Here is a 72,089-nt window from a genome sequence, read left to right on the forward strand (position 1 = left end):
AGAAAAATGGTTGCGCGACCGTGATATTTGATAAAGAAAATATTTTGGTGCCTCGGGTCTTTCTAAAGTTAAAACCCCGATGGACACTTGAGAATGGCATGATGATAACTATATTTGTGATAAAACTGTTTTCGGCAATGAGCCCACTGAATATGATTATAGTACTCAGCCCTGCATGTGTTTTCCCTATGTGCAGGTTGAGTGGTAGCGAGCGGGCGACGGTGTTGAGTAGGAAATAATAAGATGATCTGTTGGAACTCTAAGTGTCGTTGTGTCTCCATACATAGCCTCACTTCTTTCTTGGTCGCTTCCGCTATATTATGAAAACTTGTGATTTATTGGTTGGGTTTAAACTCTTTTATTTCGTGGGAATATTTTGGATATGGAACAGTTGAGAATATTTTGGAATCTTTGATAAGCATTTATTGCGATAGCCTTTTGTTGGATTTTTTTGCTAAGGCATTATTCTTCTTTTACTTAATTGTTCATTAAATGCTTTGGTTAAATCCCTTTTTAAATGGAATCCTAGCCTATGATCTTTGATGCATTTAAGCCCGCTTAGTTAACGATCGCCGCATTTACTATACCCTAGATGGATGGGTCGTTACAATAATATTAGAGGTCATTCCTTTGGACTTTTTTAGTTTTTTCCAAAACCAAAATTCAAAACTGATTCTGAAATTTAAAATTTACCATTTGTCAATTAAAACAACATGATTTTGATTTAAATAAGTTTTAAAAACTAAAAATATGAAAAATGAAATTCCACGTCATCATCTATCTCACCTACCTCTTTACTTTCTCTTCCATGTCATACTGGCTAGTGTCATTAGCCCACGACATCTCCGCTCGAACATGTGGATGCACTCGTCGTAGGTACTAGGTAGGGAGGAGTGGGTCATGTTGCATCAGACCTTGCGTTTAGGGGTGTTGAAACGGGTAGCGGGTATCGAGTACCCATTAACCCGACAGAATCGGGAAACGGGGCGGGGTCGGGTATAATTATTTTCGGTTTTGCACCCGATACCTGCTCGGGTAGTCCCGTTAAACCCGAGATACCCGATGTGTATATAAGTATTTTATAATTTTTTATTTTTAATTTATTATTAAGCATGTTTTAAAAGTTTTAACTTTGAATTAGAGTTAAGTAATTTATGGAGTACTATTCAACTCCTTGTCTCCTTTAACCCGTCGCTTGTACCGATTCTAATCCTTTCACCCACTTCCTCCTTCCATCCGGAAATAATATAAAAGGTTTAGAATTTAGAAATAGACAAAGATCGCATGGCTTATCTCAACAAATTTAAATTAATAAAAATAAAAGGTTTAGAATTTAGAAATAGACAAAGATCGTATGGCTTCATCTCAACAAATTTAAATTAATAAAAATAAAGTTCCATGTCAGCAAGTAGTGCATTAAAAAAAAATTCATCCGGAAATATCATACAACAAGTATATACAAATTTGGATATTGATTATGCCATTTTAATAACAGGTCGCTTACACGACGACAATCAAATCGATTATATATAAGAGTAGAAGTGTACAAATCATATAAACAAATTATAATAATAAAAAAAAGATTCAAAAAAAAAAAACATGTTCTGGTTCGGGTACCTACGGTGTCGGGTGTGGGATACCCGACTCACTAAAGGACAAATATCAGACTAACTTTTTCGGCTGAAATTAGATGCGGATACCCGTTTCGACACCCCTTGCGCTTGTACGTCATCTCGAAGTGTAGCCACATATCAAATGTAACTACAAACCTCCACCTTATGAAGTGAAACAATAGAACCAATAATAAAGAGCAATAAATACAAACTTCATCGTTTTGATTGCCACGTTAGTTTTGATTTTTGTTTTGAAAAAAACTAGAAAATTCAAAGTTTGTGTATTTATATAAAGAAATAAAATTTAGATGATATAGAAAATTGTTGAAAGATTTGTGTATTAACAGGCAATTAACTCTTTTTTATATATTATGTTTTTCAAGTAAATAGTGACCTGTAAAGTTAATTATATCTTGCCATAATTTTAAAAGAATTATTCCGTTGCCGGGACTTGAACCCGGGTCTCTCGGGTGAGAGCCGAGTATCCTAACCAACTAGACTACAACGGATTTGACAGCAGAGGTGATGTGATTTATATCTAATACGCACGTGATTGTAATTGGATTTGACTGGATTACCTTCCTAAATATTGAAAAAAAGCTACTCCTTTATAAAAATTTTACATACGGGTACTATTTACAATTTACATAGTGAGCCTACTTTCATATAATCTTATTATAATATGCAATTACGATAAAGTCAGTGAAATATAGAATTTATTATTAAAATAATTAAAAGGGATTTTTTTTTAAGAGACTAAAATGGTGGAATGGAAAGCCATCTCTATCTCCATTTCTTTGTTTGTTAAATTTTTTTTTTCCATCCAACATGAAAATATCCATTCCATCCATTTAGCTAAGGAATGATCATTCCATTCCATTACATTTTTCTTTCTTCTTATTTGAATTTTAACAAAATTATATAAATACTATTATTTTATGTTATATTTAAATTTAATATCATCACAATTTTATAATAAAATTTAAATTTAAAATTTTTTAATAATTGAAAATTCCAAACACACTTCACACACTATACACTACACACACTTCACACATTTCACACACTACATATACTACACACACTACACACATTTCACACCGTTCACACACTACACGCACTTCACACACTACACACACCTACACACACTACACACACTGCACACTACACACTACACACACTTAACACATTTCACACACTACACATACTACATATACTATACACATTTACACATTTCACACACTACACACACTACACACATTTCACACACTACACAAATTCAAAAATAGGATGCTTGAAATATGTGAAATGTGAGTAGTGTTAGTAGTGTGTGAATTGTGTGAAATGTGTATAGTGCTTTTTTTGGTAGAATCAACATATTAATTATTAATATTTCATTCCATTCTATTTCTATATTAATTTGTAGTTATCAAACATAGAGATGGAATCAATCAAGGAATAACAGTTTCATTCCTTTTGCATTCCTTGTGCTTACCAAGCACAAGAATGGAATGAAATTGTCATTCCATTCTCATCTTCATTCCATTTACTCCTCATTCCATTCCATCATATCAAGAAGCCCCTAAGATAACAAATTAAAACACATTAATAACGAACAAATGAAATATATATAGCGTTTTTAGAGCATCATTAACTCCGGCCTGGCTCCAGGCCCCAAGTCCCTCCACGTCACCATTCCTCTAATTTTCAGGGCCGGGCCATAACTCTCATAACCCTGTAAACCCTATCCAGACCCCAACTATTAAATTGCACTATTCACAACTAAAAGCTATTTTACTCGTAAAATAGAAAATGTTGAGCAATTATAACATGAAACATTCAATCTTTGTTTGGAAATAAAAAACTACAAACATAGAAATTTTTAAAAAAATACAATGAAAAAGTCAGCCCATTAAAATTGAACAAATAATAAATACATAAAATTGAAATAAAGCCCAGTTCATTAAATATATTAAACCTAAAATTTTCTCCTTTCTCTTCTTCCCTTGCTCTGTTCCCCACGCAGTTATCTTCTTCACCTCTCTTCCATTTTCGTCAACTATTTCTTTCCTCAACTCCAAAATACAACAAATATAAAGGTATGTATATGCAACAACTCAACCAAATTCGATTTAAAAATTTTTTAAAAAATTTGAATTGTGGCCCGGCCCGAGAGCGTGCATCGCCGGCCCGAATAGCACCCAGGTGTTGCCTCCGGCCTCTCCGGCGACCCCAGTTGCGGCCTGGCCTGGCAGCGGTAATCATGCTCTTAGTGGCACCTAAATTAAGAGACAAAAAAATTAAAATCATTATTAATTAAAATAACAAATAAATAAATTAAAAGACTCCAATTCCTCTCCGGCTCTCCGTCAATTGAAGATTTGCCTTACAACCATGTTTATCTATACATTTTACAAAGCTAACGCTCTTGCAATGCAATTATACTCTGTCCGTCCCATAAGATTATGCACTCTTTCATTTTAGTCCGTCCCACAAAAATATGCATTTTTTAATTTTAAAAGCTCCTTTCTCTTTAATGAAGTGAGATCCATTCTTCACTAACAATACTTTAATTACTTTTTCTCTCTATCTCCTTCTTACTTTACCAATTTTGTCTTAAAACTTGTGCCGGTCATAAAGTGTATATTTTTTGGGGACGAGGGAGTATTAACTATTCCATGATCCAACCATTTTTCTTTAAATAGAAATTTTAGGAATGACATAAATTTTAATATAAACTTGCTTAGTAAAAGAGATAAAAAAATAATTGAATTATTATTATTATTAAAGAATATATAAAAAAAAAAGAATAATTGAACTGTTATTATTACAGAATGAGACTAACTTACTCTTAAAATGGAAATATAGTAGTACTACTAATTCTATGGGTCATGCTGAAATGACAAGAACTACTACTTCTTTTGAATGACTGAATTATAGTAATATAGAATTGTATAAACATCAGACTATTAAGATATGCAATAATTTATTTTCAAACAAAACTCACGTTACTAATTAGTACTCTATCCGTTCCATAGTAATGGAGGCAAAACTTTTTAGCACGGAAATTAAGAAAAATTGTGTTAGATGAGTTAAGTAAAGAGAGAATAAAATGAAAAATGAAAAAGGTAGGGAGATGAGAGAGAAAAAAGTAAAGTAAAGTAGGTGTGAAAAATAAAGGGAAATGACTCTATTACTATGGAACAAACGAAAATGGAAAAATGTCTCTGTTACTATGAAATGGAGGGAGTAGATATTTAGAACAACAAAAATATTTTTTCAATAATCGGCCAAACATTATAAAAGTGAGATTTTAATTATGTATTCTAAAACTAAGGGGGTGTTCGGTTTGTAAGATTGTATCCCGAATTAAATTAGTAGTGTGTTTGGTGCATGAGAATTAGTCTCTCAACTCAATTTAGTCTCTCCACTCAATTCGAGATGGATAATCATGGGATAATTAGCCCTAGCTAATCCCCTATAATTCACGACTCAATCCTAGATTGTATCTTGATATTATTTTATCTTGGCAATCGAACACCACCTGACGTACGGAAAATTTGCGTTCATATTATGCCACTTGAATGTAGATAACACGCAACGGAACTTATTAGAGAAGACGCTCTCTTGCTTTTTTCATCAACATACATACTCTAAAGTCTAAACCCTAAAACATAATCGGTAGAGAGAGATGGAATCAGACGAATCCACTGCAATTCCAATTCAATGGAGCCATGAAGCCAATTGGATCATCGCTCACGGCTCTCTCCAATCTACTGTCACCGTCGAGTCCTCCGACCACCCGATCGCAGAGCCTGACTCGGAAAACACAGCCACTAAATTTCCACTTATTCTCAAGCCTCCTACCCCCGATTTCGGTCACTGTGAAATTAAGAGTATGTTTTCTCGTCCTGTTTGCTTGTTTATTTTTTTTTATGAATTTTCAAATATGCCATCGCTGCTAGTGCGTTGTTTTGATTTACATCGCATCGCCTTTTATTGTTGATTTATAGATTTTTTCGTGACTGTAGGTTTAAATCATTATCTGATTCGGTTGTTTTTGAAAATTTTTGAACTATCGGGGTGGAGTAAGCTAGATCATGAATTTATGCGTTCGATTGTCCCCTCCTGATTTATGTGTTCAGTGTACTATTAGAATTTATTTTTCTTTTTTTCAATTTGATGATTGGCGCGTTTTCATTGAGTTCGTATTTTCTCTAAGGAGAAGAAATTTTGTTTCGCTTCAACTGGTACTTTGTGTTTGATAATACTAGCAAACTGTATTAGAGGTTCTGCATCGAAGGTTTTGTTTTCTTCATTTGCTGCATTGCATTCTTACATCTTCATGTAATGCAATAAATCCAGAAAAAGAGTAGGAGAATTTAGCTTCTGTTTAGGAGGAGATAATGTTCGGGAAATGAATATATTTATGTTCATAGATCTTATATAATTTTTCATTTAATTCTGGTTCCATTTGATCCTCATAAACTTATAGCAATGGTTCTTATGATGAATTGGAACATCATTTTTTTGCAGTATGTTTTAAGCAAACGTATGAGGTTCGCCAAATATATGTTCGGAGCACTGCACGCGCATATGAGATCTATTATGCAACTTCTCCTAATAGTATAAATGAGTATCTCTCTACTGTTCGGTGTGGTGTTGCTGAACGCGATGACAAAGTTCTCCAAACCAGTTGTGTTGAAGCAGAGGAGCATGGGGACTCTCTATCAGGAGACGTAGCTGCAGAAACTGCTTCAAGTGGGGGAAGTACTGCCACAAGTGAGGATGATTGGGTTAACATAAAAGTCCCTGGGACTGGGAGTAGCCCTGCTTCAGATAAGACCAATACCATTGGAGTGAACAATGTACAGGTATACATGAAATCTTCAACTCTTTGCATCAAAGTGGTGCGTTTTGTACACTGAAAAATGGTTCAATTACTCTACCAAACTAATGTCCATTCCAACTTGCAATCTGTGAATTTTGCACACCTACATGTATTCCTAATATACTCCATATTCTTGTTATCTTGTGAACAATAATATTTTGAAAAGCATTTACTTGTAGTTATCTATTATTTATATTAAGCCTATAGTTTTAGCAGTCTATGCATTTAAGTTATATAATTAGTGGTGATTCTTACTACCCCCGTCCACAAAAAATAGACAAAGTTGTAGATGGCAAGGGTTTTAGTGCGCAATTAGTAAAGTAAGAGAGTGAAGGAAAAGGTAATGAGAGTAGTGCTAGTGGTTTGTTTGGTCACATTATTAGTAGTATTGGTAATGTTTAAAACTTTCCATTTTTAGAATTGGTCTAATTTTGGTGGACGGACCAAAATGGTTAAACAAGTCTTTTTTGGTGGACGGAGGTAGTATTTGATAATATGCAGGTATATATTGAGAATTTTCATTTATTCACTATTTGGGGATGTGAAATGTTTTAATAGAAAAACTGCATCTGCCTCTTATACTCTGCATTTGATCATTGCTAGATGAATGCTGTTTTTTCTGCTCTAAAGAAGATTTCTGAATGAATTGATCACTTTTCTACCCATGCTCCTTCTGCAATTACCTTCCCCTGAAGGATTTTCTTACTGGTTATTACTTGATGAATTACCACATTAGCCACTAGTATACGTTTGGAGGGGATCCATAGTGCATTCGGAATTTCTATAAGCCTTTCATGCATTCATTACTATACCGGTGACATGTAGTATTTTTCTATTTTGCATACAACAGAGCCCAAAAATTTCATGTCATGGTGAATCCACATGTTGACTGTACTTTGTTCATGAAGTGTCTATCTCTGTACAAGAAACTGATTATGGTGCTTCATTTTAACTTCTATGCAGGACTTCTATGAGGCTACAGCACAAATAAGTGATTCAGAGCCTTGTTTGTCGCTTACAATTCGATTATTATCACTTCATGACAAAGGACATGTATATGTGGATGAAGTATATGTGTTTGTGGACCCTGTGGAGTCAACTGATTCTGGAAATGGGGCTGCACTGGCAGGAGGCTCGGCACAAAATTCTCTTATGGCCATGTTCATGCCAACCCTTCTGCAGTTATCCAAATCAGGTGTAAGCCGAGCTCAAGAAAAATCTGATGAAGTGCTTAAGAATAGTAACATGGAATTGGTATCAACAACAACCGACAGAATTGATTCTCCTCAGCAAGTTCTGAAGCCAAAGGAAGTTTGTAAGGATAATACTGAGTCAGCTGAACATCAGCAACACACTTCTGCAAAGAAATATTGTATGGCGGCAAATGAAAATAGTTTTCAGCCAAGTCATCTTGAAACAGCTATGGAACAGCTCGTCTCTCGACTGAGCAGAGTGGAAGATATATGTTTGAGGTTTGAAGAGAAAATGTTGAAGCCAATAGAGAGAATAGAGGAAAGGCTTCAACAAGTTGAGAATCAACTTGAGAAACTTGCCAAGAGTTCTCATGAGTCTGGTTTGCCACATTGCACAAGAATCTCTGCCCCTGAATTTTCTTGCAGTGGATCGGACACAAGCTCTTTCTACAATAATGAACTTGAAAAGAAGGATTTTACAAGTGATGACCTGCCTGACACCCCTGAGGCAAATTTTAATCCTGGCCTTATCATAACTGCTCCTGAGTTTTCATATGGTGAAGAGGAGGAAGATAATGATGATTTGAAACCATTGGAGGATTCTCATCGTGTGGAACCGAAGAAAACCTTGTCGATCGATGATGCTCTGGCAGCAGCACTTAACGGATTTATGTCTAGTGCAGTTTCTGAACCTATACAAATACCTATAGGTCTCCTTGGTGATGAAAATGAGGAAATTCAGTATCAGGGGCATGCTAAATTTTGTCAGACAGAGACTAGAGAATTCCCTGCTGCAGAGAGTGGCAGTACAGAGTCATCACAGAATGTTCAAGTCTTTACAATCGAGGCTCCTGATTTTTCTTTGGAAGAAACTGGCGGTGAGGAGCAATTGAATTCTGTCCAGTCCTTGTCCGATGTAGCTTCTGTTACTGAAAAGGAGAATGTGGACTTTGGTAATGAGATGGTCCCTCTTAGCAATAATTCTGCTGACACATCTGATTTTGGTATAAAAGAAAGCACAGATGAGTTAGTTTCACCATCTAATGGTAACTCCCCTGCTGCTTCTAATGGATGCTTGAATACGAGCTCCAAAGTAAATGTGATAGAGACTTACTTTGAAGGGAATACTACCAGTGGTCGTGATCAAATCACTAGCAGTTCTGCACCTAGTCCACCCAAAGACTCAACAGATACCAGCATGCATCAGATTTCTGACGAGAGTAACCTAGGAAAATTAAGTAGTAAGCCCGATGATCAGGATGCTGCTTCACAAGAGATCATAGGACAGGAGGCCAAGATTGTCTCTGAATCTGAGCAGCAACACGTAGCAGTAGAAAGCAGTGAAGATGACGCAGAGCATGTATCTGTCCCTTCTCACGCTGCTTCTTTTTTAGACTTCGAGTTACCTATTTTAGAGGTGAAGTTCACTTCTGAGTTGCGCATGGGTGCCAAGTCTGCCCTTGAAGCTCTTCTAGATGATGAAGCATCAGAATCGAATACTGAAGCTCCTCTCACCGATATGAAGAAAGTTGATGGTATTTGCGTTGATGGGCATGAAACAATAGATGTTTTGTCCAAAAACTGCCTTTTGGTAGATCTTGAAGTTTCTGCTGAAGACACGGCGGTCTCTTCACCTTTGGAGGGTGCACCATCTCACAGTCTATCTCATACAAGCAGCTCGGAAATGGACGTAAGTCTCATCTAATACTTCTGAGAATTGAGTCGTCACTATGTATATATGATGATATGGATAAAAATCGCATGTGCTGCAACCTTTCTTTTTATGAGACTATTTCAAAATTTGTGTATCCAGTTCATTGACAGGTTCAAATAATCGCAATTACAGAAATAAAACTATGACGAATCGTATCCTAAGATAAGGGAAGTATAATGAACAAAACTATCTAGGCAAGAACACTGCAACTCTCCGTCTAGCCTTCTAAGGCTCGGGGTTGGTGAAGAAATGAAATACGAGATGAGATAGAGTGCTGTAGATGAATTTAGTTGTTGAGGGAGCAACTTGGGAGTGAATTGAGCTTGGTGGTTTGCAAAGCAAGATGGTTGCAAGAAGCTTCAACTTTGTCTCCTTTTTGTTGAGCAGTTAACATCACATTTTGTAGCACAACGTTTTTGCATGGAACTGATTCACTGCAGTTCAAATTTATTGCCACCTTTGAAGCACTTGTTCCTCTAATGTTCCTGAATACTACATTCTCTACTTGCACTGCTGATTTCTGCATATCATTTTCATAAATACCAGAATTTAAATACTTTAATAAACATTATGGTAAAATGGAAATGGTGGTGATAATGTAGTTAATTACCTCTTTTTCACATTTTTTATTTTTATCACAGTAGTACTGATTTATGATTATGGGGTTGTGCACATTCCTCATCAATATGTCTTCAAACACTATATTCCTTGCAATTCCACTGCCTCCCTGCAAATAAATAATATTAGTATAACATTAAATACACTCCATATTTTACAAGTTAACTCATTTAAATTAATAGTTCTCAAAGTCAATAACATGATATCTATATGTACTTGACAAACTGAGATGGTCATCATAAAATAGAAATTGTACATTTAAACTATTTTTCTGAAAATTATGCCATGCAATTTTTAGGGTTAGGGAATTTAATTTACCTGCCAAGTCTTTATTCGGGCACCATTTGTTGTTCCTGTAAATGTTGCTCCTTTCACAAATACATTTGAAACATAATTTTCTGTGTTGTCTTCACCTAAGCTTCCAATGCTGCAAAATCAATAGTTTTGGCCTTTTTAGCTATGAAAATAATTCTTGAGTTACAAATAATGGTTTGTGAAGTATAAACAAAACAAAGGCAAAAATATTATACCTGATGCCATGGCCTGGTCCACAAGCTATGTTTCTCACATCAACATTTCTTGATCCATTCACTATGGAAACACAGTCATCACCTAATTGAAACCAATAAAAACCATTTACATTATTTAAGAAATTATATTGTCACAACCATAATCTAACTGATGTGCAAATTAAATCACCTGTTCTGATCTGAGAATCTAAAATTTTAATGTTGGAAGTTCTTGTGACATGAATCCCATCTGTGTTGGGGCTGTGTTCTGGTGCTTCCACTACAAGTTTTGAAGCTTCGACGTCGTTGCAATCCTGGAAAATCACATGCATCTGCTGTGCATTGAGAAGCCTCACGTTGCTTAGTGTTAGATTTGAGCAGTTTCTGAAGGTTAAAGCCTGCGTCACAAACAAAACATCAATTGGATTTTCATTTTTCAACTCCAAATTTTGAGAAATTGAAAAAGATTTTCAAGAAACTTACTGTTGGTGCACTTTGGCTTTGACAAGGCTACAAAAGTGACAAACAACACAAATATATTGTCAATAAAATAACACAACAAAAGAAACCTTATAGGAGTAATATATAAAGGAAATACTATTGTGTATAATTATTTATTAATGCATACCTTAGTCTTCTTGATTTTGCAAGAATTCTTCCACCATACTTCACCACTACCATCAATTGTTCCACCACCAAAAACTTCCATGTTTCTTACATCTTCAAACTTAATCCAAAGTCTTTTAGGGGTATCATACATCTTAGCAAAAGACTTGATTGTTCCTTGGATCTACAAAAAAAAAATGTTAATTATTTATAAAAAAATGTTTAATTATCCTTATTTATTTCAAAGTAGTGCAAGTTTATAAACGTACCTCCATTGAAATACCAGAGTGACACGGACCTGTAAAATCTACGTGTTTAACATAGTAAACTTTTCCTTTCGGCACCAAAATTTTGATTGATTCCAAAGAATTACATGCTTTGTCCCAAGCTTTCTTGAATGCCTTCAAAAACAACATAAACCATATCAATATTATAATGTATAATTTAATTATAATGTAATGCACATATATATATACCTGAGAATTGTCTGATTTTCCATCAGCTTTAGCTCCAAAAACTTCAACATTCAAGACTTGTTTTCGAGCAGTTGGAGGTGCCGGTTTCTTAGTATGTTTCGTTTTGTGGTGATGGGAATGTTTTTTGGCAAGACATGAGGAGGAACAACAAATCAAAATTATTAAAAATGTTGTAACAACATAACTAGTTGTTGGCCTCATCTCCTCCTAAAAATGGAGACAATTTTGAAGTGTGTATGTATGTTATATGTATGTATGTTATATGTATGTGTAGCTTCTCAACAAAGTAGAGAACAATGCATCTATTTCATGATCATCATAGATATGGTATATATAATGTTCACGTTTGCATATTCTGGTTTTAGAGTTAGGTTTGACTACTCTTCAGTCTTCAGTAGGTATATTTCAACTATGGAATTAGAGGAATGTATTGTGTTTCCTTACCAATTTTCTATGTATTCTATTGTGTGTGAAAATGTAACAATTAGGAATGTTATAATTGGGCAAAGCCCACTTAAGTGAAAAGTTGGTGCAAGAAAAATGGCTAACAAATAATTTAGTTTACAATAGGTAGTATTTTAATTAAGTTGGAAGCTAAGTTCTGGCGTGACAATCTCGACTAGGGGTAAGTTCAGATTTGGTTAAATGGAATTTAAGTAAGTGGTACAATTAAAAGATGTCACAGTTGGACCTGTCCTTTTAGAATTACCATTTATTTGTAGAAATAGTGGTAATACTTAATTTAATCTATTTTACCAATAATGTTTACTTAATAGCATCTGATATTTTCGAGAGCAAAAAAATCTTCTAATTACAATATTCAATATATATACTCCATCTGCCTTCATAAAAATAGAGACTTTTTCGATTTTGGTCCGTCCCATATAAATAGTTCGCTTCTAACTTTGGTAGCTTATTTCTTTCTAATGACGTGAACTCCATTTTCCACTAAAAATAGTTTTTCTTTCTATCCCACTTCTACTTTACCAATTATGCATTAAAACTCGTGTCGTCTCTAATTTTATGCGATGAATGAAATTAATTATTAGAGATGTCAGTGTAGCCAGAAACATGTGGACAAACCCAAATAGCCATCTGAATTTAGAAGGACATGATTGAAAATTGATAGCCTGGTAAATTTTACAACCTGGTTAGTCCGCACCTAATTAGATCACAACTTGAGTAGGACTGACCCGGAACCCGGTGGGTTGGACCTAGTTGAAACCGTCGTCTATTCTTCTGGTCCTGTTAGACAACTAATTCAACCATTTATTGAGGATATTTATAATATTATTATACAGAAAATTGTTTTCTATTTTATATTTAATATACATAGATTTTATTGATATAAAAATAGACAAATGAATTCGAAAAATCAAATTTACTATAAGAAAATTTTGAATTCTTAAACATAATTTTAATTTCTCAAAATATATTTATATTTATATTTTATTTTATTTATATACTCCATTCTTCTCACAATATGAGTCACATTTGGTGTGAACACAGATTTAGAAATGTAAAGAATAGTGGGTTGAAAAAGTTAGTGGAATATAAGGTCAATATACAACTTTGTCAATTTTTGGGGGACGTAAGTAGTATTTTATCATGTTTTAGTTTAAACATATAGTATCTCAAAATGATCATAATAATGTTTTACTCCATATTTTATAAATATGATTAATTTTCATCATTATATATTAGATTCATAGTATATTAGTCTCAAGAGCTAACCCAAAATCAAGTCATTTAAGGTTGGTGTTGAAAATTTCTAATCCTATATATAATTATATTGATACGAAATTTACTTAATCCTATATATAATTATATTGATACGAAATTTACTTAAATGGCCCAATTAACATTCCTATATATAATTATATTGAGACTTGGCCGTCCATATTTTATTGTTGACAAAAGATCAAATTCCTCATTGACTTTAATAAATAAAATTTGAATAAAACCTAATTCGTGTGACCTCTACTTTTCCAATTTGTATAAACGATTAAAAAGAGGTTTGAAGTAATAGTCAACATTCTTCTCAAGTCAACGAAGTGGATACTTGAGTAAATGCACTTTCTATATTATATTTTGGATCTTTTCAACGTGACATATTTTTTTTTTCTCAGAACTGTTTATTAGATGAATACTAATTTTACTACCCATTGTTTTTTCAATTAAAAAAACGATGTTTATTAGATGAATACTAATTTTACTACCCATTGTTTTTTCAATTAAAAAAACGATGTTTATTAGATGAATACTAATTTTACTACCCATTGTTTTTTCAATTAAAATAACGATTTTTGTTTAAATATTTGTACAAGTTTTGTTTGGGGGCTAGGTTAAGGTTCGCTTATTAATTTTTCTTACAATTAATTATTTATTTATTACTTCATATGTCGTTAAACTGATGTGAACAAAGTGGGTTAGGGGTTGTTTGGCAGAGAGTTAGGAGATGTGGCATTAATCATTATGATTAAACTAGGATGGTAAAAGTGGTCGAGTTTCCGGTATTTGCGTATAACTGCCAAACGGTCCACAATTAACGACTATGTTTAGTCAATAATTTTTTAAGAATTACATGTAAATTGTAATATGACATAATTCTCCACACAATGTGGAAAAATAACTTCTACTCCATATGATTGAAATTTGAACTCAAGCTGAGGTCAAGAAATAAGAGTCATGACATCTTTAGTCAATAATTAATGCACTATTTAACTATATAGTATTTGGGCTTGGGCGAAAACGCATATTGATGCTTGAAGTTTGGCAAATCGAGATATTTTAGAAATAAAAGAGTCTGATAGTACTACAGTGAAATATGGCATGTGCCCACCATATTTCCTCCGCCTGCGAATAGGAGTTTCGTTTTGCCATATTAGTCCGTCCGCGAATAAGAGTTTCGGTTCATTTTTACTATAAATAGTAATAGAGTTTCACACATTCTACTAACTCATTTCACTCACAATATATTTAGAACTAAGTAATAATATATACAAATGGAACTCATGTTCCACTAACTTTTTCCAATCACTTTTCTTAATATTTCTTAAAGATCGTCAAGAAATGAGACTCCAAATGGCGAATGGAGGGGATCAAACAAATCACCCAGTCACATTTTTTTAATATTTAATTATTTATTCTATCTTTTACATTTTCAATATTCTTTTCATCCACATATGTTTTTTATGATTTATAAATAACCATCGAACTCACCATTATATTTCTATTAATATTACTTGTATTAAAATATTTTGTCATTGCTAAATTTATAAAAAACACATAAGAATAACAAACAAACAAATTAGAAAAACAAATAAAAAATATAAATTACAACAATTGAAATTATCAAGATGGGGAAATAATCTTAGAAATGATTGTAATTTTAGATTGACTTGAAATTATCAGAGTTGAAGAATATATTATTCTATTGTCCGCTGTAAAAAAAGAGATACTAAAATACTTGTGATTTCTACAGTATAATTTAGATTCACCAAAAAATCCTTAACAATATTTCCTTCGTTTCACAAAAGATTGTTAATATTTCCTTCATTTCATAAAAGATGTTTCACTTTTCCTTTTAGTTTGTCCCGTTAAAATTGTTACATTTCCATTTCTGAAAAAAGTTTGGTCTTAATTAAATAAAAATTATATTTTTCTCTCAACTTAACACACAAAACAAAACCACCTAAAATTTCATGGCATTCCACAAGGGTGATATATTTTGTTAAACAGAGGGAGTACTACTTTTGCAAGTATACAAATGTGCAATGTAGTACAAAAGGTTTCGATCCCACATATAGGGGTTTAATTGCTAAAACTACTAAAAATGGTAAAATTTATTTAATTTTGGGTTTTGAATGGAAGACGAAATGCAAGGAAATCACAATAAAGATAGTAGACCACTCCTAACTTGTTTCAGATCACTTATTCATATGAATCATTTTTAATTCCTTTCCATTATTTATCGGTCATGTTGTTTTTATGTTCACATGCAGCTGATTACTGCTCGTGGAATTTTACGCCTTGAATAAGCTGATCACGTTTCCTACTTTACCCACCAACCTCTCACTCCTACAAGACACATAGTAAGCTTGAGGTTGGCTTCTACGAATATTCAACATACAAGCTCCACGCTGGACTACCCCAAACTAGTTTTAGTTGTAGAGTTTATAATCATGTTAAGCTCCCCACTCCAAGTTAAAGAGATATTGAAGTTAAGGGCATAAATGATAAACATAAAAATCATTCAAAACAATTCAAAGATTCATATTTACAAGCTTCTTGAGTAGGGGATAAATTTCTAAAATTTTATTTAAAAATAAATTTTCAAGTAATATAGATTGTAGTGCGGGCTTTTATATTATATATGTACTCCGTAAGATATGAACAAATTTTGAAACTTTATAGTAGATTTTTTTTAAAAAAAATAAGATATTTTTTGTGCGGTAAACAATAGCAAATTTGGTCCCTATGCATAGAGGACGAAAAATTATAATTTTTGTTATTATTGTTATGGTTAATATTGTTGGAATTTATGCCCGTTCAAAAGACTTTTGACCAACTATAATTTCAATGAGACATTTAATTTCGTGAAATTAAATGATATAATGTCGATTTGTGTTTGGAGTAGATGACCGTGATATATTCATCTTCTAAAATCCGATTCCCGGTGAGTGAGAAATAATGGATTAAAGTTGTGCAAAATTGCAAATTAATTAAATGAGCTATGAGAGAAGCTATGTGATTAATTAAGAGAGTTAATTACCCCACATTGAAAGTAACAAGCTTATTAGTCAAATATTTAATAAGAAGGATTATTACATGTAATAATTCTAGTGGACTAAGATGGGCTGTAGAGCCCACACGCGCGCAGCCCCACTGCGAGCCTCGAGCCCGAGCCGGTGCTCGATCTCGTGTCATTTTCCTTGGACTTGGACTCCTGAGCCCGTGCCCTTGTCCTTGGATCTTGGCAATTGGTCTTTGGACTGTTCTTTGGGCTTGGTCGTGTGGCTCGGTGGTTGGGTTCGACCCCAAGCAGGTCTAGTTCTTCTTAGACCACCACCGTTTCTACGTCAGCGAGCCAAGCGGGATGATACCTCGTCAGTATGACTCGGTAAAGCCAACGTGGTTGACACGTGACAGTCCACGTCGTTAACGAACCTAGACGCGTCTAGATTCAACCTCTCAGCGCTCGTAACGGCTTGTATCGCCTCGTAACCGCCGACCGTTATAGTCTAGCAATGATGACAGCCATTATGGCTGTTGACCCCTGCAGCGGACCGAGCCTATAAATAGGCTAGCCATTCTATGCATTCTAGACAACATCAAATACTAGAAGCATTCTGCATCATAAGCTCTCTCCCTCTCCTGCATTGTTTTTCTGTCGAAAGCTCTGCCCTCTCCTATATCCAATTCGCCGGAGCTTTGCTGATAGCGGTGCTGCTTCACCAGAGATGTAGCCGTTTTATCTTTGGGGACGTAACGCCAATCCGAAGAGCACTACCAGGGCGTATCTCGTCTTGCAGAAAGAGGACTCCTCGACTCGGCTAACAACTTTTCACGATTTACTGTTTCGACTTCTATATTGTAATTTGTTTCAATTTGTTCTTCTGTATTCCTTTTTGGTTTGTATTACGCCCGGTTTATATCTTGTAATTCCTGAACTCAACAAATATAATATAATAAAGATTATTAAATTTTAAAAAAATACTCCCTCCGTCCACGAATAGGAGTCTCATTTCTATCCGGCACGAGTTTTAAGACATGTTAAGAAAAATGGGTGGAAGAAAGTTAGTGGAATAGAGGTCCCACTTGTATATATTAGTTTTAAATGATATGTGAGTAGAATGAGTTAATGGAATGTGAGGTCTCTTTACCATTTATGGTAATTATGAACCAAGACTCCTATTCTTGGACGGACCAAAATAGAAAAACAGGATTCCTATTCGTGGACGGAGGGAGTATTTATCTACTCCTTGGTTGACCACACGTGCATGAGAAAAGTAGTATCATCAATTTTTCATTTACATGGAGAAGAGAGAGACCATGGACTCGAATAAACTTGACCATAATAGTTTGAGCCCAGTATTTCTTAACTTTCCAAACTTTTTGTCAATAATTCTGACAAAAGTAAAGGCCAAATGTGGTCTTAGACATATGACGTTTTTACGATTTTGGCCTTAGACATTACGTTTTGAATTATTGTATCCCACACATTTAAACTTGGGCCAGAATCAGTCCATTTTGGATGGTTCTGTCTAAAAGTAACGTTCAACGACTATTTAATCGATTTCGACCAGATTAAACATATTTATTAGATTTTTTAATTATTTCATTAATAAAATTATTCTTAAAAAAATTAAAAAATCAAAACCTTCGTTCCAATTCAACTTCAAACAAATTTGAATGGATTTGTTTCTGAACCATGAAAATATCAACTTTCATTCTCAGTTTCTAAGGCTTCAGATTTTCTTACCAGGAGCTGACCAACTTCGGCGCCGCCGATGAGTTGGTAGCTTTGACCATGTCTTCTTCGTTCTTGCAGCATTATTAAGCATTGGGAGATTTAGTTTTAACACTGTTTGTCTTTTTCTTAGCTAATGTACATTCTGTGTAGCAGCTGCGGTGTGAGAGAGATTTTGATTTTTTAATTTATTTTTTGTTAAATAATACTCCCTCCGTTTCACTATAGTTGAGGCGGAACTTTTGGGCACGGAGTCTAAGAAATGATGTTGGGTGTGTTAAATAAATAGATAAAAAAGTAAGAGAGAGCAAAAGGTTGAGAGAATAAAGTATAAAGTGAATAAAGTAGAGATAATAAAGTAAAAGAGAGTAGAGTAAGAAAGAAAAAAAAGTTACCATATATAGAAATGATTCAACTATGAAGAAACTTTACGAAATGGAAAAATGACTCAACTATAGTGAAATAGAGGGAGTAATTTTTATTTTTGAAATAATTAAAAAATCTAATAAAAATGCTTAATTTCGGCAAAATTGGCTTAAACAGGCGTTGACCGTTACCTTTAGATGGAGCCGTTCAAAGTGGTCTGATTCCGGTCCCAGTTCAAATGTGTGGGATGCAATAATTCCAGAGTAAAGGCCAAAAGTCCAAAACTGACGGTTCCGTCAAATTGTAACGGTCAACATCGTTTTTTTTTTATCGCCTTCCTGGCGGAGGGTTAGGCGGACCTTCAACCTGTAACGGTCAACATCGTTTAACCCTATTTTGACCCAATTAAGCATTTTAATTAGACTTTTTTATTATTTTAAAAAATAAAATATAATGATAAAAATGCAATTAGATTAATATTTAAAAAAAGGAAAAAAGATTCTTCTTTGCAACTGAATTCTATTGACTTTCAATCGACTTTCAATCCCTGTTCATCCAAATCTGTAAATCCGTATCTCAATTCCTCGCCAAATCCACTAATTCCTCCAGTTCCTTTTGTGTTATAAGAAATCGCAATCACTCTCCACAAATGGGATACACACACAGACTCAGAGAGGGGTTGTAGCAAATAAAATGGAAACAAATATTAGTTGAGGGTATATAATAGTCATCCCCAATTATTGAGAATTTTATAAAAGGTCCGTTCGTAGTTCGTTACACGGAATTGGAACTAAAATTCTGTAATTAAATTCCAAATCCACTGTTCGTTTAACAAAGGAGTTTGAATTATTATTCAAAGTGTGTGTAAAACTGCAGTGTGTGTGTGCGCGCGTATGCGTGTGAATAGTAATGTTGACTATAAGGAAATTTTATGTTAGATGATATATTTATAACAAGTTAAATATGGAAAAGATAAAAGAGGAAAAACATTTATGTGCATAAAGTATATTTACATAGTTATGTCGACCAGTTGACAGTGGGCCAACCAGTTGCCGATGGCGACACACATCTTGTCCTCCGGTATTCGTTGACCTCACCCATTAGCTCCATCGTTAGGCGGGCGGTGCTCCTCCAGCCATTGCACGTACTCCATATCAAATAGTGCCGCACCTAGAAAAATCCACATAATCAATTCAGCACCCTCGAGATTCACATCCAACTTTTCTCATGCAGCTGCAATTCACCAACCACGCACATGGATGAGATAAATATTCTCATCCTTACTTTTTTTAATTTAAAAAAAATTGTACCCATGAGTTATGTTGGTATAAGGGAGGCCTTGCTCTCTTGTATTCACATTTCCACCCAATAAAATTCCTTAAAGAAAAAAATGTACATTTGGAAAATTTTTAGTCATGGCCTCCTCAATGTATGTTTTAGTGTGTGCGCGTGAAGTGTGCAGTGCATGTGCGCAAGTGCGTGCGCGTGAATAGTAATGTTGACCATAAGTAAGTTTTATGTAAGATGATATATTTATAATATATTCAATATGAAAAAGATACTCCCTCCGTTCCATAGTAATGGAGGCAAAACTTTTCGGCACGGAGATTAAGAAAAATTGTGTTAGGTGAATTAAGTAAAGAGAGAATAAAGTGGAAAATGAAAAAGGTAGAGAGATGAAGATAGAAAAAAGTAAGAGAGAGTAAAGTAGATGTGGAAAAATGTGTTGACTTTTACTAAAAAGGGAAATGACTCTATTACTATGGAACGAACGAAAATGAAAAAACGCCCCTATTACTATGGAACGGAGGGAGTAAAAGAGAAAAAACATTCATGTGTATAAAGTATTACATAGTTACCCCTTAATTAATAGTATATACATACAAGTGTTATTGATTGGTTTTAATGTTTAGAGGTAATGAATAGGAATGTGTTTTTGTGTACTGAGTGTTTTTCTTTTATATACTACATTAATCAATCCGTCTCATAAAATTAGCACAATTTAATATGACAACGGTTTTAATTAGCAATTAGTAAAGTAAGAAAAATAAAGATAAAATATAATGAGAGTAATATTAGTAGATTATGGAATCCACATTATTAATACTACTCACTCCGTCCCACAAAAGATGTCACACTTTCTTTTTTAGTTTATCCCACTAAAGATATCACATTTTCATTTTTAGAAAAAGTTCTCTCTCACAATAATATAAATATTATATTTTCTCTTTCCACCTAACAAACAAAATAAAATCTCCTAAAATCTCGTGCCGTCCTACAAGTGTGACATCTTTTGTGGGATGGAGGGAGTACTAGTATTAGTTGTTCAAAAGTTATTTTTTTGTTAGAACTAGTCTAATTTTAAGGCATGAACTAAAATGATGAAACTAGTTAATTTTTATAGGACAGATCGAGTAATATTTTGAAAGGGGTAATGGATATATTTTATTTTATTTGTTGGCATAGTTTTATTAAGAATTCTACTAAGATTCCTGACTAGAAATAAAAATGAGTATTATTTGACTTGTCCAACTTACTTTGTAATTTAAACTTCGATACCGCGTGTATATCATGCAAAATGCAATTAATAATAAATGCATTTTACCATATAAAATAGATAACATGTAAGCATTTTGCAGGTGTCTAGTAAGATTCGATATGTGATAAAGATAATAATTACCTGTGTGACAAAGCCTTGGAGAACAGAGACATTTTTAATGTCAATAGCCATTTGTGCCATGTAAGTGTTCACATCTGGTGGCATAGTGAGAGTGTCATCGTTGATTCAACGTCTCGAACCCATCAGTGATCGCCTCTTCCGCTTCGTCGGTCGACCGCTGCAGCCCACAAAGCCCCGCCTGTTGCTGCTCCGTCAAGCCCTCCCCAAGGGTCAACAATCCGGGATTTCTCCTCAAGGCTTCTTGCATCTTCTTGCTCATAGACCTCGTCATCGGCCGGTGTAGGTCTTTGATCGGGCTTGGCGCATATGATGCGTGACGGTTTGATTCTCATCATACACATTTTCTCATATTACTTTATTCTCTCTACTTTTCCTTTTCTCCTATTTTATTATATATTTATTTTTCTCTTTTTAATCTCCGTGCCGAAGAGAAATTACTCTACTACCGCGGAATGGAGAGCATTTTGTATAAATTCAGTATCATCTTAATTTTATAATATTTAGATTTTATAATAAAACTAAAATTTTAGAATTTTCGAATAATTGAAAAAAAGAATTTACACTACACAAATTGCTTCACACTGCACACACACTGCACATACTATACACTAAGGAAAAAAGAAAATCAATTAGATTTCAACCGATCACAATATGTTGCGGATATGCTTTCTAAAGCTTTTCCGACTTCAAAGTTGAAGTTGGTAAATGTGTTGCAAAAATGATAAAATTGTTTTAGGAGGAAAAAATATGTCTACTTATGCATCTTGCAACTTAAATTTCGGTAGCATCTTATTCCAAGTTTCACTCCAACAAAAATGTCTATCAGAATAACGGGAAAGAAATGTTTTTTCCATATATCAAGCAATTTCTCCATTGCCGCCTTTAGTCGTGGCGGGTGCGGTTGAGCCAGAGGGTGCTGAGGGAGCGGAGGCGGTTGAAGTACTCACCGATGACCAGAAAACACTGCGCGGCTTGGCGGGTCGTCAGATGCAGCCGCAGCTGGCGAAGGGTTTGCTGCCTCAAGATATCACCCTGTAATTAAAATTAAACCAACCATTTTTTTTTACTTTAATTAATTAAAGTTATACAAAAATAATAATAAGAATAATGATTGATGAGTGTTTATTACACAACTCTTCGTACATGAATGTTGACTATATGGAAATAAAGATTAATGAGTGTTTAAGTTTGGTGATATATTTACGAAAAATAAAATATGGAATGTGTGAATGTGAAGAGTGAGTGTGCGCGCGCGCGTGCGCGTGCATGTACCGCATGCGCCTGAATAGTAATGTTGTCCAACTTATGTTACAATTTAAAGTTTGCTAACGCGTGTATATCATGCAAATGAAAGAAGCAATTAATGATAAATGCATTTACCAAAAATAGATAACAGGTAAGCTTAGCAAGATCGATATGGGATAATAAGACATTTAACGTGGTCTAGTATATTAATTTTTTAAAATATAAATCTTAGCAATATTTTATCACTCATATTCAAACAAAATGGAGATATACAAGAACCTATAGTTGGGCGAACTTTTTCACTGTATTTTCAAGTCAAAGATTAGTGATATTTACATCTTCAAATCTTCAAATTGTATGCGTTATTTTTCTATAGTAGATGTTATAAATCCGAACACTAACATTTTCCCCATTTTTATACAGTGAAATAAAGCAACATATGCATCATCAATTCAATATAATAATTAACCTAATTAAGCCATGGAATTTTTCTGGTGACCAAGGGAACTAAATGTCTAATTAAACATTATTCAAGGAAAATGTAGTTTAATTAGAAAATCCACTCTGTATAAACATAAATGCAATTACACTAAATTTAATTATCAAAAAAATAATAAATTGAGTAAAATTAATTACCTGTGTGGCAACGCCTTGGAGAGCAGAGACTTGTTTAGTGGCAATAGACATTTGTGTCATGTATTTGTTCAGATCTGGTGGCATAGTGAGAGATCGATCCAACGTCTATGTGGATAAGATATACTATAAAAGAGAAAAAGCATTTACGTGTGTATATCATGCAAAGACGCAATTAATAATAGATGCATTTACCATAAATAGATAACATGTAAGCATTTCACAGTGAGATTTAATATGGGATAAAGATTTGGAATTGAAATATTATGGATAAGTCAATTCCAAAGTCGTTGTTCTTTAAACAAAGGATTTGAATTATAATTCAAAGTGTGGGTAAAGGTGCAGTGTGTGTTTTAGTGTGCGTGCGCGCGCGCGTGCATGTGCGTGTGCGTGTGCATGTGCGTGCGTGTGAATAATAATGTTGACTATAAGGAAATTTTATGTTAGATGATAGTATATTTATAACAAATAAAATATGGAAAAGATAAAAGAGAATTATATGCAAAGTATTTATATATTTACATAGTTTTTTTTTTAGTTCATACTTTTTTATTAATTAACAATTACTCATACATATTATTTATATGTTTAGATAGTTACCCCTTAATTAATACTGGTATATACTTGAAATGTTGTTATTGATTGGTTTTAATGTTTAGAGGCAATGAATAGCAATGTGTATTTGTGTACGAGTGATTTTCTTTTAGATACTCATCGCTATCCGTCTCATAAAATTAGCACAATTTAAAATGACAAGGGTTTTAATTCACAAATAGTAAAATATGAAAAATAAAGATAAATGTGATGAAAATAATATTAGTAAATTGTGGAATACACATTATAAATAAGCATTTTGTTGTTCAAATTTTTTTTATTAGAACTAGTCTAATTTAAGGCATGAACCAAAACGACAAAACTAGTTAATTTTTATAGGACGAACGGAGTAATATTTTGAAGGGAGTGGTGGATTTGTTTTATTTTATTTTATTTTAAGAATTCTACTAAGATTCCTGACTAGAGTTAAAAAAAGAGTATTATTTGACTTGTCCAACTTACGTTACAATTTAAAGTTTGATAATGCGTGTATATCATGCGAAGAGTCAATTTATAATAAATGCATTTTTACCATAAATAGATAACAAGTAAACATTTCCCAGGCGTCTAATAAGAATTACCTCGGTCTAGTATATATGTTAATTTAAAATATGACTGTTAGCATTATTTTATTACTCATATTCAAACGAAATGAAGATATACAAGAACCTTGTTGGGTGAACTTTTTAATTGTATTTCCAAGCCAAAGATTAGTGATAATTACATCTTGAAAATATGACCTCCTATGTATCTTCAAGTCAAACCCATGAGTGATCGCCTCTTCCGCTTCGTCGGTAGACCGTTGCAGCCCACAAAGCTCCGCCCGTTGCTGCTCCGTCAAGCCCTCCTTAAGGGTCAACAATTCAGGATTTCTCCTCAAGGCTTATCCGACGTTGTATGAACATGCACAAGGCTTCTTGCATCTTCTTGCTCATTGACCTCGTTCTCAGCCGGTGTAGGTCTTTGATCGGACTTGGCACATGATGCACTATACACTATACATCTCTTTTTTAATCTTTGTGCCGAAAAGAAATGAGTCTACTACCACAGATTGAAGGGAGTATTATATATAAATTCAATATCATCTAAATTTTATAATAAAACTAAAATTTTAGAATTTTTAATAATTAAAAAAAAAGGAATTCACACTACACACGCATTGCACACATTATACACATTGCACACACTGCACACTGCACATGCACACACACTGCACATACTATAACACAGTGACAGACGCAAGATTTTGACGTTGAGGGTTCCAATTACCAAAAATTGCAAAGGAGAAGAGTAATGAAATAGAATTAATTAAATGATATGGAAACTAGAGAAATGTATGTATTTAATATTATTAATAAGGAATCATTTTTGAAATAGTTGACTAAAGAAATACTCCATCAAACATGAAATTTTTTGTACATAATAGTTGTAGAAAATAAAAAACATTACAAAATAACAACAAAGAAAATTTAAAATTATTAATTATGAATAAATTTGAAATAATTTAATAAATGAATTAATCCGTTTTAATAAAGATTCAATAGAGATAAGGATGGAAAAAGGATCAGCAGTAGCAAAGATTCTTGTTTTGACTTTTTTTTTTGACCTTTATATATAAATAGAGAGAATTGTAAAATAAAAACCTGAATTAAGTGTAATACTGTAACGCCTCAGAATTTCGTTCCTTTCTTTCGAGATAAATCGGATTTATTAGCCTATCTAATTTCGTTTAGAAGTGGTGTAATCGTACTTTCCTCGTTGTATTCGACTTTGGAGTAATTTAAGTATCTTCGTTGGAGGAAATAAAATGTAAGGAAAATTTAAGTTTCAAGAATAAAAGTGGAGAAAATACTTTTATTAGAGAAATGTGGATACACCGTGAAGAAATAGAAATACATGGATGATGGAAATAGTACATGCCTGCAAGTGTGATAAAATCAACATGCACCTATTCTACACTATCTATCCTACTTCTTAATTCTCAAGTTTGGAAGCAAACTAAATTAGGGATAGAACCAAATGAGCTCAAGAGGAGCATCTTCTTTCTTTCCCTCTCTTTCTTAATCTCGATTTTTGCTCCCTCCACAAGCTCCAAGAATGCCTCCATGTACCTACGAAGTTTACACCAAATTGGGGGTTAGAAAGTTACACACAAGTAAAGAGGGAGGGAAGCACAAGCTAAATAAGAGATGGAGCAAGTAGGTGAATAGTGCAGCTAGAAGAGCTACAAGATAGAGCATGAGGTAAGCCAATTTTTGTCACCACTTCATCTAACATCAAAAGAGAGTCAAGACAAAGAAGGCATAGGAGAAATAGCTCCTACACAAGCCCAAAGTAGAAGATGAGTCAAACTCTCATCTCCCCGTCGATCAAGGCCGAGAAATCAGCCAAGAAGATCAGCCACAATCACCAAAACGGCAAGAATCTCACAATCATCAAGCTCGAAAGTGAGAGAGCTAGCAAGCCCAAAATAGGAGCCTTTGGCTCCAAGTCTCAAACCTAGCTTCCAATAGATTAGCACCATATAAGAGCCACCTTCCCCTTCACCTCCGCCACCCCACTCTCGACACCACCACCCACTCACGACACTAAGCGCGGGGCGACGGAGAGGAGAGGAAGCGGCGGCGAAGGCGAGAGACCGCCACCACCGAACCGAAATCACCAAGCGAGGTAAACAACCTCAACACCAATAATATTCGCATCATGTAGGACAACAATAGATAGCACAAGAACTTAGAATTTTCATAGGATCCTCACAGCAAGGATGAAAACAATAGCAATCATGTAACACTAAGTTGAAGCTCAAGAGCTTAGAGCTATGCAAATTAGAGATAGCCGAATGATACCCCCTTCATATGAATTCGGTGGCAAAATATCGTAAGCAAGAATATAGCAAGATATCGAAATTGAGCAATATATCACCATAAGCCACACAAGACTCCAATGGAGAATTTTATTTCCAAAAATAAGCTATTGCCATAACTCGAAAAAGGAGTAAGGGGTAGGGGGAGAGGACTTAGCTTAGGCGGAGGGGCGACCGGGTGACGGCGAGTGTCGACGGAGCCGAAGAACTTCCGCGGAGAAGCTGCGGATCACGGCGGCAGTAGGGGCGAGGCGGATGGCGGCATCCTTGCCGAGGCCGACGGCGAGCGACGTCGGCGGCGATGCGGTGAGGCCGCCGAGCGAGAGAGAGAAGCTGACGGAGAGAGAGGCGACGCCTTCTCCCTAATCGGGACTTCACCGAATGGAGAACCGGCGGAGTCAAGGCCGCCGAGGAGGAGCAGCCGCGAGCTTGGAGCGGCGGCGGTGGCGAATTGGGAGAGGAGCCGCCATAGACATTTCCCCTAAACTATAATTTTGAATCTTCAATTAGGAGTCTAGAGCTAAATTGGAGGATCGGAAGAAAAGAGGAATGGGGAAAGAGAAGGGGGCGAGCTCCGGCGAGGCGGAGCAACGCCATTCTCGCCGGAGGCGGCCACGAGCCGAGGAGAGAAACCGCCGCTAAGTAGCCGACAAATGGAAGGAGTATTTGGGCTGACTTTAATTAAAATTGGGCCACTTTAATTTATTAAGTGGGGCTCTAGTAGTTAAGAAAGTGAATGCAGTGGGCTTCGGGCCAAGAACTTAATTATGAAAGGTTGGAATTAATTTAAGAAGTTGAGATGGAACTCAATAATTTAATTCCCGAATAATCTACTAAGTTTCGGAGATGGAAAATATTTGAGTTGGAGCTCGAAGGTCGAGGAATTAATTTCCAAATAATTTATTTAGATTCCGGGAGAATAAAGTAGTAGAGTGGGAGACGCAAAAGCCGACCGGCGTCGCCCCGCGACGCCATGGGCGGCCTTAAGAAAAATCCGAAGAAAAGAAATTTTGAAGTGACTTTCCAAGAATTCCTATTCTTGTAAATAAGGGCCGAGTATTTGTTTAGAGAAGATAGAATTTCTCCAAGTTAATAAAGAGAATAAATAAACTCTGCAGAGTAGTAAAGCCGAGGTAGGATTAAGAAAAATCCTATAAGCCGAGACTGAGATATAGGTGCTATCCAATAGGATGCATGTATTCATTCTAAAGAGAAATAATTCAAGTATTAATTAGCGTGCTACGCTATTTATTTTCAAGGGATAAATTGCTCGAGGGCGAGTGAGGCCAAAGCGAGTAATTGAGTTGAGACATAAGCATATCAGGTGGGCTTTCTTTTAATATCCAGCACACTAGTGTGGATATAAAGCAAATACATTTGAAGTTATGAAAAATCATCTTTTCTCAAAATGGAGCTATGTTTCTTTTCAAAATTATTGTCATGCCATAAATGTTTTTTTGATAAATGAGATTGAATGTAATGGAATTGAATGTCATGGAATGGAATGAATTTATGAACGGAATGGATTCACGAATGGAATGGATTTATAGATGGAATGGATTCACGAACGGAAATGGATTCACGAATGGAATGGATTCACGAATGGAATGGATTTATAGATGGAATGGATTCACGAACGGAAATGGATTCACGAATGGAATGGATTCACGAATGGAATGGATTTATGAATGAATGGAATGGATTTATGAATGAATGATGAATGATGAAAGAACCTAGTCTGTAGTCGAACTTTTAGCTCACAAAAGAACTTAGTAAGCTCGGGCCTTTTAAGAAAACCCCCGTGTGTTACTGTGATGGCTTGACAACTATATAATGTATGTTTTGTTTTCGGCACGTGTCCACTGAGTACTCCTGTACTCAGCCCTGCATGTATTTATAAAGGTGCAGGTTGAACGTCAAGAGGATGGAGTGATGATCAGAGTCGATGTTATCAAGTTGATCTCTCAACGATTCGTGTCTTCATACACGAAGTCGTTTAGCAAGGACTTATTCCGCTGTGCTCTTAGAATTATAGAACCTCACCATCAACTCTGATTTATTTGAGGAGATGTCTATTCTGTTTTCAAGACCGTGTAATGAAATACTTGGCTTCTATTTTATCAATTGACTTGGCCTTGTGAAATTCTCAAGTTCTAGCCCTTTTCTTTTCCCCGCTTCTTTAATCCCTCTTATTAGTCGCGGTTTACCCGCTTTCGCTATCTTTAGCAAAATGCGGTCATGACAAATACCTTAATAAGACAACACAAAATGAACGTAATGCATCATTTTAATGACCAAATATAAATGTCTAGTCAAAATCTCTCACACTTTTGTAGAAACTAGTATTACGCTTGTGCGACCAAGATATTTTCAAAAAATTGATTAACATTATAAATTAATTAAATGAACTTAGAAACAATATCAATATAGTATAAAAATTATAAACAAAAAATGTACTACAATAGGAACAAAATATGAAACAATTAATCACAAACTATAAAAATCTATCATAATAAAGAATTGAAAAAAAGAGAACCTCAACCATATATTTTAGAAAACTTCTTCATACACTACATTACCCATGGAATTAAATGAACATTATTAAAATTCTTTATTGATAAAACAAATCCACTTATGTCTTCTAAAAAATACCAATCCAATTAACTATTACAACATTAATTTAATATCAGAGTAATTAAAGAAATATTAGGATCAGTCTAAATTAAAACATCTCAACATACTACATTTTATATAAAATAAAAAAAAATTGTGGAAATCCAAACTTTCAGCTAAAAATCTCTCAGCAGTTTCCTAGCATTATAAGCATTTGTTGTGCTGATTAATGTTGTGTGATTGTTAGTATTTTTTTATTGAGAAATATTTTGGAGACATAATAGCATTGCCATAATAGGGTGTAATTAATAATTTTGTATTTAATTTTATATTTGATTAAAATTATAGTTTATCAATATACCTTATTGCCCCTACATATATAATTATCTAATCAAGGAGTATTAGTTAAGATCTACTCCATAAGAGTGCTTCATTAACGGAAATATATATGGATTTAGCTGGGACCCACAGCTTTAAATTAATTGATCCATATCATTTTTTTTACATGTGCTTTAAAAACAAATGAATCAAAAAGATAAGAAAAAATGTCAACAATTTTCGTTAATAATGACAAAATAATTAACATATATTCAAAAATGTTAAAATTTCGAATGCTTAAAATTAATACAGTACTATATGTTTATTTAAAAATATACATTTATACTTTATATTTTTTGTTGTAAAATAGTAGAGTCCTTAGTTCAATTCAATATAACATGTAACACATTTATATTTGATATAAGATATATTAATTCTAAATGAGGTTACAGTTTTGATTTTAAGAATTCATAATTTTGAGTTTTTTTTATGTACTCTTCCCAAATTTTAATTTCTTTAAATGTCTAATTTTTGGGAACGTTATAATTGGATCTCGATCAAAATATAATCTCATTTTGTATCTTAATTCTTAACTTGTTATTCAATATCTTAAAGATATATAATTAATATTTTTCTTTTATTTATAAATAAACTTCTTGGCTCATTTCGCAATCATGCAATAATTTTAAAAAATTGATACGATATGATTTATTCATACTAATTGAATTTAAGTTTTTGAGTTCAAAATTTTAATAATTTTATAATTAATTCTTTACTTTTTAAAATAGTATTAAATTATATAAATTCTTAATTTTGGAACTTTACAAACCTCTATCAAAAAAATTATCACATTTTAAACTCATTTATTTAATATTTCAAAGCTTCATATTTAATATTTACTCTTTTTTATAAATTATAGTACTAGAGTCTTAGCTTAATTCTTCATGCAATAAATTAAAATTTGAGAAATAATAGTATATTAATAATAATTGAGTTCACATTTTTAATTATAAGAATTTCATAATTTTTATTTTTTATTTTTTAAATTTGATTTTTTAATTATTACAATTTTAAATAAGTAGAAAATTTGTAATTTTGTATAATATATACTCTCAAGAAAATACAGATATATAAAGAAAGAAAAATGAAAATGTGTGTGGTTATGTTAATCAGACATCACATTAATGTACCATATTAACTGAAATTCTTCACATTAAAATCCCCTAAAATTAGAATTATCCATAATTACACTATTAAGGATATATTAGTCAAAATCTATATTATATTTATGGAAAAAAGCCATAAGGTATTATTGCATAAAAACATTATGTCTTTAAATCACTCCATTTCTATTTTGACTCTCCATATTTTGCACTATTTATGACATTCAATGTGAGGTGTCAAGTGATTAAATGCATGGGAAGGTAAAGAAATAGCTGATTGGATAGTATTTACAATTCAATTAAAAAAAATCAGTTTTATATAAACTATAATATCTAATTTAAAATGACATTTTTGTTAATATTCTCAAAACTCCCTTTTTATATATATGTATAGATACATAGATACATAAATAAATTAGATACTTATTTACCAGAACTGAAATCCGTTTCTACCAAATTCGAATATCTGGTCTTCTATTTTCCATTTATTTCATTTCATGCATTAATCCTTTTAATTCATGTTTGTATAAAATGCCAGAACAAGTCATACAGTGTAAGTGATTCATGTTTGTAAAAAAGGAACAATGTGTGGAATCAATTATTTTGTACTCTAATGGCGTAGAAACGGGTACCTGCGGGTATCCGCACCCGACAAGTCGGGTACCCGCACCCGATTTCGCCCCCAATGTTAGTCCTGATACCCGTCCCGCACTGTGTCGGGTATAACCGATACCCGAGTCGGGTATCCCGCACCCGACGCCGCGGGTACCCGACCCGACCCGACCCGACCGTAAATCACAATTCCTTCCTAACAATTTTTGAAATCAATACAGAAAATTTAAAACAAAAATTCAAGAATGAAAAGTCCAATTCAAGAATAAGATCTGTAAACAATGGAAATATACTATGAAGATGGAGTGGTGTGGTGGCGGCGGATGGTGCTGTGGTGGCAGGTGGAAGGAGATGATGGCTTGGACGTGAGTGAGAAGAAAAAGGTGAAAAAAAAGGTACAGACGTGATTGAGAAGAGAGGGAAATAGGTAAAAAAAAAGTTAAAAAAAACTTAACCATAATTAAAAGAAGAAGAAAAAATTTACACTGTGACTGCATAATTAAAATAAAAGATGATAATTACAAAATGCTAGTATACTTATAAACAATCGGGTAATTTTCGGGATTAACGGGTAACCCGCTCGGGTATCGGGTATACCCGATACCCGCAAAACCCAAAATATAAATACCCGCTCCCGACCCGTTACCCGTTTCCGTCGGGTATCGGGTACCCGCTACCCGCCGGGTATCGGGTCGGGTAGGAAATTACCCGATACCCGCTACCCGTTTCGACACCCCTAGCATAATTTATAAGTTGAACTATTTGTTTCTTCAAGAAGAGATAGAAAATTGGGAAAAGTGTGTAGATCTTAATATAATGGACATTTATTTTCTTCAAGAATTAGGAACCTTGATTTACATATATACTCAACTCCCAAAGAATTGTGAATACACTAAATTGATGTATAAATTGAAAAAATGCCAGAGTATTTATTTGTTTTATGGTTAATTCTGCAAAAAAATGTTTTGATTCGAAAGCAATGGCCATATATGTTAAGGCCCACCTAAAACGGGCTAGAATTTTATAATTATATCGAATCAAAAAGCTTAGTAGTGGCGTGTTTCTGGTGAGGCCCATAACCATTTTATAGTTTATTATTAGTGAAAAGATAAATTAAAAAGTCTAGTTATAAAAGTAGATTATACAATCGGTAGAAATTCGTTATCGAATGGACCATTTAATTGGGCCATGATTTATTCCATAATACTGAACTAAAATTGGCCCATTTATATATATAGATTGCACAATAAATGGTCAAATGCTCCGAGCATAACAGGAAAAGTACATTTCAAAAACATAACTCAGTATTCCGTATTTCATTTTAGGTTATCGCACTTAGACGAAGAAAATAAATGAATCAAGACAGAAAGGATTAATTTCTATGGATGAAGCAAAAGTAATCACTTTTAGATTTTGACAAGTTCTATTTCTTCTTTCGAAGATGATTTACGTAGAAAATATATTAATGGTAAGTTTAAGATAGAAAAAAAGAATATATGCACAAAAAAGTTAGAAAAAATTGATTCTAAATGTACACACTGATTGATTATATAGGAGAGTTGGTTTAGTTGCATTTCATTAAATTGCACAATGTGAAATTAGAGCATCAAAATTGGGGAAGAATCCAATCACCACTATCCTAGTCCACATCTTGTTGTGCATCGTCGTGTGCTCGTACTCACCAGTCCCACCAGGCTTTTCTATTGCGTTGTTCCCATGCCTTCAACTCTTCTTCCCACTCGATCAGATAGTATATTGTAGTACACCTTATATGCAATATAATGTGTCCAATCCTATTAGACTTATATTCTTACTCGATTACTCTCTCCGTCACATATTAGGAGTCACTTTGACTTTTCTACACTCGATTTATAAAAATGATACTCCCTCCGTCCCGGATAATTCAGGTCACTTTAACCGGGCACGAGTTTTAAGAATTGTAATGAAAAGTGGGTTGAAAAAGTTAGTGGAATGTGGGTCCTACCTTTATACATTAGTTTTATAATAAAATGTGAGTAGAAATGAGTTAGTGGAATATGAGGTCTACTATCAAAAATGGTAAAAGTGAAATGAGACAAATTATGTGGGACGGACCGAAATGGAAAACTTGGACGAATTATCTGGGACGGAGGGAATAATAATTAGTTAAAGTGGAGAAATGAAAAAGTAAGAAAAAGAATAATGTAGATTAGACTATAGAACGGAGGGAGTATTTTACTCTTGTTCGAGTTCCAAATGAAAAATTACATTAGCACACGTTGGTACAAGATTTTGAAGCTTTGGTAGACAGCTGTTGAGAAAAAAAAGAATTACACCTTCTATACAAATGTGAAGATCTTACTACTTATTCACAGTCAAATATATGACATCAAAACTTTATAAATTTTGTCAGATAGCAGCAAATGGGTAACTTTTACTTTTTTTAATTAGAATTTTCATATTTTGTCCACTTTATTATTTTATGTTAACGTATTATTTTATGATTTTATGTTTGATAGATAATGAAACAAAGAGCTAAAGTAGAAGCCATTGAAGGCATGGCTAATGAAATAAGATAATTGTAGTATTTGATAAAGATAGTAGGACAACTTTTGATATCTCAGTTCGTGCAAAAGCTATTACATATATAGGAAAGAGAGAATGATCTAGAACAAAGAGTAGATCAAAAGATGTAACTGACTGGAATAAAGTGATAGTTAAATGCTCCCAGATTATTTCTTATTTGTTCCTTCCTTGGTGTAGCTGAAAGGACTTTCATTCATGACAGACTTGATTAACACTTCATTCATCTTCAAATCTCTAATTCCATGATTGAGGATAGCAACGTTTATACTTTCCCTCAATTCGATCGAGGATCGTGAACATACTCTGAGCTTGTTCCGTAGACGAGAGAAGAATTGTTGGCTAAGAGGTTTGGTGAAGATGTTTGCTGTCTGGTCAGCTGTGGGAACATGTCGGAGATCAATCTTCTTCTCAGCAATCTTATCTCTGACGAAATGAATGTCGAGCTCGATGTGCTTGGATCGAGCATGGAGCACTGGGTTTGATGCAAGAGCTATAGTGCTGAGGTTGTCCACCCAGACAGTGGGACAATGTGAAGGTTTCAAGCCGAATTCAGCAAGAAGTGAGCTTAGCCAAGTTATCTCAGAAACAACGAGGGCAAGACTTCGATATTCTGCCTCAGTACTAGAACGAGATACAACTTTCTGCTTTTTGGAGCACTAGGAAATAAGATTGCCCCCAAAATAAGTGCAATAACCAGAAATAAAACGACGATCATCAGGATAGCGCAATCAGAGTCAGAAAATCCAGTGAGCTCAGAATTTGAAGCACGGATATGAATCCCATAATCAATGGTACCAGCAAGATAACGAAGAATCCTTTTTACAGCCTTCCAGTGTTGATCGAGAGGGCATGCCATAAACTGACTAACCTTGTTCACTGAAAAACTGATTTCCGGCCGTGTGATTGTTGCATATTGCAAAGTTCCAACCACACTTCTGTAAAGTTTTCCATCGATGGTAGGATCACCCTCATCTTTGCTCAACTTCAAATCAGAGATCATAGGTGTGGGGGAAGCTTTGGCACCATCCATCTTGACTTTAAGCAATAATTCTTTTATGTAGGAAGCCTGATAGAGATGAATCCAATGAGAGGTTTTGGAAACCTCGACACCTAAAAAATGTGAAACTTCTTTGAGATCTTTCAGTGAGAACTTACTGTTCAGTTGTTTGATAACAAGTTGTACTGCAGAGAGATAAGACCTTGTTATTAACATATTGTTGACATAAAGAAGAAGGTAGATGACCTCCGCTCCCTTCTTGCGAAAAAATAGAGAAGTGTATGCCTTCGACTGTAAGAAACCAAGACCCATAAGCACTGACTGTATGGTGAGAAACCAAGCTCGAGAAGCTTGCTTCAAGCCATACAAGGCTTTATTGAGCTTACAAACCATGTTGGGACCACCTTGCTCGAAGCTAGAAGGTTGGCGCATATAGATCTCCTCCTCCATGGACCCATTTAGAAAAGCATTGTTCACATCAAGGTGAGTGATGGACCAGCCCGATGACACAGCAATGCTAAGAATAAGGCGGATGGTGCTTGGTTTGACCACGGGGCTGAAGGTGTCGGTGAAATCAAAGCCGGGTTCTTGAGAAAATCCCTAGGCCACCAGGCGAGCCTTGTGACGAGCAATCAATCCAGAGACATGTTTAATTCGAAAAATCCAAGTACACCCAATAAGGTTTTTGCCGAGAGGTAATAGAGTGAGTATCCAAGTCTTATTGCGGAGGAGAGCCAAAAATTCCGCAGTCATGGCAGCTTTCCAAACAGGGATTGTGAGGGCTATAAATATTGAGCGAGGAATGGTGGATGAGGGGTCAAGTGCAACGAGGTAGAGGGTTTTTGGTTTGAAAACTCCCGCCTTAGATCTAGTCACCATGTGATGAGAAGAAGTTGACTTTGCTACGAGGGGGGAAGGGTCAGATGATGTAGTAGATGGCCGAGAATTTGGAGAATGAGATGAAGATGGCAGGAAAGTATCTGCTGCAGTAGGAGTAAATGAAGAAGTATCTGCAGTAGGAGTAGGATCGGCGTGAATATCGGCAGGGGAGAGATCTGCTGGAGAAGGAGCACTCGGATAGGGAGAACATGTTGGGATGGGTAAGAGCTGAGGAGCAGGTGGCAGAGAAGGAAAAGGTGGAGGTGATGATGAAATAATGGGAAGTGTATGGGCAGGAGACACGATGTTGGACTCCACAAGACTGAAGGAGAGGGACTAGCCCCTTGTACTCGCCTCCCCCCGTCAGTTTTGGAGGTCTTTTATTTTGGTATTGAATTGATTTTCTGCTAAAGCCATGAAATGTTTGAATGTAGTAATAACATCAGATTTTGATTTTAGGAGATAAAACCATGTGTATTGACTGAACTGATCATTGAAATTAACGTAGTATTTGAAACCATTCCTTGAGCATAAGGGTGCAGGACCCCAAACATCACTATGCACCATTTGAAGTGGAGCAGTGTAATGAGAGGATGAAGAAATATAAGGAAGACAGTGACTCTTAGCAACACAACAAGGATGACAAAGGGAATTCGATTTTATTGGCAAGTAGGGAATGTTACAACTTAGCAAAGCCTTTTCAACAATATTAAATGCACAGTGGCTAAGCCTCTTGTGCCAAAGGTTTATGCTAGAAGTAGACTTGGGGAAAGCAGTAGAAGCTGAGTAGGAGGCAGGAGCATGTTTGAGCAATGATGGAGGAGGAATTGGTGAAACAGTCACATGCTTGTGAAGATTAAACTTGTAGAGACCATTTTCAAGAGAACCCTTGAGGAGGATGGCTTTGGTGGCCTGGTCATTCACAAAACAATGAAAAGGATGGAATTCGAAAAACACGTTATTATCCTTGGCAAAATGGGAGACACTAAGAAGATTCTAAGATACTTCAGGAACATGAAGAAGATTATTCAAATGAAGAGCTCTAATGGATGAGGGAGAAACTTTAGCAACAAATTGTCCTACATGAGAGATGGGAACCCCATGTCCGTCACCAAGAAGAAGATTATTACCTCCATTATATTCTGAGGCAGTGGTCAAATTTGCAAAGTCATTGGTCACATGGTTGGTCGCTCCAGAATCAGGATACCAAGAGGAAGATGGCATCACCACCATAGTTAGATTGAGAATAAATGTTCTGATTGCCCCGACTTTGTGCCATATTTGCCAAAGGGGGCGCAGAGGAGTTTCCATAGTGAGCATTAAAGTTTGGCTGATGAGGCTGCGAAATGGCCGGCGAAAAGTTTTGTTGGTACCTGTACCAGCATTTATCTGCCATGTGACCAGGTTTCTGACAGAGCTGGCAGGTCACTCTATTTCCACGGCCTTTGTATCCTCCACGGCCACCACGACCTTGAAAATGGCCACCTCCTCTGCTACCTTCCCCTCGATTATAGTTGTTTCCATTACGGTTGGGGATTAAATTCCTGTTTCTCAGCAGGAGCATGAGAGAGATGGGAAGATGGTGGAGAGCCATCCATGTTGATGATGGAACTTTTGGTAGCCTCGAGTCTTGATTCGAAGTTCAGAAGAAGAGCTGCAACATCCTGAACAGACCAAGTTTCACCTTTAGAAGTTATGACCACCATGACTGGGTTGTATTCGGCACCAAGACCACTCAAGATGTGAAGAACGTGATCAACTTCCATGACTCGACATCCTGCTGAACCAAGCATGTCACAGAGAGTTTTGATTTTATTCAGGTATTCACTCATAGTGAGGGAATCCTTTTTCGCTGTCTGGAGTTGAAGCTTGTAGTTCATGATTCGCCTTGGACTGGCTTGCAAATTTTGTCTCAAGAGCTGACCATATCTCCCTGCGTGTAGTTAATCCAACCACTATTACCGTTGCACTATCAGCGAGGGATATCTGTAGCCACGCCGCTAAGCGTTGGTCTTGACGATACCAATCGAGAAAGTTGGAATTGGGTACCATTGTTGTTGATCCTGTAACAACAATCATCTGCGGTGTGACTTCTTGTTCACCCATGAGGTACGGCTCCAGACCGTATCCTCGAACAGTAGCTAAAATTTGCTGCCTCCATATTAAATATTTTTCTTCAGATAATTCTGAGAAATAGGGTGGTTTTGGGGCAACATCGGAATAGAAGGAATCTGATTTTCAGGTGTGAGTTGCGTGAAACTCGAATTGTCGCTTTCTGTCATTTTAAGAGTTTAAAAAAAAGAAAGGGAAAAGAGGTCAAAGCCTAGGTACGAAACCTACGCTCTGATACCATGATAGATAATGAAACAAAGAGCTAAAGTAGAATCCATTGAAGGCATGGCTAATGAAATAAGATAACTGTAGTATTTGATAAAGATAGTAGGACAACTTTTGATATCTCAGTTCGTGCAAAAGCTATTACATATATGGGAAAGAGAGAATGATATAGAACAAAGAGTAGATCAAAAGATGTAACTAACCAGAATAAAGTGATAGTTAAATGCTCCCAGATTATTTCTTATTTGTTCATTCCTTGGTGTAGCTGAAAGGACTTTCATTCATGACAACTTGATTAACACTTCATTCATCTTCAAGTCTCTAATTCCATGATTGAGGATAACAATGTTTACAATGTTAACATATTATTTTCATATCTCAATATTATTTTATGATTTTATCAAAATATGACCAATAATATATCATTAATTAGGTAACACCCACTGGAGTATTATTTTATTTGTTGTTTAAGGAATGTTCAAAGAAACATGTTTTTGTGTCTCCACTCTCATAATTCTTACCACTAAATTAATTAATGCCCATTTTACTCAAAAATAAATAAACAATGTAATGCCCGCTTATATTTTAAGCCTTATACAGTAGGCCAATGTTTGATAACGCAGAACTAAATTTAAATACAGAATGCAAAATTAAAACAAAAAAGATAATTAATAGACAAAATAATGTTCATTATTATTTTGATTTTAATTTATTACTAATATTTTCTGTGCATATGTTTGTCATTGAAAATTTTGAAATAAATTAAAAACAAACTAACAATACAACTCTGCGTTCTGCACTTAAAACTAATTTTGCATACTCCTTAACCCTGTATTTACCAACCTATATTTACAATAATTCAATAAAAGATTAAATACGACAGAGGGAGTACTTGTGTGAGTATGTGACAAACCTCGGAGAGTAGAGACTTTGTTAATGGCAACAGCCATTTGCGCTGGCAGAGTGAGAGTGTCACCAACGATATTGATTCAACGTCTCGAACCCATCAGTGATCGCCTCTTCCGCTTCGTCGGTCAACAATCCGAGATTTCTCCTCAAGGCTTCTTGCATCTTCTTGCTCATAGACCTCGTCATCGGCCGGTGTAGGTCTTTGATCGGGCTTGGCGCATATGATGCGTGACGGTTTGATTCTCATCATACACATTTTCTCACGTTACTTTATTCTCTCTACTTTTCCTTTTCTCCTATTTTATTATATATTTACTTATCTCTTTTTTAATCTTCGTGCCGAAGAGAAATGACTACTACCGCGGAATGGAGAGCATTATGTATAAATTCAATATCATCTTAATTTTATAATTTTTAGATTTTATAATAAAACTAAACTTTTAGAATTTTTGAATAATTGAAAAAAAGAATTTATAGTACACACATTGCTTCACAATACACACACATTGCACATGAACACACACTGCACATACTATACGCAAAGGAAAAAAGAAGATCAATTAGGTTTCAACCGATCGCAATATGTTGCGGATATGCTTTCTAAAGCTTCTCTGACTTCAAAGTTTTAATACCGTTTGAAGTTGGTAAATGTGTTGCAAAAATGATAAAATTGTTTTTGGAGGAAAAAATATGTCTACTTATGCATCTTGCAATTTAAATTTCGGTTGAATTTTATTCCAAGTTTCACTCTAACAAAAATGTCTAGCAGAATTACTGAAAAGAAATAGAGTTTGAATCTTCTATGCATACCAAAAAAAATTCAGTATCAAATGTTTTATCCATAGAGCAATTTCTCCATTGACGCCTTTAGTCGTGGCGGGCGCGGTTGAGCCAGAGGGTGCTGAGGGAGCAGAGGCGGTTGAAGTACTCGCCGATGACCAGAAAACACTGCGCGGCTTGGGGGGTAGTCAGATGCAGCTGCAGCTGGCGAAGGGTTTGCTGCCTCAAGATATCACCCTGTAATTAAAATTAAACCAACCATTTTTTTTTACTTTAATTAATTAAATTTATACAAAAATAATAACAAGAATAAAGATTGATGAGTGTTTATTACACAACTCATCATACATGAATGTTGATTATATGGAAAATTTAGGTTAGGTGATATATTTATGACAAATTAAATATGGAAAAGATATACTATGTGTGAAGGTGAAGTGTGTACGTGTGCGTGCGCGTGCGCTTGCATGTACTGCATGCGTCTGAATAGTAATGTTGTCCAACTTACGTTACAATTTAAAGTTCGCTAACGCGTGTATATTATGCAAAGACGCAATTAATAATATATGCATCTACCAGAAATAGATAACATGTAAACATTTCACAGTAAGATTCGATATGGGATAAATATAACATTTAACTATGGTGTATTACATTTTATTGTATATTTATTAATACACTATACATCTCTTTTCTAATCTCCGTGCCAAAAAGAAATGACTTTACTACCACGGAATGGAGAGAGTATTATATATAAATTCAATATTATCTCAATTTTATGATTTTTAGATTTTATAATGTAACTTAGATTTTAGAATTTTTAATAATTGAAAATTTTAATTCACACTGCACGCGTTGCACATGCACACACACTGCACATACTATACACAGTAGCACACTGCACACACTATACACTTTTGAAAAAAATATAAATAATTTATTATATCTAGTAAAATATCTAGATGTACAAATAATGAATTGAATAATCGCTAGATCAATTAATTAAATAATTTAAGTGAACGTTTGTGTTTGTATGTTGGATTAATGGATTTAATGGATTTAACAAATAATTTCTTATATTATGATAGTAAACTAAATACTCCATAAAAAAGTCGTGTGTGATAACCGTGGCTATGTAAAAGTGACTTGGCCCACCTAATAATAATATTAGGGCGTGTTCACTTTGCCTAAATTGGGCAATTCTTGCAAGAAATAGCCCAACTATGACCGTTTACTATACAAGATTTTATTTCTTTCAGCCTGCCAATTAGAAGGAGGCCCGCATTATTCACGCCCATTGGGCATGATTTGATTCTTTCAAAATTGGTAAGATTTGCTATATGCATTAAATAGTGGACCAAGAATTGACAAAACTAACCTTACTTTCCACCTCATGATCGCCTACACTGTGTTGTGCTCACGCAAATTACTCGGAGAAGATCATCTACGACAAACCCTAATCCATCTACTAATACATACACACATGTGACGGCTCGCCACCAACAACCTCCTCCATCCTCTCTCTCTCTCTGCGTCGGCTCCCTCCTGCAGACCCGACAATTCTTTCACCGCCCCCAGATTCGTCAACTCCGAGCCTTGGCCACCGTCAAGAGCTTGACGGCAGCGGCTCTAAAGCTCCGAGTCCTCCAGGGCAGTCCCTGCACGTCTCCCCAAACAAAACAAGATGATCTTTGATTTTGCTTTCAGTTCTCTTAATTCATACATCTCCGGCAACCTACTGCCATCAATCCTCTTCTCAACACAATAGACCTATAAAGATGCCATTGAAATCCATATTTCCTTCTGGATTTATTCGCAATCTCAAGGCCATGAAGAAAAACCAATTGAAGAGTTGAAGAAAAATACCAATTGACAGGTGCCTACACTCTCTCTCTCACCATTGAAGAGTTGAAGAAAAAACCAAGTGCTAAGAAAAAGGAATATGTTGAGGAATTAGCATGAGTCTGTATTCTAGCTTAGGATTGTTTATGGTAAACTATTTTGGGTTTGAGGTGAACAATTTTTTCGAGCATAACAATCGAAAAAAAATTTGGTTGTTCTGATTTGATTTTAGTATCAGCTGGTACTAGGATTAATTCTCGTTTTCGATTGTATAAAATTGTTGCTTATGAATCTTTTTCATGAATATTGGAGTTTCGATGATAAAAATTAAAAGAAAAAAAGGGCTGGTTCTGTGCTTGCTCTCACACTCTACAGCACATCCGTTTACAAATGGTGGAGGGTAAAATGGTCATTGTCATTTATATCTCTGTTGCATATTGAATTTATATCTAGCATACTGAATAAGTTTGTGTTAGAATGACAACCCCTCTTAAAGTGACACCGTGACACCACTTATACAGCAATATTATAAACGTTACACAACGATAATACAAACACTACACAACAATCTATAGATTGTTGTATAGTGTGTCGGATATTGCTGGACAAGAAAAATTGCTGGATAAAGACCAACAAATTGCTGGCCGTCTTTTTTAGATTTTTTTTATTTTATTTTTTTGTCACGTGGCAGCTTATTATTCGTCCACGTGTACAAATGATTGGCTAGGAATGGTGGTATGGTGTTATTTTAAGGGGTGGTGGCACCCTAACATGCGCCTACTGAATATCTTAGTAGTATAAGAATTGAAAGAATGTCATTTATATCTTTCCAAAACTTATGCCCAAATCTTGACGGGCCCAAATCGGCAGAAATGAAAAAAAGAAAAGTGAACACGCCCTTAAAGGAAATGCGAAAAAAGAAAGAAAAGAGAATAAGAAGAGGAAATGTGAAAAAGAAAGAGAGATAAGAAGCGAGTGGTTTTAATATTATTTCTATCCTGGTAATTGCCTCTCTAAAATTGGGATGCGTTTCATTTGGAAAAGTACGCGTTTTAGCCACAGCAGGCCCTCCTGTGTTTTTTAACTCAGCAGAAGATCCTCCTCCAAAAGGTAAAGGCTGCAGTAATTAAATAGAAACGCCATCCTTTGAAGGCACATCAGCCCCTACTGTGTTTCCTACCACAGCAGGGGATCCAACCCCTGGAAAAGATATGTCTAGCTTATGCATCTTGCAATTTAGATTTCCGTTCAATTTTATTCCAAGTTTTACTCCAAAAAAAATGTCTAACAGAATATCTGAAAAAGAAATAGAGCTTGAATCTGCTAGCATACCAAAACAAAGTTCAAAAAGAATATTATTCGTTATCAAATGTTTTTTCCATATGTAAAGCAATTTCTCCATTGCCGCCTTTAGTCGTGGCGGGTGCGGTTGAGCCAGAGGGTGCTGAGGGAGCGGAGACGGTTGAAGTACTCGTCGATGACCAGAAAACACTGAGCAGCTTGGCGGTTCGTCAGATGCAGAGGCAGGTGGCGAAGGGTTTGCTGCCTCAAGATATCAACCTGAAGTTAAAATTAAATCAACCATTTTTTTACTTTAAGTAATTATAACAAGAATAAAGATTAATGAGTGTCTATTACACAACTCATCATACATGAATGTTGACTATATGGAAAGTTTAGGTTAGGTGATATATTTATGACAAGTAAAATATGGAATAGATAAAAGGGAAAAAATATTTATGTACATAAAGTATTACTCCCTCCGTCCCGCTTTAGCAGTCCCATTGACTTTTCTGCCCTCTTTTTGTAAAAATGATAAAAAATAGTTAAAGAGGAGAAATGATAAATTAAGAGAGAGAATAATATAGAGAAGAGTCTTATCTACATTATTGTCTCTCTTACTTTACCATTTCTTTACTTTAACTATTTTTTATCATTTTTACAAAAAGAGGGCAGAAAAGTCAATGAGACTGCTAAAGCGGGACAGAGGGAGTATTTATTTACTAATAGTATAACTCTGAATGATACGAGTTTTAATGTGTGATTAGTTAAGTAATTTCTATTAGACACACAGAGTAATACTTTGAAAGGGATGGTGGACTTTTTTATTTTTGTTATTTGATGGCATCTTTTTCTGTTAAGAATTCTATAAAGATTCCTAACTAGAGATAAAATGGAATATATATGACTCGTCCAACTTACGTTACAATTTAAAGTTCGCTAACGCGTGTATATCATGCAAATTAAAGAAGCAATTAATAATAAATGCATTTACCAAAAATAGATAACAGGTAAGCATAATAAGATTCGATATGGGATAATATGAAATTTAACGCGGTCTAATATATATTAATTTAAAATATAAATCTTAGCAATATTTTATCACTCATTCAAACAAATTGAAGATATACAAGAACCTATAGTCGGGTGAACTTTTTCACTGTATTTTCATGTCAAAGATTAGTGATATTTACGTCTTCAAATTGTATCCACATATATATTAGTAGTACTAGTGAAATATTTTTGAACATAAACACACACATGTACATACTATAGTAGATGTTACAAATCCGAACACTGACATATTTTTCCCATTTTTATACAGTGAAATAAAGCAACATATGCATCATCAATTCAATATATATAATAATTAACCTAATTAAGCCATGAAATTTTTCTGCTGACCAAGGGAACTAAATGTTTAATTAAACATTATTCAAGGAAAATGTTGTTTAATTAGAAAATCCACTCTGTATAAACAATAATACTAAATTTAATTATAAAAAAATTAATTACCCGTGTGACAACGCCTTGGAGAGCAGAGACTTGTTTAGTGGCAATAGACATTTGTGTCATGTATTCGTTCAGATATGGTGGCATAGTGAGAGTGCCACCGACGATGGTTTTGGTCAGAGATCGATCCAATGTCTCGAACCCATCAGTAATCGCCTCTTCATCTTCTTCGGCCGACCGCTGCAATCCACAAAGCGCCACCCGTTGCTGCTCCGTCAAGCCCTCCATCTCATCCAGCGCTATCTGATTGAGAGATTGATTCAATTTTCTATCTTCTAAAAATTTCAATTTAGGGATTTACTGATTTTAGGGATTTTCTGAGTTTAGGGTTTTTTGAATTTAGGGTTTCTTGTACCTTGATGACCACTGACGGCCGGAAACCGCCCATCCACATAAAGCACCGCTCTGCCGGTGCCTTCCACATTCCGGAGAAGACGTGGAAGACGTCGTCCTTGACGGCCTTGCTCTTGAGGCTCACGATCTGGTCGTAGTGGGCCAACCAGTTGTCGATGACGTTACCTAGCTCGTTCTCTGGCCGGTACCTCAGTTCCACCGTCAGGCAATGGTGCACCTCCAGCCATTGCGCGTACTCCATATCAAATTGTGCCGCGCCTGGAATCAATTCATTAATTCTTTAATTAATGTAACGCCCTCAAATATCACGCCTTGCGACTTTTCACCAACCACGCACATGGGTTGGGATAAATTTCCTCATCCTTAATTTTTTTTTAATTAAGAAAGAATTGTACCCGAAATTATGTTGGTGCAAGGGAGGTCTTGCTCTCCCGCATTCTCATTCCCACCCAATAAAATTCCCTATAGCAAAAAATGTACATTTGGAGAATCTTTTTAGCTATATATGGGATTTGGATTTAAGAGAAATATAGTTAAATTAATTCAAATTAAATATGACTACTTGTGCTCCAGCATTTTGAATTTTCAGCTTTAACTGATCTAGCTCTATTTTTTTGGACTCCAAGTCTTGAACATGAGCCTGCATTAATAACAAACAAAGATGAAAGAAATTATATATTTTATCATAGATTAGTTAATTAATAAAAAATGAAACTAAATTTCTTATTGTTTTGTCTAACTAAAAACATGCCTTTTTCTTAAGCCTGCTTTTTCTTGCTGCTTCTCTGTTCTTAGCAAGCCTACTCAATGTCTGTATTTCCAAAAACAAATCATTTCACGAAAAAACATATTTAATAATTTTTAAAAAACTTACTGTGTAAAATATTAAGCGAAAATACCTTTAGATCAGTTGACTTTTGAGCATCTTGCTCTACAGTAGGCTTTTGGTAGTTTATCCCACGCTGAAATTAAATAATTTAAAATAAAAATAATCAAAATAAAGAAATTAATTATTCCAAGCACAAAATTTCACTTATATACTTAAATATCAACAGTAGTTAATGGGGAATCATTTAGATTTATTAAAAATAGCCATTTTTTGTATTTAATTAATACAGTAATTTAATATCATAACCTGAACTACGCTGGCAGATCCTTGAACATCATTTCTAGGGTTAGATGCCTCAAATGGTGTTTGCGAACCACTGCTTCCCTACCAAAAACACAAGATTAATTGATTCGGAGAAACCCCATTATCATAAATCGAGAGTTTAAACAAGCCAATAATGAAAATACTCCCTCATTTTTTAAAAATAGCAATTATTTTCATTTTGGGCCGTTCTTTAAAAATATAAACTTTAGAATCTTTCTATTTTAGGACATGGACCCCACAATCCATTAACTCTATTTTCTATACTTTTTCTCTTCTTCTCTCTTACTTTACTCATTTTTATTTTTCTCTCTCTTACTTTACCAATTTTTATCACTTACTTTACCAATTGTGCATAAAACCTCGTGCCGTTTCAAATGCTTCTGTTCTTTTAATACGGAGGGAGTAAGAAAATGTTTTTGTTTTTTAATTCTAATTACCGTAAAAATTGGTTCACCATGCAGGGCCTGAGAAGGGATAATGCTGAGAGTGTGCCGGTTCATCTCTGCATAAATTCAGACACAAATTATTTTAATTGAATGTAAATTAGCCAATTAAATTAAAATCGGACAATAATTTTTTATTAAAAAGGCTAAACAAATTGAAACCAAATATTGGTTGTACATGAAAAAAGTTAACAAAAAAATCACATTTCAGAATTTGAGAAAAAAAAACATAGTGGCTTCAAATGAAAAATATTTTTGAGGGTTTGCACAAATTAAACCAGTGGCTTCAATCTGCCAAGTTATAACATTTTCTCTCATGAAGAATCAGAATCTCTAGAAATCTAAAGAAAAATTTTGATTTTGTAAAATCTCAAAAAGAAATAAAATTGATATAGGTGTATATGAATGTTTACGACGTTGATCTTGAGACGAAGATGGATCTTGGCCGTTGAGGTAACCGTATTGACAGGGAGTTTGATCCAAATAGTCTGATTCGTAAGCTCCGGATTCTTTGCTTCTGCAAATATTCCACATCAACAAATCATACTTAATTAAAATATATATTAGAAAAATAAATTAGAAAAAAAAAAGGCCCAAGTTGCTTACCTATTGAAGGGTATGGCTGATGAGGATGATGGCATCATCCCAAATGAAAACATGGAATTATTATATTGATTTTGATGATGATGATGATGATTGATTTGATTATCGTGTTGCATCGGAAGATGTTGACCTATTTGTGCAGAGTGAGAGTGATGAAGCTCGTTGCTACTGACTTTGTTTGAAGCCATGAGAGGGGAAGAGAGAGAGATGGGATCTAGAGAGAGAGATGAGGTCTAGAGAGAGATAGAGAGGGAACTCTTTCTTTTCTTGGTTGCTCAAAACCTAGTATTTTGTTCTCATTTTATAGAGAAATTGGAGCTCAACATAATGTAGATAGAGACAAATGAAATTTAGAAAGAGAGTGAGAGGTAGTTATGGAGTAATCAAAAGAGAGGAGGATGGTATAAAAAATGGGAAAATGAATTGAATGCAAAGAGAAAAGACAAACCCTATTTAAGCTTTTCTCTATAAGAAAGAAGACTTTCATTTCCCAAATTCAACTTTCATACAATTCCATTTAATTTCACACCCTCTCTCTTAAAAAAATGGTTTAAGTTTATTTATTTGGGAGTGTGGAGATAAGAAGTCTGATAAATAGATGCCATGTTGGTATAGTTTTTTGTCACTAGAAATTCATGTATGTTATGTGTGTATTTTGTTTCTCTTTTCTATATGTTTCTAATATACTCCGTCTGGCCCGGCTAAGATACATTTCATAGCCGGCAGATTTTAGGAATTGTTGGTTTATCGGTTTAATTAGAGAGAGAAAAGATGGATGTAAGTAATAAATGGAGAGAGAGAGTTGAATTGGAGAGGAAAAAAGTGATTGAGTGTATTAATTGGAGAGAGATAAATTTTCCAAAAATAGAAATGTGTCATCATAGTTGGGACAAACTAAAAAGAAAAGTGTGTCTAGGGCTGGGTCGATACGGAAATGTTGTATCATATATTGTACCTAAAATACCGGTATGAAAGAATTTCATACCGTTACCATACCGGAAGTTTCGGTATATATATCACTACCGAAAGAATTTCATATTGTTATCCACCTAAATGGACCGTTGGATACGCGAAGCACGAACTTAAGGACCATTGGAGATGTTGTGGGAAGAAGTAGTCAAAAAGTCAAGACTGAGGCGATAGACATTGCCCTCCCCCCCATCCCCTGCATCCCCGGCTGCCATCCCCAACATCATCTGCGGCCAAGGGTACTGAAGACGACACAACTAGTGTGTGGGTAGTCACTATGTGCACAGAAAGAAATAACAGGTTTCCTAGATCCAGCAAATCCGCTAGATCACTCGGTCTAGGAACTCACTGGTCGTTGAAAAATCCTGGTCGTCAGACACACAGAGCACTTCTTCAAAAAACCCTCAACCACTTTACTAAAACCTAGCACAGGGAAGTAGGGATCGATCCCACAGAGATGGATGCGTAATAATCATGCTCAAGGATTTGGGAATTGTTTTTGGGTTGGCTGCTGCCACGCATTTTTTTGGGTTGAAGAAATTAAACTTAAACTTGGAACTTTGAATTGCTACGCTAACAGCTAGATCTAGGCGAAATAACAAAAGCATGCACGTAAACTAGAACCGAACAATCACTAGATCTGAGAAACTATTCTAATTACCTAGATCTGGGAAATAATCTGACGGTGGGGACCATAACTGAAAAAGCAGAGTATGGACGAAAAGCTGGAAAAAAACAACTAACTAAGGTATTAACTAACAGCGACATCATCTTCTCCAACCAATTTGCATAAAAACTCAGAAGAAAACAGCATGAGCGAAATCGGAACAGAGCAGACTGGATTTTAACAATTTTAATGAAGAACAATTAAGAACTAAACAGATCTGCGGATGCTAGACGAAGTAAAACAGAAAGCAATAGAAAACTCAAAATCCATGCACAACTCGACTTCCCCTGTTCAGATCCAACCTCGGACGCTAAATCCACTTCGGATCTAAGCATCCAACACAAACTCCAGCCAAAAGAAACATTTCATAACTTCAGATTCAACTAATAACCTTCAATCAACAACAACACCACAGATCTACAGCCAAATTCCCAGATCGAGCACCAAAGTAACAAAGAAAAAACAGAGATCAACATGCAACTTGCCGAAATAAAACTCTTAACAGCAGGATCAACGTAGATCAACACGAAATAACACAAATATAACGGAAACTAAGAAATGCATAGATCATCAGCAACATCAACAGCCAAATCGACTTCCAAAAGTGAAGTTCGACGAAATAGAGTGCAAAAGAACTGAAATTAAGTAGATTGTTTCTTCGCCCTCACGTGGACGGTGTTTCGACAGAATTTCTCTGAAGAATTGACCCCTTGAAACCTAAAACTACCCCAGAACTCCCATTTCCCAAGTGTGTGTTGTGTGTGAGCTAAGAGTGAACGAAAAAAAGTGATATCTTGTGTGTTGCATGCTCCTCTATTTGTAAGCGTTGAAGTGAGGCCTAGCGAGGTATAGATAGACTTTGTTGCCCTCAGCTATTGACTCCCTTCTTCTAGCCTTCTTTCCTGCTCATTTCTACTTCATTTCTTCGCTAGACTGTTTCCTCCAGCATCTCCTGGATCTAGCGATTCTGTCACACACCTGACTTAGAAACCGTGTTAGACCCAGCAAAATGTAATGCTTTTCACTATATAACCGATGCATGAAATTAGCCTTATCAAACTGCTCACACTTAAACCATACTTGTCCTCAAGTACAAAGACAAGAAAAAGAATAAGGCGAATTTCAAGCAAGGTTATCCCCTGACCGCCTCTTTAGACTCTAGACAGACTCCTAGACCTAGACACAATTTGAAACTAAAACACTTAAAGAAAAACATACAACATAAACACATAAACACATATGCATGAGCTAGCTTCAACTTTTAGGCAACTATCCCCACAAGATTAAGGTCAATCCAACAGGCTGCACTCCTCCAAATAGGCCCTTTCTCTTCCTCTACCTAGCCAATCTGTCAGTTCGTCAAGATAGCCTTTTACTTACCCAATTATTGGATTCACTCGATCACTCATTCCTCACCAGGGATGTTAGGATCGATTCTCTCTTAAGTTATTGTCACACAACTGAAGCGTCGGGTTATGAGAGTTCCTCCTTTTTTTCCTAGGTCAGGTTATTATTGTTCCTGCCCTTTAAACAACTCCCCCTGGACTTCGTCCAGCTTATTCCTCCTTCCTTTTATATCTTTTTTTTTTATATATTTTCTCCTTCTTTTTTTTTTTTTTTTTGTTTTTTGCTTCCCTCTTTTTTTTTCCTTTGGACTTTGTCCAGCTTATTCCTCCATTTTCCTCCTCTCTTCTGGACTTCGTCCAGCTTATAACACCTTACCCTGGACTTCGTCCAGCTTATACCTTCATAACCCAATCCCCCTATTTTTTCTCCTTTACAACTCTTCTCCCTAAGCATTTAGTGGCGGCCCTTTAACATGTGTTAGCTCGAAGTTATTTAAGGCTTATAACTCGCTATTATAGTAGGACTTCACAACTAAGTAAGTAAAGACATCCTCTATCGTTCTCGCTTCACTCAGATTGACTTGGCTTATTAAAGGAAAAGGCTTCTAAGTTGAAATACCTCGTATTTTCGATTACTTTCACTAAGAGGATCATGCCGTATTATATTCACTGGTTCATGCGACACAACAAAACTAGACCTAAAGACTCTTATCATGCGGAAAAATACATGCATTGACTCCTCTCCCCCTCCCACTTCACTCAAGCTTGTCCCCAAGCCATCGACGTGAAGGGGGGAAACAGAGAGATCAATGCAACAACATCAACAATTTATATATATAAAAAATACTTAGTATTTTCTGTCTTTATTATATATTGCTTAGAAAATAACAATCAGCTTAGTCTAGCTTAGTGGTAGGAACGTACGTAGTGTTGTTAAGGATCCGTGTACGATTCCCAGCGATGGTGCATTCTACTATCGAAGTTTGATCTTTTTTATTTATGCTTTGCTATTTAAGTTTGCTCCTTTTTTATTTATGCTTTGATATAGGTATTTTGCTCCATTATGTTTATTTTTTCTTTCTATTTCATTCCATATATTATTATTTTTTCTTTCTATTTCATTTCATTTATTATTATTTTTTCTTTCTATTTCATAGCTATTATGTCTATCAATTTTGTACTTCCCCCGTCCCATTAAAGATGACTTTCCTTTTTAGTTTGTCTCAACCAATATGATCCATTATTACAAATAGAACACTCTTATCTTCATTTTATTCTCTCTCTTACCTTACTATCTTCGCTTCACACAAAAAATAAATTTGCATAAATTCCCGTGTCACTCGAGGATTGAGTCATCTTCCTTGAAACGGAAGGAATAGTTACTATAATTTTATGTATTTATATATATAATTTATTCATAATTAATAAAAATATTGATATAAGATATTCACAACTAATAAAACGAAAGAAAAATGATCGATCGAATTTTAATGCTCTAAATCAATATAAAGGTCGTACCCCCGAATTAAAAATCCTGAATCCGCCACTGGTCTCGCTGACAATGTTCTGGAGAGACAGGTCACCTTCAACAAACCACGAGAGACATTCTAGATGGACAGTTCGAACCATCGGAACGATGGGTTCATAGACGACGAACTCAGCAGGCTACTAGGCGAAGAACTCTATAGACTAGAAACGATTTGGAGTGAATTTTCATTTCCTCTCTTCATCCGAGCTTAATTATCAACTGACTTGATCTGTTGCTAAGTTACTCCCTGAAATTTTAGTAGCATAATTTAATTCTTCATCCGTCCCACTCTAAGTGGAGCATGTCTAGTTTGGCACAAAATTTTATATAGTACTCCCTCCATTCACCAATACAAGACCAATTTGATCGGGCATGGGTTGTAAGAAATATAATAGAAAGTGACTGGAAAATGTTAGTGTAAGGTGGGTGCTACTTTTATATATTAGTTTTATAGTGAAATGTGAGTGAAATAAAATTAGTGGAATGTGGAGTCCATTACCAAAAGTGGTAAAAAAAACAAATGAGACATTTATTGGTGGACGGACGAAAATGACAAAATGGGACATTTTTTGGTGGATTGAACAATGTAAGAGAGAAGGAAAAGGTAGAAAGAGTGATGTTTCTATATTTAGAAATATGATATTTAGAATAGACATCCTTAAAGGAAAAATGTGGTACTTAGAGTGGGACGAAGGGAGTATGTTGCTAAATTTTAACAATGACCAAATGAACAATTGTATAAATCTTTTGCTAATCCGTTGCTAACCATTTTTACTAGTGAAATTATGACAATTAGTAGCGAAAATTGGCTGTTGGTAAATGGAGTAGTATTTTTTGGAGTGTTTGTTAAGGATCTATCTATGCTAATAAAATTCATTACGGATAATGATCTACATGCAAATCATATTGTCAAATATTATTTTTGTAGTTCATTCAAAGTATTAAATAATTAACTCATTGCCGTGTACTCCTTTCGTCCCACTCTAATCGAATTACTTTCCTTTTTGGGATGTTCCACCTAAAATGAGTCATTTCCTTTTTAGCGAAAAATAATACTTATAGGCACAAGATTTAAGAAAATAATGTTTGATGAGTTAAGTGGAGTGAGAATAATGTAGAGATATGAAAAAGAATAAAATAAGGGAGTGAGAATAAAGTAGAGAGATGAAAAAAGAATAAAATAAAGGAGAGAGAATAAAGTATGAGAGAGGAAATATAGTAAGAGAGAGTAAATGTGTTGTCTTTTGCTAAAAGGGAAACGACTTACTTAAAAAGGGAATACGACTCACTTATAGTGAATGGAGAGAGTAACTTTATTCTCCCACCTACTTTATTATCTCTTTATTCCTCTACTCGTAATTCTCTCATTATTTACCCTCCCTCCATTAAACTCTTTAAATATCAATTTTTTAAATTTTGTGTATAAGGAAAGCATATCAATTATGACGGGACCAAGAAAATATGTTTTTGAGAGTTAAGGGTCGGCACTAGGGAAACTATCACTCACATACAATAATCTATGCGATCAAGAGTCGTGTTGTTTTGGTAACAATTCTCGCTTTAAAATAATCCGGATACTTTTGCTTTGAAATATAAAAAATTATAATAAAAATTAAATATAAAGAAAATTTTCTTTGTATAAAATATAAATATTTCTCTCTTCTTTTCAATCTCTTTATCTATAAAATGAATGTCATCACTTCTCATTCATCATTTTCCGTTTAAAATGGGATACTTTTTCACATGCATTTTTATCACTTTAATATCTCATGTTAATACAATATACTCACTTCGTCTAACAAAAATAGAAATACGTAAGATGATACGAATTTTAATGCATAATTGGTGCATTAAAAGAATGACAAGAATAAATTATTGAAATACTATATTAGTGGAGAATGAGTTCAATCTCATGCCAAAAATAGAAATGGGGCATTTTATATGGCAAAAATGATGAAATCTGTTTTAATAAAGATTCGCCAAGAGATAAGGATGGAAAATGGACTGTAAACATAGATCTTGTTTGGACCTATATATATAAAGAAAGAGAATTGTAAAAAAATAACAAATCCCTAATTATAATAAATAAAAAATCACCGAAAGAGATTTATGATTTTTAGTGCAAGGCCATGCTAAATTATATTCATATGTTCAATTTGATCTCTAACTTCACGAAGCTATGTAAGATGAACTATGTGTGTCTTCATAATGAAAAAAATATAAATATTAATGAATTGTATTATACCATAATTAAAAAAAAAAACTGAATTAAGTGCAGTACCTTAATAGCATCTCCAATGGCTCCTGAACTAGCAATAGGCTAGTAATAGCTTAGCCAAAAACTCCTCCTGCCACATCATCTAGGGCTAGAAACTGCCTGTCACATCATCAGGACAAGAAATTGGACTAGCACTAGGACTAGCCATAATAAACAAAATTATAAAAAACAAATAAATTACAATCACGAAAAATACGGAATTAAATTTACGACACAGATACGGGAAAATGCAATAATTTTATTTAAATTAAAAAAATGTACATTAAAAAATATTTACATAATTATATAAAAAAAAACCCTCCTGCTTCCACACACGAGCCCCGCCTCACTCCTTGTCGCCGCCGTCACCGCTACCTGGGACCCCAAATCTGCCGCATCTGAGTCCCCGGCATCTCCCGCCTCTCTACGTACGCTAGCCAAATCGGCCCGCATACTCTGGAGGAGGTCAAAAACAAGCCCCTTCACCACAGGGTCAGGCCTTCCATTCACCTATGATTTTCCACATGTTCACCTGCGTTTGTTGATGCGCGAGGCGGGAGAGCTCGGCTAACGAATGAACAGTAGGGGGGATGCCGACTGGGCCTCCTGGGACCCGTGGGTGACTCCCCTAGCTCCCCGTTGCGCCCTCTTTTGACCAACCAGGCGAGTGCGGCGAGTAAACTATGGAGGGGACGGGAACTCCTGAGCATCGTCGGGGAGCTCGTGGGAACCACCGCTACTGCTGTAATCACCGGCGAGGTTCAGCCGCTGCTTCTTTGGCCAGCCAGCATCGACACCCACTCGAAATTCTCAGATGGAATCCATCAGCACCTCATAGCAGTTCCAGTAGGAGAACTCCTTATAAACCCCCGTCAAGGGGAAGGCGGCCTCCGCCATTCTCCTCACATCATCGTCAGTTTGGCCACTAGTCTTCATGCAGAGGTGGTTGGCGTACAAGCCCGCAAATCGGGAGACGTAGCCCTGATTCGGTCCCACTGCTTTCGGCACTCCTCCCCGCTGTGTGGCTTCCCCTTCGGGCAAAATGTCTTGTAGGCTGCTGCTATTTTAGCCCACACCCTCTGATTGTTCGAATGGAGGGGATCATCGCAAACACACACTCAAGCCTTGCACATCGCGACGTTCTCGTCATCCGTCCACTTCCTCCGTACCTTAGCCGAACTGGCGTCATCAGCCGGCTGCGACGACTCGCCGACCACCCCTTTGCCCTTGCCCCTCTTCTTCTTCGGTGCGCCCCGACCCTGACCCCGACCTACTCCCCCTGTTTGAATGGGAGAGTCCGCATCCTCGAGATCTATCCCCAACTCCTCTAAGGAGAAAGTTTCATGCCCAGTGAATTGCGTCTCCGCTCGATGTGTGGGAAGAAGCAATCAAAAAGTCAAGACTGGGGCAATAGACATTGTCTTCCCCCCTCCCCCCACCCCCCATCCCCTGCATCCCCGGCTGCCATCCCCGACATCATCTGCGGCCAAGGGTACATATTGTAGTACCGCCCATCGGACCCCATTCACCTCCCTGCTTGTCACTGGAGGCACTGGAGTAGAATCGTTGTTGTTCTCCATTTCGCGTTATTGCTCTTGTACAGAAATTAAGAGAGAGAGAAACTCGTTAAAACAAGTGGTGCGAATGAAAATGACGTGCAGATCGCGTATATATAGAGTTTCGAAAATTAAAAAAAATGGCGCTGGCCGATCGCTAGCCGATCGGGAGCCTACAATGGCGGCCAGCGGATCTGCTAGCGCCCGCGAATCGGCGTGGGCTAGCCGATCGGCTTGCCGATTTTCCACTCGCCGGTTGCAATGGTCAGCTAGCGGACCAGCCAGCGCCCGGGAATCGACTAGCCGGCCCGCTAGCCTCCATTGGAGATGCTCTAATAACTCTGCACCAAATGAACTTAGCGCATCATTTTAGTGACCAAATATTAAAGTCTACTCAAAATCTATCACACTTAGTATAAAATGAACAATGTGTGGAATCAATTATTTTGTACCTTAGTGGCAAATTTTTATAAGTTGAAGTATTTGTTTCTTCGAGAAGAGATAGAAAATTGGGAAAAGTGTGTAGATCTTAATATAATGGACATTTATTTTCTTTAAGAATGTGGAACCTTGATTTATATACCCAAATACTATTGATTTATTTGTTTTATGGTTAATTATGCAAAAAAAAGGTTTTTGATTCGAAAGCAATTAATGGCCCATATGTTGAGGCCCACCTAAAATGGGCTAGAATTTTATGCTTCTATCAAATCAAAAAGCTTAGTACTGGCGTATATATTTCTGGTGGAGCCCATAACCATTTTCCTAGTTTCTAATTAGTAATTTTTGTAAATGGAGAATGGCGGTTTTTGGATGATAGAAAAATATTCAGAAGTTAACCTGTTGAATAAAATTTAGTACAATTTTATAGTTAATTATTAGTGAAAAGATAAATTAAAAGTCTAGGTGATAAAAGTAGATTATACAATCGGAAGAAATTCGTTATCGACTGGACCGTCTAATTGGTCTCAACTTCCGGACTGTTGTACTCTCCTTGGTTCCTGCCTCTTCTTCCTCAGTCTGCGACAGGTCCTCCTCCTCGTCCTTGGATGACTCTTATTCGTCTTCACTCCTTATCACCGTCCCCTCCGCTGTCAATGGTGATGAGGAAGGCTCTGCAGCGGCTGCAGCAGCCGAGGTTGTTGGATTCGTAACATAATTGGAGAGAGAAAGTTTCCGAAAAGGAAATGTGTCATCTTAGTTGGGACAAACTAAAAAGGAAAACGTGTCATCTTAAGTGGGACGGAGAGAGTAGTAAATAAGTGGATATGTGTATATTGGCCATGTGAGCGAGTAACTGATGACTGAAATGGTCTTTGTAGAGAGACAGGCACCATTGTTAGCTCGAGGTGAGTAGCTCGCGAGTAGTCTGTCTGATTCTTTTTGTGATGGTTTCGAGCTCCATTTTACCAGCTTGTAAACTGGTTTTCTATAGCCTGATATATTGTACCTCATCTATAGTTATCTGAGATATCTTGCAATAAATCAGTTGTGTCTGTGTTTGAGTATTTCTATACCACAATAACTCGAGTAAATATGGTTTATTCTCATTGTTTTTGAAACATCTCAATTTAAAGGTAATTACAAACGAGATATTTTGGATATCTAATGGAGTGTCACACAAGATCAAAAGGTCTAAAATTCAGAGAACCCAAAAAAAATGATTTTACAAAAATGAGAGAATCCGATGGGCCGTACTATTTAAGACCTAATATATCATTCATTATAGATTCAAACAATAAATCATTTATAACATGGATTTGTGGCCCAATCAAACTTGTCTTGCCCACAAATATTTAGTTCTTGGTATGAGTAAGAGAGAGAGAGACACACACGAGTAAGAGAGGGGTTGTAGCAAATAAAATGGAAAAAAAATATTAGTTGAGGACACCTATATCATATAATCCCCAATTATTGAGAAATTTATAAAGGGTCCTTTCGGTACACGGAATTGGAATTGAAATTCTATAATTGAATTTCAAATCCATTGTTCGTTTAACAAAGGAGTTGAATTATAATTCAAAGTGTGTGTAACGGTGTATGTGTAGTGCGTGTGTGAAGGTGAAGTGTGTGCGTGCGCGTGCGCGTGCGTGTGCGTGTGCGTGTGCGTGTGCGCGTGCGTGTGCGTGTGCGCGTGCATAATAATGTTGACTATAAGGAAATTTTATGTTAGATGATATACTTAACAAATTAAATATTTAAAAGATTACGAAAAAGTGCATAAAGTATCTTTACATAGTTATGTCAACCAGTTGCAGATGGCGACACACATCTCGTTCTCCTGCCGTTACTCGTTGACCGCACCCCTCAGCTCCGCCATCAGGCGGTGATGCTCCTCCACGCTCCAGCCATTGCGCGTACTCCATATCAAGTAGTGTCACACCTAAAAAATTATGCGGAATCAATTCATTAATTCATTAATTAATGCAACACCCTCGAGTATCACGCCATGTGTGACTTTTCTCACGCATCCACAATTCACCAACCACGCACATGGGTTGGGATAAACTTTCTCATCCTTAATTTTTTTTCAATTAAGAAAGAATTATACCTGGAATTATGTTGGTATAAGGGAGGCCTTGCTCTCCCGCATTCTCATTTCCACCCAATGTGTGTTTTAGTGTGTCTAAATTAAACACATGCCTTTTCCTTAAGCCTGTTTTTTCTTGCTGCTTCTCTACTCTGAGCAAGCCTCCTCAATGTGTGTTTTAGTGTGTGTGCGTGAAGTGCGTAGTGTGTGTGCGCACCCGCTTGCGCGTGTATGTGTGCGTATGTGCGTTTTCTGTGTGAGCTTTTGTTGGATCCTTTTGTCCGTTCTTGTTAATCTAGGTGTTTTGGCTCTATAGCCTTTTTTGGTTTTATTTTGTTTTAGAATTGTTTGTTCTTTGACTTGCTCACCCATTCTAAATGTGATTTGAGTCTTTATTTTATCGAAAAAAAAGTGCTCACATCCGGTGGCAGAGTGAGTGTCACCGACGATGGTTTGGGTCAGATATTGATTCAACGTCTCGAACCCATCAGTGATCGCCTCTTCCGCTTCGTCGGTCAACAATCCGAGATTTCTCCTCAAGGCTTCTTGCATCTTCTTTCTCATAGACCTCGTCATCGGCCAGTGTAGGTCTTTGATCGGGCTTGGCGCATATGATGCGTGACGGTTTGATTCTCATCATACACATTTTCTCACATTACTTTATCCTCTCTACTTTTCCTTTTCTCCTATTTTATTATATATTTATTTTTCTCTTTTTAATCTCCGTGCCGAAGAGAAATTACTCTACTACCGCGGAATGGAGAGCATTATGTATAAATTCAATATCATCTTAATTTGATAAATTTTAGATTTTATAATAAAACTAAAATTAGAATTTTTGAATAATTGAAAAAAAGAATTTACAATACACACATTGCTTCACACTACACACACATTGCACATGCACACCCACTGCACATACTGTACACAAAGGAAAAAAGAAGATCAATTAGGTTTCAACCGATCACAATATGTTGCGGATATGCTTTCTAAAGCTTCTCTGACTTCAAAGTTTTAATACCGTTTGAAGTTGGTAAATGTGTTGCAAAATGATAAAATTGTTTTTGGAGGAAAAAATATGTCTACTTATGCATCGCAATTTAAATTTCGGTTGAATCTTATTCCAAGTTTCACTCCAATCTAGCAGAATAACTGAAAAGAAATAGAGTTTGAATCTTCTATGCATACCAAAATAAAATTCAGTATCAAATGTTTTAAATGTTTTATCCATAGAGCAATTTTTCCATTGACGCCTTTAGTCGTGGCAGGTGCGGTTGAGCCAGAGGGTGCTGAGGGAGCAGAGGCGGTTGAAGTACTCGCCGATGACCAGAAAACACTGCACGGCTTGGCGGGTCGTCAGATGCAGCCGCAGCTGGCGAAGGGTTTGCTGCTTCAAGATATCACCCTGTAATTAAAATTAAACCAACCATTTTTTTTTACTTTAATTAATTAAAGTATACAAAAATAATAACAAGAATAAAGATTGATGAGTGTTTATTACACAACTCATCATACATGAATGTTGATTATATGGAAAATTTAGGTTAGGTGATATATTTATGACAAATTAAATATGGAAAAGATATACTATGTGTGAAGGTGAAGTGTGTATGTGTGCGCGTGCGTGCATGTACCGCATGCGTCTGAATAGTAATGTTGTCCAACTTACGTTACAATTTAAAGTTCGCCAGCGCGTGTATATTATGCAAAGACACAATTAATAATATATGCATTTACCAGAAATAGATAACATGTAAGCATTTCACAGTAAGATTCGATATGGGATAAAGATAACATATAACTATGGTGTATTACATTTTATTGTATATTTATTAATACACAATACATCTCTTTTCTAATCTTCGTGCCAAAAAGAAATGACTCTACTACCGCGGAATGGAGGGAGTATTATATATTAATTCAATATTATCTCAATTTTATGATTTTCAGATTTTATAATCTAACTAAAACTTTAGAATTTTTAATAATTGAAAAATATAATTCACACTACACACATTGCACATGCACACACACTGCACATACTATACACAGTGGCAGATGCAAGATTTTTTCACCTTTCACTTTTATTTTTGGTATTGGAGCTCATATTCTACTAACTCATGTTCACTAATATTTTATTATAAAACTAATATATAAAAGTAAAACTCACATTTCACTGACTTTTTCAACTTAATTTCGACTATATTTCTATAAATTATTATATATGGACGAATGGTGTCTATAGTAAGAATAATATTTATAAAGAAATTCAATTTTTTTTTGTTTTGTTTTTATTCGTTCGAACCAAACCAAATAAAAAATTTAAATTTGCCAAATATTTAAATTGGACCAAACCAAAGTTCATATTCTTTGGGGACGGAGAGAGAGTATTTTGTTTGGTGTGTGTATAGTGTGTGAAGTTGGTAAATGTGTTGCAAAAATGATAAAAATTGTTTTTGGAGGAAAAGATGGGGTGGATCCCCTGCTATGGTGGGAACACAGCGGTGGCTGTTGTGCCTTCAAAAACGACGGCGTTTCCATTTAATTACCGCAGGCCGCAGCCTTTAACTTCTCAACTTTTGCAAACCTTAATCTTATCCATCTATTCATATTGCTTCTAGCTCTCGCCTGCCAGCTGCTCTCACCACTGTGTTAAAAAACACAGCTGGGCCTGCTGTGGCTAAAATGCAGACTTTTCCAAATGAAACGCATCGCAATTTGAGAGACAATTACCAGGATGAAAATAATATTAAAACCAATCGCTTCTTATTCTCTTTTCTTTCCTTTTTCACATTTGCTTTTATATTAGTATGAAATGGGCCAAGTCACTTTTACATAAATTACCACAGTCAAAAATTAATTAATAATTACACATTAATTAACCATTAACTTCATTTATGTAATTATTAATTAATTTTTCAGTGGATCATACTCATTTTTTTCAAATAATAAAAGAAAATTCTTCATCCCAACTAAGTTGAGTAAAATTTTTGAGAACAAAGATTAAGAATTTGTGTTAAAAAGTAGGTGATTGAATAAAGTAAGAGTGATTGATTTTTTATTTTTTTTTTGTCAAAAAAGAAAATTACTCAATTTGGCTGGGACATTCCAAAAAAGAATACGATTCAACTTAGTTGGAATGGAGGGAGTAATACGCAATTTTCTTATTATAAAACATTTTAAATAAAATATAACTTCTATTAAACTTAAAAATTAACACACTTATAAATTTGATCATGATATAATAAATCATTTCTCTAAATTTATAAATTGTATAATCCATCATTCATTCTATTTATATTTATATTTTATGTTTCAAACAATTTTTTATTCTTAAAGTGTACAAAGTCCATCATTTACTATTGAAAAAAATATAAATAATTTATTATATCTAGTAAAATATCTAGATGTACAAATAATGAATTGAATAATCGCTAGATCAATTAATTAATTAAATTAATTGAACGTTTGTGTTTGTATGTTGGATTAATGGATTTAACAAATAATTTCTTATATTATGATTGTAAACTAAATACTCCATAAAAAAGTCGTGTGTGATAACCGTGGCTATGTAAAAGTGACTTGGCCCACCTGCTAATAATATTAGGGCGTGTTCACTTTGCCTAAATTGGGCAATTCTTGCAAGAAATAGCCCAATTATGACCGTTTACTATACAAGATTTCATTTTTTTCAGCCGGCCAATTAGAAGGTGGCCCGCATTGTTCACGCCAATTGGGCATGATTTGATCCTTTCAAAATTGGTAAGATTTGCTATATGCATTAAATAGTGGACCAAGAATTGGTACTGAATTGACAAAACTAAACTTACTTTCCACCTCATCATCTCCTACACTTTGTTGTGCTCACGCAAATTACCCGGAGAGGATCACCTACGGCAAACCCTAATTCATCTCCTAATACATACACACATTATTATGTATGTGTGTATGTATTAGGAGATGAATTAGGGTACTACCATGGCACCGCCGTCGACGGTGGCATGTGACGGCTCGCCACCAACAACCTCCTCCATCCTCTCTCTCTCTCTCTGCGTCGGCTCCCTCCTGCAGACCCGACAATTCTTTCACCGCTCCCAGATTCGTCAACTCCGAGCCTTGGCCACCGTCAAGAGCTCGACAGCAGCGGCTCTAAAGCTCCGAGTCCTCCAGGGCAGTCCCTGCACGTCTCCCCAAACAAAACAAGATGATCTTTGATTTTGCTTTCAGTTCTCTTAATTCATACATCTCCGGCAACCTACTGCCATCAATCCTCTTCTCAACACAATAGACCTATAAAGGTGCCATTGAATTCCATATTTCCTTCTGGATTTGTTCGCAATCTCAAGGTCATGAAGAAAAACCAATTGAAGAGTTGAAGAAAAATACCAATTGACAGGTGCCTACACTCTCTCTCTCACCATTGAAGAGTTGAAGAAAAAACCAAGTGCTAAGAAAAAGGAATATGTTGAGGAATTAGCATGAGTCTGTATTCTAGCTTAGGATTGTTTATGGTAAACTATTTTGGGTTTGAGGTGAACAATTTTTTCGAGCATAACAATCGGAAAAAAATTTGGTTGTTCTGATTTGATTTTAGTATCAGCTGGTACTAGGATTAATTCTCGTTTTCGATTGTATAGAATTGTTGATTATGAATCTTTTTCATGAATATTGGAGTTTCGATGAAAAAAATTTTAAAAAAAAAGAAAAAGGGCTGGTTCTGTGCTTGCTCTCACACTCTACAGCACATCCGTTTACAAATGGTGAGGGTAAAATGGTCATTGTCATTTATATCTCTGTTGCATATTGAATTTATATCTAGTATACTGAACAGGTTATGTGTTAAAATGATAACCCTTCTTAAAGTGACACCGTGACATTACTTATACAATAATATTATAAACGTTACACAGCGATATTACAAACACTACACAACAATCTATAGATTGCTGTATAGTGTGTCGGATATTGCTGGACAAGAAAAATTGCTGGATAAAGACCAACAAATTGCTGGCCGTCTTCTTCAAATTTTATTTTTTATTTTTTTTGCCACGTGGCAACTTATTATTTGTCCTCGTATACAAATGATTGACTAGGAATGGTGGTATGGTGTTATTTTAAAGGGTGGTGGCACCCTAACATGCCCCTACTGAACATCTTAGTAGTATAAGAATTGAAAGAATGTCATTTATATCTTTCCAAAACTTATGCCCAAATCTTGACGGGCCCAAATCGACAGAAATGAAAAAAAGAAAAGTGAACACGCCCTTAAAGGAAATGTGAAAAAAGAAAGAAAAGAGAATAAGAAGAGGAAATGTGAAAAAGAAAGAAAGATAAGAAGTGACTGGTTTTAATATTATTTCCATCCTGATAATTGTCTCTCTAAAATTGGGCTGCGTTTCATTTGGAAAAGTATGCGTTTTAGCCTGCTGCCTGTTGAGTTTTTTAATGCAGCAGAAGATCCTTCCCCAAAAGGTAAAGGCTACAGTAATTAAATGGAAACGCCATCCTTTGAAGGCACATCCGCCCCTACTGTGTTTCCTACCACAGCAGGGGATCCACCCTGGAAAAGATATGTCTAGCTTATGCATCTTGCAATTTAGATTTCCGTTCAATTTTATTCCAAGTTTTACTCCAAAAAAAATGTCTAACAGAATATCTGAAAAATAAAATAGAGTTGGAATCTGCTAGCATACCAAAACAAAATTCAAAAAGAATATTATTCGTTATCAAATGTTTTTTCCATATGTAAAGCAATTTCTCCATTGCCGCCTTTAGTCGTGGCGGGTGCGGTTGAGCCAGAGGGTGCTGAGGGAGCGGAGACGGTTGAAGTACTCGTCGATGACCAGAAAACACTGAGCGGCTTGGCGGTTCGTCAGATGCAGAGGTAGGTGGCGAAGGGTTTGCTGCCTCAAGATATCACCCTGAAGTTAAACATAAATCAACCATTTTTTTACTTTAAGTAATTATAACAAGAATAAAGATTAATGAGTGTCTATTACACAACTCATCATACATGAATGTTGACTATATGGAAAGTTTAGGTTAGGTGATATATTTATGATAAATAAAATATGGAATAGATAAAAGGGAAAAAATATTTATGTACATAAATTATTATTTATTTACTAATAGTATAACTCTAAATAATACGAGTTTTAATGTGTGATTAGTTAAGTAACAGAGAAAGAGAAACTAGTCTATTTTTATAAGACACACGGAGTAATACTTTGAAAGGGATGGTGGACATTTTTATTTTTGTTATTTGATGGCATCTTTTTTCTGTTAAGAATTCTATAAAGATTCCTAACTAGAGATAAAATGGAATATATATGACTCGTCCAACTTATGTTACAATTTAAAGTTCGCTAACGCGTGTATATCATGCAAATTAAAGAAGCAATTAATAATAAATGCATTTACCAGAAATAGATAACAGGTAAGCATAGTAAGATTCGATATGGGATAATATGAAATTTAACGCGGTCTAATATATATTAATTTAAAATATAAATCTTAGCAATATTTTATCACTCATATTCAAACAAATTGAAGATATACAAGAACCTATAGTTGGGTGAACTTTTTCACTGTATTTTTATGTCAAAGATTAGTGATATTTACATCTTCAAATTGTATCCACATATATATTAGTGGTACTAGTGAAATATTTTTGAACATAAACACACACATGTACATACTATAGTAGATGTTACAAATCCGAACACTGACATTTTTTTCCCATTTTTATACAGTGAAATAAAGCAACATATGCATCATCAATTCAATATATATAATAATTAACTTAATTAAGCCATGGAATTTTTCTGCTGACCAAGGGAACTAAATGTTTAATTAAACATTATTCAAGGAAAATGTTGTTTAATTAGAAAATCCACTCTGTATAAACAATAATACTAAATTTAATTATCAAAAAAAATAATTACCCGTGTGACAACGCCTTGGAGAGCAGAGACTTGTTTAGTGGCAATAGACATTTGTGTCATGTAATCGTTCAGATTTGGTGGCATAGTGAGAGTGCCACCGACGATGGTTTTGGTCAGAGATCGATCCAACGTCTCGAACCCATCAGTAATCGCCTCTTCATCTTCTTCGGCCGACCGCTGCAATCCACAAAGCGCCACCCGTTGCTGCTCCGTCAAGCCCTCCACCTCATCCAGCGCTATCTGATTGAGAGATTGATTCAATTTTCTATCTTCTAAAAATTTCAATTTAGGGATTTTCTGATTTTAGGGATTTTCTGATTTTAGGGTTTTTTGAATTTAGGGTTTCTTGTACCTTGATGACCACTGACGGCCGGAAACCGCCCATCCACATAAAGCACCGCTCTGCCGGTGCCTTCCACATTCCGGAGAAGACGTGGAAGACATCGTCCTGGACGGCCTTGCTCTTGAGGCTCACGATCTGGTCGTAGTGGGCCAACCAGTTGTCGATGACGTTACCTAGCTCGTTCTCTGGCCAGTACCTCAGTTCCACCGTCAGGCAATGGTGCACCTCCAGCCATTGCGCGTACTCCATATCAAATTGTGCCGCGCCTGGAATCAATTCATTAATTCTTTAATTAATGTAACGCCCTCAAATATCACGCCTTGCGACTTTTCACCAACCACGCACATGGGTTGGGATAAATTTCCTCATCCTTAATTTTTTTTAATTAAGAAAGAATTGTACCCGAAATTATGTTGGTGCAAGGGAGGTCTTGCTCTCCCGCATTCTCATTCCCACCCAATAAAATTTCCTATAGCAAAAAATGTACATTTGGAGAATCTTTTTAGCTATATATGGGATTTGGATTTAAGAGAAATATAGTTAAATTAATTCAAATTAAATATGACTACTTGTGCTCCAGCATTTTGAATTTTCAGCTTTAACTGATCTAGCTCTATTTTTTTGGACTCCAAGTCTTGAACATGAGCCTGCATTAATAATAAACAAAGATGAAAGAAATTATATATTTTATCATAGATTAGTTAATTAATAAAAAATGAAACTAAATTTCTTATTGTTTTGTCTAACTAAAAACATGCCTTTTTCTTAAGCCTGCTTTTTCTTGCTGCTTCTCTGTTCTTAGCAAGCCTACTCAATGTCTGTATTTCCAAAAACAAATCATTTCACGAAAAAACATATTTAATAATTTTTAAAAAACTTACTGTGTAAAATATTAAGCGAAAATACCTTTAGATCAGTTGACTTTTGAGCATCTTGCTCTACAGTAGGCCTTTGGTAGTTTATCCCACGCTGAAATTAAATAATTTAAAATAAAAATAATCAAAATAAAGAAATTAATTATTCCAAGCACAAAATTTCACTTATATACTTAAATATCAACAGTAGTTAATGGGGAATCATTTAGATTTATTAAAAATAGCCATTTTTTATATTTAATTAATACAGTAATTTAATATCATAACCTGAACTACGCTGGCAGATTCTTGAACATCATTTCTAGGGTTAGATGCCTCAAATGGTGTTTGCGAACCACTGCTTCCCTACCAAAAACACAAGATTAATTGATTCGGAGAAACCCCATTATCATAAATCGAGAGTTTAAACAAGCCAATAATGAAAATACTCCCTCATTTTTTAAAAATAGCAATTATTTTCATTTTGGGCCGTTCTTTAAAAATATAAACTTTAGAATCTTTCTATTTTAGGACATGGACCCCACAATCCATTAACTCTATTTTCTATACTTTTTCTCTTCTTCTCTCTTACTTTACTCATTTTTATTTTTCTCTCTCTTACTTTACTAATTTTTATCACTTACTTTACCAATTGTACATAAAACCTCGTGCCGTTTCAAATGTTTCTATTCTTTTAATACGGAGGGAGTAAGAAAATGTTTTTTTTAAAATTCTAATTACCGTAAAAATTGGTTCACCATGCAGGGCCTGAGAAGGGATAATGCTGAGAGTGTGCCGGTTCATCTCTGCATAAATTCAGACACAAATTAATTTAATTGAATGTAAATTAGCCAATTAAATTAAAATCGGACAATAATTTTTTATTAAAAAGGCTAAACAAATTGAAACCAAATATTGGTTGTACATGAAAAAAGTTAGCAAAAAAATCACATTTCAGAATTTGAGAAAATAAAAACATAGTGGCTTCAAATGAAAAATATTTCTCTCATGAAGAATCAGAATCTCTAGAAATCTAAAGAAAAATTTTGATTTTGTAAAATCTCAAAAAGAAATAAAATTGATATAGGTGTATATGAATGTTTACGACGTTGATCTTGAGACGAAGATGGATCTTGGCCGTTGAGGTAACCGTATTGACAGGGAGTTTGATCCAAATAGTCTGATTCGTAAGCTCCGGATTCTTTGCTTCTGCAAATATTCCACATCAACAAATCATACTTAATTAAAATATATATTAGAAAAATAAATTAGAAAAAAAAAAGGCCCAAGTTGCTTACCTATTGAAGGGTATGGCTGATGAGGATGATGGCATCATCCCAAATGAAAACATGGAATTATTATATTGATTTTGATGATGATGATGATGATTGATTTGATTATCGTGTTGCATCGGAAGATGTTGACCTATTTGTGCAGAGTGAGAGTGATGAAGCTCGTTGCTACTGACTTTGTTTGAAGCCATGAGAGGGGAAGAGAGAGAGATGGGATCTAGAGAGAGAGATGAGGTCTAGAGAGAGATAGAGAGGGAACTCTTTCTTTTCTTGGTTGCTCAAAACCTAGTATTTTGTTCTCATTTTATAGAGAAATTGGAGCTCAACATAATGTAGATAGAGACAAATGAAATTTAGAAAGAGAGTGAGAGGTAGTTATGGAGTAATCAAAAGAGAGGAGGATGGTATAAAAAATGGGAAAATGAATTGAATGCAAAGAGAAAAGACAAACCCTATTTAAGCTTTTCTCTATAAGAAAGAAGACTTTCATTTCCCAAATTCAACTTTCATACAATTCCATTTAATTTCACACCCTCTCTCTTAAAAAAATGGTTTAAGTTTATTTATTTGGGAGTGTGGAGATAAGAAGTCTGATAAATAGATGCCATGTTGGTATAGTTTTTTGTCACTAGAAATTCATGTATGTTATGTGTGTATTTTGTTTCTCTTTTCTATATGTTTCTAATATACTCCGTCTGGCCCGGCTAAGATACATTTCATAGCCGGCAGATTTTAGGAATTGTTGGTTTATCGGTTTAATTAGAGAGAGAAAAGATGGATGTAAGTAATAAATGGAGAGAGAGAGTTGAATTGGAGAGGAAAAAAGTGATTGAGTGTATTAATTGGAGAGAGATAAATTTTCCAAAAATAGAAATGTGTCATCATAGTTGGGACAAACTAAAAAGAAAAGTGTGTCTAGGGCTGGGTCGATACGGAAATGTTGTATCATATATTGTACCTAAAATACCGGTATGAAAGAATTTCATACCGTTACCATACCGGAAGTTTCGGTATATATATCACTACCGAAAGAATTTCATATTGTTATCCACCTAAATGGACCGTTGGATACGCGAAGCACGAACTTAAGGACCATTGGAGATGTTGTGGGAAGAAGTAGTCAAAAAGTCAAGACTGAGGCGATAGACATTGCCCTCCCCCCCATCCCCTGCATCCCCGGCTGCCATCCCCAACATCATCTGCGGCCAAGGGTACTGAAGACGACACAACTAGTGTGTGGGTAGTCACTATGTGCACAGAAAGAAATAACAGGTTTCCTAGATCCAGCAAATCCGCTAGATCACTCGGTCTAGGAACTCACTGGTCGTTGAAAAATCCTGGTCGTCAGACACACAGAGCACTTCTTCAAAAAACCCTCAACCACTTTACTAAAACCTAGCACAGGGAAGTAGGGATCGATCCCACAGAGATGGATGCGTAATAATCATGCTCAAGGATTTGGGAATTGTTTTTGGGTTGGCTGCTGCCACGCATTTTTTTGGGTTGAAGAAATTAAACTTAAACTTGGAACTTTGAATTGCTACGCTAACAGCTAGATCTAGGCGAAATAACAAAAGCATGCACGTAAACTAGAACCGAACAATCACTAGATCTGAGAAACTATTCTAATTACCTAGATCTGGGAAATAATCTGACGGTGGGGACCATAACTGAAAAAGCAGAGTATGGACGAAAAGCTGGAAAAAAACAACTAACTAAGGTATTAACTAACAGCGACATCATCTTCTCCAACCAATTTGCATAAAAACTCAGAAGAAAACAGCATGAGCGAAATCGGAACAGAGCAGACTGGATTTTAACAATTTTAATGAAGAACAATTAAGAACTAAACAGATCTGCGGATGCTAGACGAAGTAAAACAGAAAGCAATAGAAAACTCAAAATCCATGCACAACTCGACTTCCCCTGTTCAGATCCAACCTCGGACGCTAAATCCACTTCGGATCTAAGCATCCAACACAAACTCCAGCCAAAAGAAACATTTCATAACTTCAGATTCAACTAATAACCTTCAATCAACAACAACACCACAGATCTACAGCCAAATTCCCAGATCGAGCACCAAAGTAACAAAGAAAAAACAGAGATCAACATGCAACTTGCCGAAATAAAACTCTTAACAGCAGGATCAACGTAGATCAACACGAAATAACACAAATATAACGGAAACTAAGAAATGCATAGATCATCAGCAACATCAACAGCCAAATCGACTTCCAAAAGTGAAGTTCGACGAAATAGAGTGCAAAAGAACTGAAATTAAGTAGATTGTTTCTTCGCCCTCACGTGGACGGTGTTTCGACAGAATTTCTCTGAAGAATTGACCCCTTGAAACCTAAAACTACCCCAGAACTCCCATTTCCCAAGTGTGTGTTGTGTGTGAGCTAAGAGTGAACGAAAAAAAGTGATATCTTGTGTGTTGCATGCTCCTCTATTTGTAAGCGTTGAAGTGAGGCCTAGCGAGGTATAGATAGACTTTGTTGCCCTCAGCTATTGACTCCCTTCTTCTAGCCTTCTTTCCTGCTCATTTCTACTTCATTTCTTCGCTAGACTGTTTCCTCCAGCATCTCCTGGATCTAGCGATTCTGTCACACACCTGACTTAGAAACCGTGTTAGACCCAGCAAAATGTAATGCTTTTCACTATATAACCGATGCATGAAATTAGCCTTATCAAACTGCTCACACTTAAACCATACTTGTCCTCAAGTACAAAGACAAGAAAAAGAATAAGGCGAATTTCAAGCAAGGTTATCCCCTGACCGCCTCTTTAGACTCTAGACAGACTCCTAGACCTAGACACAATTTGAAACTAAAACACTTAAAGAAAAACATACAACATAAACACATAAACACATATGCATGAGCTAGCTTCAACTTTTAGGCAACTATCCCCACAAGATTAAGGTCAATCCAACAGGCTGCACTCCTCCAAATAGGCCCTTTCTCTTCCTCTACCTAGCCAATCTGTCAGTTCGTCAAGATAGCCTTTTACTTACCCAATTATTGGATTCACTCGATCACTCATTCCTCACCAGGGATGTTAGGATCGATTCTCTCTTAAGTTATTGTCACACAACTGAAGCGTCGGGTTATGAGAGTTCCTCCTTTTTTTCCTAGGTCAGGTTATTATTGTTCCTGCCCTTTAAACAACTCCCCCTGGACTTCGTCCAGCTTATTCCTCCTTCCTTTTATATCTTTTTTTTTTATATATTTTCTCCTTCTTTTTTTTTTTTTTTTTGTTTTTTGCTTCCCTCTTTTTTTTTCCTTTGGACTTTGTCCAGCTTATTCCTCCATTTTCCTCCTCTCTTCTGGACTTCGTCCAGCTTATAACACCTTACCCTGGACTTCGTCCAGCTTATACCTTCATAACCCAATCCCCCTATTTTTTCTCCTTTACAACTCTTCTCCCTAAGCATTTAGTGGCGGCCCTTTAACATGTGTTAGCTCGAAGTTATTTAAGGCTTATAACTCGCTATTATAGTAGGACTTCACAACTAAGTAAGTAAAGACATCCTCTATCGTTCTCGCTTCACTCAGATTGACTTGGCTTATTAAAGGAAAAGGCTTCTAAGTTGAAATACCTCGTATTTTCGATTACTTTCACTAAGAGGATCATGCCGTATTATATTCACTGGTTCATGCGACACAACAAAACTAGACCTAAAGACTCTTATCATGCGGAAAAATACATGCATTGACTCCTCTCCCCCTCCCACTTCACTCAAGCTTGTCCCCAAGCCATCGACGTGAAGGGGGGAAACAGAGAGATCAATGCAACAACATCAACAATTTATATATATAAAAAATACTTAGTATTTTCTGTCTTTATTATATATTGCTTAGAAAATAACAATCAGCTTAGTCTAGCTTAGTGGTAGGAACGTACGTAGTGTTGTTAAGGATCCGTGTACGATTCCCAGCGATGGTGCATTCTACTATCGAAGTTTGATCTTTTTTATTTATGCTTTGCTATTTAAGTTTGCTCCTTTTTTATTTATGCTTTGATATAGGTATTTTGCTCCATTATGTTTATTTTTTCTTTCTATTTCATTCCATATATTATTATTTTTTCTTTCTATTTCATTTCATTTATTATTATTTTTTCTTTCTATTTCATAGCTATTATGTCTATCAATTTTGTACTTCCCCCGTCCCATTAAAGATGACTTTCCTTTTTAGTTTGTCTCAACCAATATGATCCATTATTACAAATAGAACACTCTTATCTTCATTTTATTCTCTCTCTTACCTTACTATCTTCGCTTCACACAAAAAATAAATTTGCATAAATTCCCGTGTCACTCGAGGATTGAGTCATCTTCCTTGAAACGGAAGGAATAGTTACTATAATTTTATGTATTTATATATATAATTTATTCATAATTAATAAAAATATTGATATAAGATATTCACAACTAATAAAACGAAAGAAAAATGATCGATCGAATTTTAATGCTCTAAATCAATATAAAGGTCGTACCCCCGAATTAAAAATCCTGAATCCGCCACTGGTCTCGCTGACAATGTTCTGGAGAGACAGGTCACCTTCAACAAACCACGAGAGACATTCTAGATGGACAGTTCGAACCATCGGAACGATGGGTTCATAGACGACGAACTCAGCAGGCTACTAGGCGAAGAACTCTATAGACTAGAAACGATTTGGAGTGAATTTTCATTTCCTCTCTTCATCCGAGCTTAATTATCAACTGACTTGATCTGTTGCTAAGTTACTCCCTGAAATTTTAGTAGCATAATTTAATTCTTCATCCGTCCCACTCTAAGTGGAGCATGTCTAGTTTGGCACAAAATTTTATATAGTACTCCCTCCATTCACCAATACAAGACCAATTTGATCGGGCATGGGTTGTAAGAAATATAATAGAAAGTGACTGGAAAATGTTAGTGTAAGGTGGGTGCTACTTTTATATATTAGTTTTATAGTG

At 35.4% G+C, this 72,089-nt stretch overlaps 4 protein-coding genes, 2 long non-coding RNA genes and 1 other non-coding gene across 9 annotated transcripts in view; 2 read left to right on the forward strand and 5 right to left on the reverse strand.

Annotated features, from left to right (window-relative positions):
• Positions 1–2,049: 2,049 nt before the first annotated feature.
• Positions 2,050–2,122, reverse strand: TRNAE-CUC (transfer RNA glutamic acid (anticodon CUC)). The gene has a single exon. It is a non-coding gene; the product is annotated as a tRNA-Glu (tRNA).
• A 3,107-nt stretch (positions 2,123–5,229) lies between these two features.
• On the forward strand, positions 5,230–9,878 carry LOC125189126 (40S ribosomal protein S27). Of its 3 annotated transcripts, none has more exons than XM_048086348.2 (4): positions 5,230–5,509; positions 6,150–6,487; positions 7,468–9,387; positions 9,511–9,878. In XM_048086348.2, the coding sequence occupies exons 1-4, from the start codon at positions 5,305–5,307 to the stop codon at positions 9,529–9,531; spliced, it is 2,484 nt and encodes an 827-aa protein (XP_047942305.1). In that variant the 5' UTR covers positions 5,230–5,304; the 3' UTR covers positions 9,532–9,878. The 3 variants fall into 3 exon arrangements, with proteins under 3 accessions (XP_047942305.1, XP_047942306.1, XP_088915559.1); XM_048086349.2 differs by having other exon boundaries at positions 9,544–9,878; XM_089059433.1 differs by lacking the exon at positions 9,511–9,878 and having other exon boundaries at positions 7,468–9,505.
• Positions 8,729–11,889, reverse strand: LOC125189127 (polygalacturonase QRT2-like). Its single transcript, XM_048086351.2, has 9 exons — positions 11,621–11,889; positions 11,414–11,545; positions 11,167–11,328; positions 11,022–11,048; positions 10,729–10,936; positions 10,560–10,641; positions 10,348–10,456; positions 10,022–10,138; positions 8,729–9,931 (listed from the first exon to the last, which is right to left on the reverse strand). Exons 1-9 carry the CDS (start codon positions 11,819–11,821, stop codon positions 9,698–9,700), a joined length of 1,272 nt encoding a protein of 423 aa, XP_047942308.1. The 5' UTR covers positions 11,822–11,889; the 3' UTR covers positions 8,729–9,697.
• A 13,561-nt stretch (positions 11,890–25,450) lies between these two features.
• Positions 25,451–26,040, reverse strand: LOC148926644 (uncharacterized). The gene is made up of 2 exons (XR_016130507.1): positions 25,934–26,040; positions 25,451–25,721 (listed from the first exon to the last, which is right to left on the reverse strand). It is a non-coding gene; the product is annotated as an uncharacterized LOC148926644 (long non-coding RNA).
• A 137-nt stretch (positions 26,041–26,177) lies between these two features.
• Positions 26,178–28,616, forward strand: LOC125200902 (uncharacterized). The gene is made up of 2 exons (XR_016130508.1): positions 26,178–26,280; positions 28,376–28,616. It is a non-coding gene; the product is annotated as an uncharacterized LOC125200902 (long non-coding RNA).
• A 14,188-nt stretch (positions 28,617–42,804) lies between these two features.
• On the reverse strand, positions 42,805–58,263 carry LOC125189517 (transcription factor TGA2.3-like). The gene is made up of 12 exons (XM_089059198.1): positions 58,107–58,263; positions 57,462–57,540; positions 54,433–54,661; positions 53,977–54,111; positions 45,771–45,848; positions 45,535–45,597; positions 45,387–45,446; positions 45,198–45,275; positions 45,031–45,097; positions 44,637–44,893; positions 44,285–44,524; positions 42,805–43,048 (listed from the first exon to the last, which is right to left on the reverse strand). Exons 1-12 carry the CDS (start codon positions 58,261–58,263, stop codon positions 42,899–42,901), a joined length of 1,593 nt encoding a protein of 530 aa, XP_088915324.1. The 3' UTR covers positions 42,805–42,898.
• Positions 58,264–63,328: 5,065 nt separating this feature from the next.
• Positions 63,329–72,089, reverse strand: part of LOC148926645 (bZIP transcription factor TGA10-like) — an 11,459-nt gene continuing 2,698 nt past the window's right edge. Inside the window, exons 3-10 of the mRNA XM_089059199.1 lie at positions 66,117–66,194; positions 65,881–65,943; positions 65,733–65,792; positions 65,544–65,621; positions 65,377–65,443; positions 64,984–65,240; positions 64,632–64,871; positions 63,329–63,608 (exon numbers count right to left, since the gene is read on the reverse strand). Of these exons, the coding sequence (XP_088915325.1) occupies positions 63,459–63,608; positions 64,632–64,871; positions 64,984–65,240; positions 65,377–65,443; positions 65,544–65,621; positions 65,733–65,792; positions 65,881–65,943; positions 66,117–66,194 (993 nt within the window). The 3' untranslated portion in view covers positions 63,329–63,458. The remainder of the gene's footprint in view (positions 63,609–64,631; positions 64,872–64,983; positions 65,241–65,376; positions 65,444–65,543; positions 65,622–65,732; positions 65,793–65,880; positions 65,944–66,116; positions 66,195–72,089) is intronic.

This window comes from Salvia hispanica, chromosome 5 (assembly GCF_029641045.1).
Source record: "Salvia hispanica isolate PSC_SH4W2 chromosome 5, Shi_PSC_v1, whole genome shotgun sequence".
NCBI classification, from domain to species: Eukaryota; Viridiplantae; Streptophyta; class Magnoliopsida; order Lamiales; family Lamiaceae; genus Salvia; species Salvia hispanica.

What these genes read in the sequence shown, in the direction of transcription:
- LOC125189126 (XM_048086348.2), top strand. Translation starts at nt 5,305, where the DNA reads ATGGAATCAGACGAATCCACTGCAATTCCAATTCAATGGAGCCATGAA. An exon ending in CGGTCACTGTGAAATTAAGA is followed by an intron (nt 5,510 to 6,149) that starts GTATGTTTTCTC and finishes ATTTTTTTGCAG; the next exon opens with TATGTTTTAAGCAAACGTAT. An exon ending in CAAGCAGCTCGGAAATGGAC is followed by an intron (nt 9,388 to 9,510) that starts GTAAGTCTCATC and finishes TTGTGTATCCAG; the next exon opens with TTCATTGACAGGTTCAAATA.
- LOC125189127 (XM_048086351.2), bottom strand. Translation starts at nt 11,821, where the DNA reads ATGAGGCCAACAACTAGTTATGTTGTTACAACATTTTTAATAATTTTG. An exon ending in GCAAAATCAAGAAGACTAAG is followed by an intron (nt 11,049 to 11,166) that starts GTATGCATTAAT and finishes TCACTTTTGTAG; the next exon opens with CCTTGTCAAAGCCAAAGTGC. An exon ending in ATAAAAAATGTGAAAAAGAG is followed by an intron (nt 9,932 to 10,021) that starts GTAATTAACTAC and finishes AATGATATGCAG; the next exon opens with AAATCAGCAGTGCAAGTAGA.
- LOC125189517 (XM_089059198.1), bottom strand. Translation starts at nt 58,263, where the DNA reads ATGACGAGGTCTATGAGAAAGAAGATGCAAGAAGCCTTGAGGAGAAAT. An exon ending in CCTACTGGAACTGCTATGAG is followed by an intron (nt 54,112 to 54,432) that starts GTGCTGATGGAT and finishes GGAAAATCATAG; the next exon opens with GTGAATGGAAGGCCTGACCC. An exon ending in CGGCAGATTTGGGGTCCCAG is followed by an intron (nt 45,849 to 53,976) that starts GTAGCGGTGACG and finishes TGTTTTTGGTAG; the next exon opens with GGAAGCAGTGGTTCGCAAAC.